The sequence below is a fragment of the Euphorbia lathyris genome, chromosome 3 (assembly GCF_963576675.1).
Source record: "Euphorbia lathyris chromosome 3, ddEupLath1.1, whole genome shotgun sequence".
NCBI classification, from domain to species: Eukaryota; Viridiplantae; Streptophyta; class Magnoliopsida; order Malpighiales; family Euphorbiaceae; genus Euphorbia; species Euphorbia lathyris.
The window spans coordinates 30,573,176-30,645,264 of record NC_088912.1 but is presented as its reverse complement, the minus strand read 5'-3'; the positions used below and the strand labels follow the sequence as shown (position 1 = coordinate 30,645,264).

The 72,089-nt window shown below is 35.1% G+C and overlaps 2 protein-coding genes across 5 annotated transcripts; one reads left to right on the top strand and one right to left on the bottom strand.

Annotated features, from left to right (window-relative positions):
* The first annotated feature begins 35,186 nt into the window (after window positions 1-35,186).
* Window positions 35,187-49,451, top strand: LOC136221971 (BAG-associated GRAM protein 1). 4 transcript variants are annotated; one of them, XM_066009445.1, is made up of 18 exons: window positions 35,187-35,690; window positions 36,856-36,906; window positions 37,033-37,130; window positions 38,174-38,249; window positions 38,581-38,709; window positions 38,824-38,870; window positions 39,627-39,750; window positions 39,939-40,055; window positions 41,232-41,261; window positions 41,886-41,985; window positions 44,599-44,705; window positions 45,584-45,712; window positions 45,800-45,904; window positions 46,325-46,471; window positions 46,661-46,714; window positions 48,594-48,657; window positions 48,790-48,851; window positions 48,976-49,451. In XM_066009445.1, exons 1-18 carry the CDS (start codon window positions 35,484-35,486, stop codon window positions 49,096-49,098), a joined length of 1,770 nt encoding a protein of 589 aa, XP_065865517.1. In that variant the 5' UTR covers window positions 35,187-35,483; the 3' UTR covers window positions 49,099-49,451. The 4 variants fall into 4 exon arrangements, with proteins under 4 accessions (XP_065865517.1, XP_065865520.1, XP_065865519.1 ...); XM_066009448.1 differs by having other exon boundaries at window positions 35,517-35,655; XM_066009447.1 differs by having other exon boundaries at window positions 35,517-35,655; window positions 36,837-36,906.
* Window positions 49,452-53,262: 3,811 nt separating this feature from the next.
* Window positions 53,263-55,620, bottom strand: LOC136224286 (phytochrome-interacting ankyrin-repeat protein 2). Its single transcript, XM_066012572.1, has 3 exons — window positions 54,977-55,620; window positions 53,792-53,963; window positions 53,263-53,683 (listed from the first exon to the last, which is right to left on the bottom strand). The coding sequence occupies exons 1-3, from the start codon at window positions 55,121-55,123 to the stop codon at window positions 53,469-53,471; spliced, it is 534 nt and encodes a 177-aa protein (XP_065868644.1). The 5' UTR covers window positions 55,124-55,620; the 3' UTR covers window positions 53,263-53,468.
* Window positions 55,621-72,089: the final 16,469 nt, after the last annotated feature.

The following is a 72,089-nucleotide window of genomic DNA, read 5'->3' as shown; positions in this document are numbered from 1 at the left end:
ACATAATGAACCTGTTTTCTAAGACATATTTAAAGCTGGGCAGAGTTGTTAGCAATGGCGCCAACATCATTGAGAAGTGTCAAGAGCTCACCTTTTGTGTACTTGTCGAATGTAGCTGCAACCAAATTAAATAAGAAAATGCAATCAGATATTGAATTCTATTGCAGTAAAAGTAGAGGAGAACAGAAAGACATGCAATCACAGCCACCAATGTTATTTCCAGCAATAAACACATTAGGAACGGTCCCTAGGCCAGTTCATTATTTCAAAGCTGAATGGATATCATCTCCGTCACCTTCATCGGAAAGAAAAAGGGAATTCAAATTGATAAATAAAAAAAAGAAATGATACTACTTGTTCAAATAGCTATAAATAATCTTACTTTCCACATCTAATTCAATGACCTTAAAACTTGCTCCTAATTGAGTCAGCAGCTGCTTCATTATCGCACAATAACCACAATAGGTTTTGTTGCAATAAAGCACAAAGATTCTCAACAACCAAAATTCAATCCCAAGACTTTAACTTTATCCAAAATTGAAAGGACAAATTAGAAAAAATAGGGAATCTTAGCCTCATGTGGCAAATGAGCCAAAACTCTCTAGGCCTAATTATGAAGCAAATCCAAAACCATCGAGTACCTTAGCTCCATGGGCAACCCACATCCAACCGCATCTTTCCAGGTCGAATCAGGAGGATATTAAAAGCATTTCACCCCGCCAAAATCTATAAATACAAATATGTGGCCTTCATGTAAAGGGATCTAAAACTCTCACACACACTCTCTAATTTATGGCACAATGAATAAGAATGCTTTGATTTGGCCAAAAAAAATAATAATGTGTGGTGCCTGTATAAATTGCAGTTGAAACAATATAAGTTACAAACTTGACATCTGAACATAAACAACATTAAAGAAGCATAAAATCAACACAACAATGAACTGAAACAAATGGTCATTGGCATTAAAAATGGCCTAAAAGATAATGTCATTCACTATCCAAAAGCAACAAGCTTCACTGTACCATCTTGCCTACAACTAAGTTGCTTGTCCAAAAAAAAAAACATATTCTGCTGATACAAATTGCATAACATTACACTAGTTCATGACAATGAGCAGAATACAAATTGCATCAAAAAACAAAAAAATTACATGTCCTTCAAATTACAATTTAAAACCACTTCACAATATTAGGTTGAGACTCCTTAGAGGAGCTTTGAACTTGTCTTGCAGTAGTTGATGCTGTTTAAGATGCATATCTTAGTGTTGGTGCATTTCTGTCTATATTTGGTGCAAACTGAGGGGCTTGTTGACCACTTGATGTCCTAATCATTTGAGAGGTATAAGATGCTTGGGAGTTATGCATCCTCCTGCTTTCATACATAGCCTTTCTCAACACCCTCTCTTCATACATAGTCCTTATCCATCTTTCCTTCTTATAGTTAATAAAATCATTTACAATCATTGTTCCCAATTGGCTCATCTCTTGCAATCTGTCTTTAAGCTCTACTTCAAATGTAGCCTTACTCACTCTCCAAAATGCATTCCTAGCTTCTACCCCTCTCTATTTCTTTGCCCAATTGGCAAGAATATGCCTTGCACACATTCTATGCTCAGCTTGTGGCAATAATTCCTTTATTGCTGCCTCTAAACCCTACATTAATACCATAACATACCAATCATAAACAACTAACATGTTAATAACATACTACAATCATACAATCATTTTAACATGTCACAGTAATACCATAACATACTACTAGGCATCCTAAATGTTAACAAACAACATAATAACATACCTTCTGCATTTCTGAAATGATAGTGTACTCTGCACCATCTTGAAGCTCCAAGTCTGATATCAACTGTTCCAGAAACCAACGCCATGTATGCTTGCTTCCAGCATCATCTATAACAGCCCATGCCACATAATACATCTGTGATTGCCATCCATTGCCACAACTACCAACAACTGCCCTTGCAAATTCCCTTCAAGAAACATCCATCCAATCCAATACATCTTTTGCATCCCCTTTTGAACCCTTCCTTAACAGCACTAAAACATACATAAAACCCTCTGAAAATTAGTCTCTCAGGTTCCAATCTCCTATCAATATTAATAACCATAGTGCTGCCTGGATTGGATCTCAATAGTTCATCTCTGTAGCCATACAACCTAACATATTCTTCTATGTAATCACCAATGAATTGGTTAAGTACTATCATCTTTGCTCTTCTACAACTGTGTTTACCAACATGAACCTTCAATTTGGTTCTAACCAAATCCTGCAACTCCCACAACTTGATATTTTGCTGATCCAGAATTCTCTCTTTAAAATAATTAGCTATAAACTGAGAATTACAGTTCTTGTGTTTGTTTGTCTTCATGCATTTGTGGACTGGATAATATGTCTTCACAACAAAATTCTTTGCCTTCTTCTCCAAACTCCCATACATATGCCATGGGCATTTCTCACAGCAAATCACCCTTGCTCTATGGAAATCATTCTTTTCATAATCCAATTCTACGCCCCTTTTCACTACATACTTTCCCACTGCTTCTCTAAATTCATACACATTCTTAAATACCATACCCAGTTCCCATAAAGGTTCTTCATATTCTGGATCATAATGCACTCTTTTCAAAGTCCTTCTCACACGTCTATATTCAAACTCACCCTCTTGATCATCACTTGAAGCAAAACTGTCCAGATTTGAGCTTCCTATATAGTCTTCATCACCTCCAAGTAAAACAACATACTTATTTCCCTCTTTGATATAACTCTCTAATCTCTTGTCTATACCAACCTCCCCTAACTCAATTACACTTGGATCTGCAGGTCTGTTCCATCTTGGCCTCTCTTTCATTTTTCCTTATTTCTAAAGCCTCTGCATCATTATCACTTCCATTGTCATCATCTATCTCCACATCATACAGTTCATCATCAGTAGTTTTAGACTCATTATCACTTTCTAACCCAGCCTCCTCTACATCACCCTCATTCCCACCATCAGATCTATCACTTCAAATGAATGATGGATATTTTTGTTTGGAGTAAAGTCGGCAACAGTATACAATGGAGTCCTTTTTATAACCATGTTAGCTACCACTTCCAGCTCGGCCCTAGATTCCACTTCATCATCTCTAACAAAGTCATCAGGCAAACAATCCACATAGACATCCAACCAAGAACTTTTGTTTTTATCCTTTAACATGTTTAATACACTAACTTCATCTCTTAATTCTATATAATTATCTGTATCTTTAGGACAATAATAAATAGGACCACAATTTGTATATCCTAAATCCCTAAACTCCACAATATATCCAATCTCCTAAACTTATCATCATCTATCTTTGACTTGAAATACACCAACCCATCAACATAATGCTAAGTTCCAGAATTGCATATCACTAATTTACCTCCATGGTGAATTTTAATGCTCAAATCATGCTCTCCCATTTGCCACAGTGAGAAGACAATAAGGAATCTAATCTAAAAATATATAATATACTATGCTCAACAAAGTAATGCAAACATTGACAATGACTTTCAGATACTCAACCAAAAGCATAAAGTTAAAAGCCCTAATATACTATACTCTAACTTTTGCCCTATCCTTTAACCAAAATTCACAAAAATGCTAAATGCTCAAAATAATCTAACTTTTTGCCCTGTCATTGTACCATTAAAGCATTAAAATAAGCTTACCTCTTGATTCTGTGTTGCAGTTTCTTCATTCACCTCATTCTCATCTGATGATCTCCTCCTTCAAATTGTTAGTTTCTCTTAATTTCGATTCATTAAATCAATAATTAATTAGGGTTTTAGAGTAGGGATTAAGAGAAGAATAGAGAATTGATATTTCTTGGAATTGATATTATAAACTAGAGGCATGATGGCTGTCATCCTCTCTGATGTTTATGATATTTCTTGATCTTAAGTAGATTAATGAATCATATAAGTAAACTACTTATCAGGGTGTGGCCACACACTTATCAATCTCACTTATCAAGTGGCCTGTGATATCATCTCACTGTTATGTAAGTGGTAATTCCATCACTTCATTATCAATACCAATGTGTTCACGTGTTCACCCAATCATACCCGTATTTGGCATCCACAGACTTGTTAGGCGTATATCAAAGTGAACCGGATCCCACATTCATATTATAATGAAATCTAGTCTGAAGGCAGTTAGAGACCTACTTAAGAAAACTAATGACACAACCACCATGTAGTTTTCCCAAGCGGATCGATCCAGACACATGTATACAACATGTACCTATATTCACAACTGACTTATCAAGTGCTATGGCTAGTATCAATTACTACCATATAGTCATTGAATATACAAGTCTGTGGTCCTAATCATTCCCATAATAGAATAGACTTGGGATATGGTTTTATGATTACCAATCAATGGATTCTCTATTCATATTATAGCACAGGATATAAATGAACTAGATTAATGCCTTTATTAATGTAACACAAATAGTGTATCTATGCAAGAACAATCAAAAGCATAATACAATATATATGAACCAATGCCTAAGAACTAGGGCACACCAACAGTAATAAGATGGGTTTTTCCTGGATTTTAAGGTCAATTATTCCTTATATAACGTAAAGCCTCCAATGGTTTGATACATCTTTTGATGTTTGGCAAAATCTTAAAATATTTGCTCAAAGAGATTCATTTTAAATTTCAGAGTTACAAGAAGAATTGTACTCTTTCACCCAGGGCTCTTTATGTGTGGCAAATTATTACACTAAGCTGATGACACCTTTAGAGGAGTTAGTGAATTATTTTCTACATGTTTGTAATTGTCAACCTTCTTGTAACTGTGCAAAATTGCTGGAGAACATTAAGTTGTATCACAAGAAAGATTATGTCATTAGATTCTTGAAAGGTTTGAATTATGATTATGCACAGGCACGATCTTAGATTTTCTTAATGAAACCAACGTTTGATATCACCACAACATTGTCCTTGGTGTTCGTAGATATCCATTTTTGTCCGGATCAACTTTTAAGTTTTTAATAAAACATTTGAGCATTCCATAAATTATTCAAAATATATAGTGTTATTTTCAAAATAACCTATCAGGGAAAAATTGTACTATTAAAGTTAATTTGTCATTATTTCAATGTAAATCGGTAAAAACATCAAATTATATTCGAGATGTGACTTAATAGAATTAATATATAATTTTAGCCTATTATAAGTTTTATTCGAGATATATTACTCGTATTTTGAATAAAATTGAATTTGAATTATGTTTTATTAATTAACGTCCAAGTGTCAATATATCAATATGTTAAATGGCCGTAAATTGGAAATCATATGCTATAGTGGGATATTCACTATTCCTTTTGTTTACTTATTAACAATTGATTAGATCATCATGTGCTATTTGGATAAATTCGGATTATTTGTGCTATATATAGACAACAATATAAAAATAAATTTGAGCTTTATTAATAAAATAAATCTGAGCTTTATATGAATGATACAATTACATATTTGGTACATATATTTAATTTACAATTATATTTTGCATAAATATAAGTATAACAATTATAGCAGACTCGGAGGCCCGCGTTTCAATGTCAGGGGTTTCTGTACCCCACTTTAGATTCCGAGGCAACTCAAGGTCCTTGAAAGGTAGGGTCTGTTGGTCCCGTGTGATTAGTTCCAAGGGGGGGTTAGGAACTAATATAACTTTTTAGATTTTAATTAAGTTGACTTGATATATTTTCTTGAGTTAGTTAACTCAGCTTTGGTCAGCACGGCCGATTATAGTGTAAGACATCTTTAGTCAGATGTTGACTAGAACTATTTTATGTATGAGTTGGGAATTGACACTATTGTGGTCAGCTTCCAACTCAGCACTCTTATTTACTCAGTGTCAGTTTCAACAATTTATATGCTGAGTAAATATGACAAGCAACACATACAGATATATATATATATATATATATATATTGAGAGAGAGTTAGAGATTACTCAGTACGACTTATCCTGGTTCGGCCTCTCCGCCTACGTCTAGTCCCCAGAATCCCTCCGGGCTTTTTAAATCCAATACTGAGCTCTTTAAAGGTAGAGCACAAACCGTTTACAAGGCAGTTGAATATGCAAGAGTACCTTCCTCTATTCGTCTACTCAACTCCTACTAAGTGCTATAACCAAACACCTAGATTTCTCTACCACTAAGCACTCAACACCGAGTACTCAGCACAACACTCTCAATTTTACAATTGATACAAATTGTTCTTTTCGAATGAAGAACACTTTAGATGATTACAGAAAATCAATCTAGCTTTTACACAATAATAGAAATTTGGTGTAAGATCTCGTTTGGCTTTTGTGTGCTTTTGTATGTATGCTCTTTTTGTTCTTGTTGTAATCGACTAATGATCCAAGAATGATCATGTCCTTTTATAGTTGTGATCTGAAGCATAAATGGTTTGAACTTTGGATTTGTCCGTTGATCCAAACGGCTCCTTTTTTAGACAAGTTCTGGTCAGCTTCAGACTTGCAGGCCAATTCTGTTGTCTGAATTCCGCAGGCGTCAGGTTTGTCTTGTTCTTGCAGGTTTCATCTTCTTGTGCCAGTTCGTCTTTTAGCTAACGAACATTTAACCCATGCACCTCGATAATTGGCTTTTGCGTAATTCCAAGGTTTCTATTATTGGTGCAAACAGTTGTCGGAGCTTGTCTTTTAGCAAACGGATCATTCATGCTGTCCTGAAGATCACTCAGCTTGTCTTTGATAGCCGTTGTTTGTGATTGTTTGCTAATACATATATTGAGTTCTCTTTCACTCAGCTTCCATGGTCAGTTTCATTCTGCAAGACATAGTTCTCAAGAAGACATTTCTACCTTTGATGCTAAGCTTCGTTTCACTCAGCTTCTTGATTTTTAAGCTTCTGTTTTGAAGATGACTTATCTTCTCTTACGTTGAGTTCCACTCTACTCAGCTTGTGCTGTGATCTTATGCTGACTTCGTCCTGTCTTACTTTTTATTTCTATTTGTATTTATATTTATACTCATCATTGAACAAACATATTAGTACAATTAAATCAAAGCACTTAAATTTAATTGTCCCTTAATCATGGATTAACTTAAATAATTTTGTCAAATCAAAATCATGTGGAAAGGTGTTTCAACAAACTCCCCCATTTTGATGTTGGCAAAATATTTAATTGATGGAACTCAGTATTGAGATTCCCCATGATTGAAATTTTTTTATGTTTCTGAAATTACTCCCCCGTAAGGTTTCATCTATTGAATTGACTTAACTCTAAACCTTCTAAGATTTAATTGAGCAAAGTTAAGGCATGCTTATACTGACTTAGTTCAGTTCTAGACCTTCCAGGATCTAATTCAGATGAGCCTAGGTCAGTTTTCAGAAGAGGTCAATATGTGGGATATGTTTTGACTCAGTTTTGATACATGGTTAGTTTGATATCAGAGTTATGGGAAACCTAGAGCAGATGTATCAAGTCTAATGTGTACTGAGTATATTCTCTTTTTCTTTTGTTTGTTTGTTTAATTAAGACAGATCAACATGAAGCACAATACGTAAGTAAGCATCATATAAGATCAATCAATTTGGAATAAAAGATGCATGATTTTATAGGTAGTTAGCAAAACAAAATACTCCAGATAAGGGAAACATAAAAAAATACAAGTCAAGAATAAAAACTAGCAAGCTAAACTAGCCAAACTATTTCTTCCTATTGACTTGAGCAGGATTAACTTTGGCTTTTCCCTTTTGTTGCTGCTGACTACTGGATGCGCCGCCTGTGTGCTGAGTTCTATCAGCTTGTTCTTTCTCCCCCGTTTTGCCACCATCGGGTGGAGGAGGAACGAAGGTATCGTTGAGAGTAGCACGAGTTAACCTCACAGAATAAGCTTTAAGCCTTTTCATGCTTTCCCTCGGACCATCAAAGACGGGAATACCATCCTCCAAGGTATCTTGTGGAATTCGGATAGAGGCACTGAGCACACTCAATATATATTCCTGGGATTTCCCAATCCATGTGATTGTGTCAGAAAGTTGGGCATAAGCTTGATGGTACATCTTGAGCAAAGTCGAGTCATAAAACTGATGTTGAGCATTCGTGTGTCGCACATGTTTGTAGGTGGCTCGAGAGTACTGCAACAGTTCATTTGTCTTGAGTTGATCAGTTTCCATTTCCTCTTTACTCAAGTTGAGTAGACGGGCAACTTCACTAATTTGTTCGACTGAACATTGAGAAGTTGAGGAGATTAGCTCGCGAGTGCCAGTCAGCTCAGAGTTCAACTTGGTAAAGTGTTGATTCAACTCATCAGAGGTAGCATAGCCCATGTTGACTGCAGAAAGAGCATTAATTTGGCCTTGAAGGGAATCCATGTGATTCACCATCATTAACTGCAGTTCGGCCAGCTTGACGATGGATTCTTGCTTGGGTTGCTGTGTTTGGACTGTTGTCATTACACTTACTAAATCTTTGAGACCCTTGATCTCATTGAGGAGCTGAGTGATATACGAGATTTGTGGGGACTCAACATTGGCATACCCAGCAGCATCGGAATGAGAAGTGTTCAAATCCTAGAGAATAGTTTGAGCGGAGTCAATAATGCGACGTCCGAACTCAGTAGCGTGAAGATAAGTATATGTTGCCTCAGGAATGTTCTCAGTTGCCGGAATTCTGGTGGAATTGGAAGGGCCAGCTTGATTAACAGCTGGGATTTTGTTTGAAGTAGCAGCGGAGATAGGCTGCTCAACATTCTGTGATATTAGATTGACAAGAGGTGGATCGGCAGTGATATGCTCAATATTGGTTTGAGTTGGTGCAGGAGGAGTCAACTCAGTTTGAGCAGGATTTTCCTTAGCATGCTTTTCACTTTGAGCAGCTTGGACATCGAGCTCTTGCTCGGCAGAGATTGGATTGTTCGGAGACTTGGCTTGTTCCTCAGGATGAGTAACAAAGGCTTGCTTTTTCTGAAGTTTTGGTGGAGAAGGCTCAGTGGGATTGGAGAAAAATTGGAACTGTATGTGTGATAGATCAGTAATGGGATCCCGCAGAGGAGAATCACCCAAAAGATCAATAATTGGCGACTTCTGAGCCTTTTTCTTAAGTCTTCTCAATTTCTTAGCCTTTGGAGGAGAGGGGTCGGCTCGAATAGAATCAAGAGAGTCAGAAGGTGAATTTACCCCAAGGTCAGCATGTTCCTTTGCTGTTGGCTCAGCTTGTTCTTCAACCTGCTCAGTGTTGACTGCCTGTTCATACTCAGCACCCATTGTTGGCTCAACATCCACTTTCTCATGTTGCTCAACATTTGCTGTCTCCTCAGCATCAAACTGACCTCCGAGATTGCCCAACTCTTCTTCCTCTTGGTCAGCAGGTATTTTCTCAAGATCAATTTCTTGACTTTTGGCGAAATGTGAATCATCAGAGATCACGAAACCCAGAGGGGCAGCATCAATAGGACTTAACTCCGAGGATTTCTTTTTCCTTTTTTGCAATGGTTGCTCTGGAGTTTCCTCACTCTCTTCTTCAGGCTCATCTTGCCTTTTTCGCTTCTCTGCTGACTTAGGTGTGTCCTGTGTTTGCTCAGCATCAACTTTCTTCCCCTTTGATACAATCCTGAGTTTTTTAGGAACAGTATCAACATCTTTGGAGCATGTTTGAATTGCTTTCCTCTTATTTTCTTTCTTGGTTTGCACCTTCTGTGCAACATTAGCTTCTTCCACATGTTCTTCAACGGCCTCTTTTCCTTTCTTAGACTTGAGGGGTTGGTTGTATACTAACCCAAACAGCAGAGCCGCTATGATCTCAGTTCCCAAAGTCTCAGTTTCATTAATTAGGTCTATTTTATGATCTTCAAGGATTCTGGTAATGAGGGACCCCATCCTGAGTTTCCCCGTACTTCGCTGAAGTGCATCGACTAGAAACACCGGCATGTTAAGTGGTTGATAGGTCAGCATGTGCCAGATGAAGCACCGCTCGAAGTTTGAAGCTGATGATGTTGAGTTGATTTTGGGGAAGATAAAATTAGTCAGCAGGTAGTGAGCCATCTTTTGATTCTGACCCATGCATGTACTAACTATTTCCCCTTTGTGATCCTCTGGCTTACAGAACGTCACGACGTGGTCAAGTTTTTCCTTTGTAGTTCTGAATTCTTTCCCTTTGGCTGGCAGTTTCAGAAGGGTTGCTAGATAAGATGGGGTGATCGTTATTTTCTGGTTTTTGACATGGGTTACCAGGTGGTCAACATCTTCTTTGTCAACACAGAGGTTGGAGTAGAATTCCCTTACTAACCTAGGGTAGGTTTTACCGGGAAGGGAGAAGAGTCCAGCCCATCCATTCTTCGAGATCCACTCACAGAATGGTTGCTCAGCCGTTACGAAGCTAGGAGAGAACCACCGACAGTGAAGGACCTCATGGTTCTTAATGCTTTTATAGACTTGGAGAAAAATCTTTTCATTGGGCTGCTTGTCCTTCTTTTTCTTCTTCTTTTTCGAAGAGGTTGCGAGGTCAGCTTGAGGGCTCTTGCTTGGAGTTTGGTCATGCTGGCCTTGTTCTTTGGTGGGATTCTCACTATATTCCTGCTGAGGAGGAGACTTAGGGTTTTCATCGGAGTGATTTCTTTCGTAATCACCACCGGAGAGATTTTGTGAATCCGACATGATTAGAGATTCTTTGAGAGGTTTTGAGAGAGAAGAAAATCTATTTGCCAAGGATTTTGAGTGTAAAGAGTGATAAGTGGGAATTCTTCCACTATTTATAGAAGTTCGAATTGATCCTAAACGTTTGAACTAGCCGTTTTACCTCGAGATAATCAATCGACAAAGATCCTGACATTTATGACATGTTCGGCGCGTTCGTTTTCTTCATTATTGTGATTACGTCACCCTAGGTGGCTATTTATGGCACGTGTGCTAGCATTAATTGGGCAAGTGAATTTTACTCAGTTTGTTAGAATACTGAACGTTTTGTGGTACTGAGTGCACAGTTTTACATAGAGGGTTCTCATACTACTTTAGTAACTCAGCCTAAGATAATCACTCAGCATGTATGTCTTACTCAGCATAGGGTGATTTTTTATAACACATTTTAAGCTCAGCATGTAGAAGTTACTAAATTAGCACAGGTCACTCAGCATGGCAATCACTCATCATTCAATTAAGCACATAGTATTATTGAAGAGGATTAGACATACCGATAGCTTCCCTTAGTATGTTGAATTGCTCACGAGCCAAAGGCTTGGTGAAGATATCCGCAAGCTGTTCATTTGTTGGAATGTAGGTCAGCTTGATCTCACCCTTGAGTACATGATCCCTAATGAAGTGATGCCTTATGCTGACATGCTTCATCCTGCTGTGTTGGATTGGATTTTTAGATAGGTCAATGGCACTTTTGTTGTCGCATTTGACTTCAATTGTTTCTGTTTTAACTCCGTAATCCTCAAGATGTTGCTTAATCCATAGGACTTGAGCAACACAGCTTCCAGCAGCTACGTACTCAGCTTCAGTTATAGACAAGGCAACTGATGACTGCTTCTTGCTGAACCAAGATACTACACAACTTCCAAGGAAGTGACATCCTCCCGAAGTACTCTTACGTTCAAGCTTATCTCGTCCATAGTCAGCATCAGTGTATCCAATGAGTGTGAAGTCATTTGAGGTTGGATACCATAGACCTGCATTAACTGAGCTCTGCAAATATCTAAAAATTCTTTTTACAGCTATGAGGTGAGATTCCCTGGGGTCAGCTTGATATCTTGCACAATAACATACTGAGTACTGAATATCAGGTCTACTAGCGGTAAGGTAAAGTAGAGAGCCAATCATACCTCGATACAACTTGCTATCTACAGATTTACCTTTCTCATCTTTGCATAGGACAGTGTCAGTACCCATTGGGGTTGATATGGGTTTACAATCTTCCATATCGAATTTCTTTAGTATTTCTTTGGCGTATTTGGACTGACTAATGAAGATGCTGTTCTTACCTTGCTTGATTTGAAGTTCAAGGAAGAAGTTGAGTTCGCCCATCATAGACATCTCGAACTCAGTTTGCATCTGTTTACTGAACTCTTTGCACAAGGATTCGTCAGTAGCACCAAAGATTATATCATCTACGTAAATTTGTGCCAGTAGGGTATGTTTACCCTTTTTCTTAATGAACAAGGTTGTGTCAGCTTTGCCTCTGACATAGTTCCTGGTCAGCAGGAAGTTGGTCAACCTTTCATACCAAGCTCTTGGAGCTTGTTTCAGGCCATATAAGGCCTTTTTGAGTTTATAAACGTGGTTTGGAAATTTTGGATCTTCAAACCCTGGAGGCTGACTAACATATACCTCTTCATTTATAAAGCCATTAAGAAAAGCACTTTTAACATCCATTTGATATAACTTAAAGTTCATATAGCTAGCATATGCACAAAGTATACGTATAGCTTCTAACCTAGCAACGGGTGCAAAGGTTTCACCGTAGTCAATGCCCTCTTGCTGACTATAGCCTTGGGCTACAAGTCGGGCTTTATTTCTAACTATGTTGCCTTGCTCATCTAGTTTATTCCTAAAGTCCCACTTAGTTCCTATGGTCTTTTGGTTCCTAGGTTTTGCCACTAAATCCCATACCTCATTTCTTGTGAATTGATCAAGCTCTTCTTGCTTGGCATTGATCCAATATTCATCGTGCTCAGCATCGGCGAAGTTCTTTGGCTCATTTACTGAGACGAATGCAACATTCCCGAGATACTTTCTAAGCTGATCTCTTGTCATTAGCTTGTTGTTAGCGGAATCAAGAATGGACTTCTCCGAATGTCCTCTTAGAATTTTTATTTCTTTAGGTAATGTTGAGTTGTCTGGAATAGGTGTTTCTACAATATCTGCAGGAGTAGATTGGTCAGCAAAGGTAATTTCGGGTTCATGTTTACCTTTGGTCAGTCCTTGTACTGATGACTCAGTGTCTCCTGTTTGGTCAGCGGAAGCTGAGCTCGGTTCATCTTCAGCGGACTGAGTTGTCTTTCCTGCAGGGTCAGTTTCATTGAACTCTATATGGACAGACTCTTCAACAACTTGAGTTCGTTTATTATATACTCTATATGCTTTACTGTTAGTTGAGTACCCTAAAAATATCGCTTCGTCAACTTTAGCATCAAATTTTGCAAGGTTATCTTTTGTATTGAGTATAAAACATTTACACCCAAAGGCACGAAAGTAGCCAATGTTGGGCTTTCGTCCTTTCCAAAGTTCGTATGGGGTTTTCTTAAGAATAGGTCTAACTAAAACCCTATTGAGTATGTAGCATGCTGTGTGGACAGCTTCACCCCATAAATACTTTGGAAGCCTATTTTCGCTCAGCATTGTCCTAGCAATTTCGACAATCGTTCTGTTCTTCCTTTCAACAACTCCATTTTGTTGAGGAGTTTTAGGAGCAGAGAAATTATGGTCAATACCACTAGTTTCACAGAATTCGTCAAACTATTGGTTTTTGAATTCTCCACCATTGTCGCTTCTAATATGAGCTACTTTTAGGTCTTTGTCATTTTCAAGCTTTTTAATTAGTGTTGTGAACATCTCAAAAGTTTCATCCTTGCTACTCAGCAAGATGATCCAAGTATACCGAGAGAAATCATCCACAATGACTAAGGAGAATTTCTTACCGCCCAAGCTGAGTGGCTGGACAGGTCCGAAAAGGTCCAAATGTAGTAATTCCAATGGTCTCTTGGTTGAGACAATGTTTTTACTTTGAAAAGACTTTTTCGTTTGTTTGCCTTGCTGACAAGCATTACATAATTGATCTTTTTCAAATTTCAATTTGGGCAATCCCTCAACTAGTTGCTTTCTAGCCAATTTGGCAAGGAGGTCCATGCTTACATGACCAAGTCTCCTATGCCATATCTAGGAGTTATCCTCTTTAGATACTAAGCATATATTTTTCGAAAACTGTTTTTCTAAACTCAACATATATACATTGTCAACACGAGGGGCAGTTAAAATTAAATTGTTTGTTTTTCCCTCGAGTATCCGACACTGAGTAGCATCAAATATAACTTGTCTACCGCTATCACAAAGCTGAGCTACGCTCAATAGGTTATATTTGAGACCCTTAACTAAGGAGACTGACTCAATGGTGGGGTTACCTCCGATAGTACCTGATCCTACTATCTTACCCTTCTTATTGTCTCCAAAGCTTACGTTGCCACCTTGTTTAAGCTCAAGTGTGATGAACTGAGTTTCATCACCAGTCATATGCCTCGAGCATGCGCTGTCAATATACCAAAGCTTTGAGTTCTCCACGCATCTCAGGCTTACCTGTATTTTAAATCATTCAAATTTAGGTACCCAATTCTTTTTGGGTCCTCGTTTGTTAGCATAAGCAGGTGTTATGTCATGTTTTAACTTGTGACGACATATATTTATGGTGTGGCCATATTTACCATAGAAGTCACAATGAGTTACCCTTTTTGGGTGACTCGGTTTTTGGTCAGCACCATTGTGCTGAGCATGCCAACATACCTTAGTGGTATGCCCTTTCTTTCCGCAAAAGTCACATTGGACAATCCGCTTGTTATACCAACACACATCTCTTGTGTGTCCCCTTTTCCCACAACAGTCACATTGAGTGAACTATTTATGCTGACTAGTACCTGAGTACTCAGCATGGGATTTATTTTTGTTTGAGCCTTTAGTTTGGCTCTGTAGGTATGTGACATCCTTTTTCAGTTTCTTTGAATCTGATTGGACCTCCAAGACGAACTTGTGCATAATTTCCATGTTACTATGCAAAGCTGAGTTGTCTTGGAGAAGATATCGAAGGTCACTAAGTTTGACCTCTTCAATCTCGTCACACTGCCTGCTGAGTGCTTTTATTTTCTTATTACACTTTTTAGTCAGTGTATATAAGTCACTCAGGGCGTTAATCATTTCATTTCTAAGCAAGTATAAAGATGTTACCTCATTTAAGTATTCCTCCTGTTCAGATACTTCAGAGAGGTCAGCTTGCTCAGATTGAGTGTGGTCAGTAGCGGCATCGGCCATGAAGCATATGTTTGCTGACTAGGTGGCATCAGCTTCAGATGATGTTGAGTCGTCGTTGTCACTCCATGTGGCCATCATTGCCTTTTTGCTTCCCTTCTTGTCTTTCTTTAGATTAAGGCAGTTTGACTTAATGTGCCCAGTTTGATGGCACTCAAAGCACGTGACAGGCTTAGAGCTGTCCTTTTTGTATTTGTCACTGGACTCAGCTTTGTACCTATCACCTCTTCTTAATGGCCTCCTGCTGTTCTTTTCATTCTTTCTGAACAGCTTCTTCATCTTCCCCGTGAACATGGCCATTTCCTCATCATCTGATGAGTCAGCTTCAGTTGAGTCAGCTTTCATGACAAGTGATTTTTGTTTCTTGTCTTCTGACTTTTCTTTTGCTTCAAAATTTTTCATAGAGATCTCATGAGTCAGCAGAGATCCGATCAGCTCGTCGTATTTATATGTGGTCAAGTCTTGAGCTTCCTCTACGGCAGTTTTCTTAGCTTGCCAGCTCTTAGGTAAGCTTCTCAGAATTTTCTTCACCTGCTATTCTTCAGTGAAGTTCTTGCCGAGCCTCTTTAGCTCATTTATGATGTTGGTGAATCTGGCGTTCATTCCTGAGATGTCCTCATCGTCGTTCATCTCGAACAGCTCATATAATCTCATATGTTGATTCACCTTTGACTCCTTGACTTTGCTTATACCTTCGTAGGTTACTTCAAGCTTTTTCCAAATCTCCTGTGCTGACTCGCAACCTGAAATCTTATTGTATTCTGCAGCATCTAATGCAGAGTGAAGCATATTGATAGTCGAAGCATTGTTTTGTAATTTTTTAAGGTCATCTTCTGACCACTCAGTTTCACTCTTAACAATTTTCTCATTGTCAACAGTTTTATATGGCACATATGGGCCTTGAACTATTGCAAGCCATGCACTCATGTTTGTGGCTTGAATGAAGTTCTTCATCCTATTCTTCCAGAACGCATAATTAGATCCAAAGAATAGGGGAGGCCGACTAATTAATAATCCCTCAGGGAGTATCTGTGTTGTTTGGTTCCCTAGAAGGAAACGAGTGCTGTTCTCAACCATTTATCGGGATCAGCTCAAGATTGTTAAATCTTTGAAAAGTGAGCTATTATAGCTCTGATACCACTTGTTGGTCCCGTGTGATTAGTTCCAAGGAGGGGTTAGGAACTAATATAACTTTTTAGATTTTAATTAAGCTGGCTTAATATATTTTCTTGAGTTAGTTAACTCAGCTTTGGTCAGCACGGCCGATTATAGTGTAAGACAGCTTTAGTCAGATGTTGACTATAACTATTTTACGTATGAGTTGGGAATTGACACTATTGTGGTCAGCTTCCAACTCAGCACTCTTATTTACTCAGTGTCAGTTTAAACAATTTATATGCTGAGTAAATATGACAAACAACACATACAGATATATATATATATATATATATATATATATATATATATATTGAGAGAGAGTTAGAGATTACTCAGTACGACTTATCCTGGTTCGGCCTCTCCGCCTACGTCCAGTCCCCAGAATCCCTCCGGGCTTTTTAAATCCAATACTGAGCTCTTTAAAGGTAGAGCACAAACCGTTTACAAGGCAGTTGAATATGCAAGAGTACCTTCCTCTATTCGTCTACTCAACTCCTACTAAGTGCTATAACCAAACACCTAGATTTCTCTACCACTAAGCACTCAACACCGAGTACTCAACACAACACTCTCAATTTTACAATTGATACAAATTGTTCTTTTCGAATGAAGAACACTTTAGATGATTACAGAAAATCAATTTAGCTTTTACACAAGAATAGAAATTTGGTGTAAGATCTCGTTTGGCTTTTGTGTGCTTTTGTATGTATGCTCTTTTTGTTCTTGTTGTAATCGGCTAATGATCCAAGAATGATCATGTCCTTTTATAGTTGTGATCTGAAGCAGAAATGGTTTGAACTTTGGATTTGTCCGTTGATCCAAACGGCTCCTTTTTTAGACAAGTTCTGGTCAGCTTCAGACTTGCAGGCCAATCCTGTCGTCTGAATTCCGCAGGCGTCAGGTTTGTCTTGTTCTTGCAGGTTTCGTCTTCTTGTGCCAGTTCGTCTTTTAGCTAACGAACATTTGACCCATGCACCTCGATAATTGGCTTTTGCGTAATTCCAAGGTTTCTATTATTGGTGCAGACAGTTGTCGGAGCTTGTCTTTTAGCAAACAGATCATTCATGCTGTCTTGAAGATCACTCAGCTTGTCTTTGATAGCCGTTGTTTGTGATTGTTTGCTAATACATATACTGAGTTCTCTTTCACTCAGCTTCCATGGTCAGCTTCGTTCCGCAAGACATAGTTCTCAAGAAGACATTTCTACCTTTGATGCTAAGCTTCGTTTCACTCAGCTTCTTGATATTTAAGCTTCTGTTTTGAAGATGACTTATCTTCTCTTACGTTGAGTTCCACTCTACTCAGCTTGTGCTGTGATCTTATGCTGACTTCGTCCTGTCTTACTTTTTATTTGTATTTGTATTTATATTTATACTCATCATTGAACAAACATATTAGTACAATTAAATCAAAGCACTTAAATTTAATTGTCCCTTAATCATGGATTAACTTAAATAATTTTGTCAAATCAAAATCATGTGGAAAGGTGTTTCAACAGGGTCAAAGCCCACATTCGATCAGAGGAAACTTTTTCGTTTTTTTAGGATCGCTCCCTGAGACGACCTAAAAGTATCTGAAGTGATAAATCTTCATCAGAGGCAGCCAAATTTCATCCGAGGCAATAAAAATTCATCCGAAGCAACCGAAATTCATCCGAGGCGATAAAATTTATCTAGGGCTATTAAGTTTAACCACAGTAAATTAAAGTTCAACCGAAGCGGCAAAGGTCAACCGAGACAACAGATTTGACTAAAATAGTCATTTGGATCAAGTCTAATTCAGAATTCAGAACAAATCCCAACTCATTCAAAAAAACGCAAACTCAACCAAAAATGTCAAGAGCAGCGAACAAGTACAAAATACAGGGATCAATTATGATATTTTCATAAAAAAAACTTGGAGAACAAGCTCCTTCTCAAATCACAGTCGAAAAAAATCAAGCTAAGCAAATAATATCAAGCACAATGAATCAAAGCAAATAATATCAAGCACAGTGAATCAAGGAATTTGGCCCTAAATAAGCCACATATCAAACAAAGGAGAACCATGTAATATTTGTAATATTTTTTTACCTTTACAAACTATGCAGTGGGGATGAATTTTGTCTATAAATAGATTGTAGGGACCACGGTAGAAAAAGAGGAGAAAAAGAGAGAAAATATACTGCAGAAGTTCTCGTTTTTACTCAGAAACTGTAAGAAAAAGACTCATAGATAATAAAGGTTAACCATCAATTACTCTCTTTAAATTCATGTCTATTCTTCGTACTTGTATATATTAATGCTTATCTAGTTTTCTTCTATCATTTGTGAGTTCTAGTTCGGGTTTTAGGCCCCTCTAAAAATGTCAATACTCATTCTCATCTAAAATACCCTCCAATATCTGTAAAGACACTGGTTTCATTCCAAGTAAGAAGATCAACAGATTTTCTTTAGAAACAGACAACAAGTTTGAGGGTCTTAAATGACCCTCTCCAAGAAAATCAACAACAGCGAAATAAAATAAAATAGAGTAAGTAGAATAGAAATGACCCTATAATCTCTTGCATTTTAGGAGTTCCAGGAAATCATAAGAACCAAAAAGAGCATTTTAGGATTTCCATGAACTCATAAGAACCAAAGAGAGATAGATCAAAGTCGAAAAAAAGTGTAGAAAGAGAGGAGATGACAAACCTTATACTTACCTTGCATGCCGAAATAGGGATCGGTCAAACCTCCTCAAGCGTTCAGAGAGCATCATCGGAGGTGGAATAGTCATCGTCGTCGTCGGAAATAGTCCGACAGAACCTTTTAAAGGGCCATATAAAAATAAGAAGCTATAGAAAACTATTAGGAAGGCCAAAAAGAGAATAAGCAATAGCGAAATCAAAGTGAGGAGCTCGAAATCCATGGGGATTCAAGAAGGAGATGAACTGATAGAGAGAGAAAGAGACCTGAACTGGGGAAGAGTGAAGCCTATAGTCGGTCAAATGAATGAGTATATATGGGTTAGAATAGGTTTTGTTTGTACTTGATTAGAGAAAATTTATTGTACGCCAGGCATACCACGTGAGACAATGATATGATATGCCTTGGCCGCTAGTTTCAAGACACATGTCAAAAAAAATATAACAGAATAATATTTATTAATTTTAATCATCAAGAGTCTTTTATCTAAAAACTAACAACAACTTTATTAAACCCTAATTACGTTTCTAAAAGTAGTTAATGATTATTTTCTGAAAACCTTTGGCAGTCTTTTCAATCGAGGTTGCAGTCCCTTCCCTATTGTGCTCTCCCAGAATCAATTAATGGGTAACAACTCTTTTCTCCCCCACAATTAATTCGAACCAAGTATTATTTTCAATTAATTATATAGTTCTTAATTAAATTATTCTACTTTTTTTTCAATTTGTTTTACAATCAGAATTTCCCACCTACCTATGTTTCAAATTCATATTCTCAAAACACATTATAATTCGATTTTCATGGGATATAATTTTATTCAAATTTCATAATAGATTAACTTTAGTTAGATTTCTTTTAGAATTTTATATTTACAACTTATATTTGCAGTTTGCCTTTAGTTCAATTTTTTATTTAATTTACCTTTCTAAAAATAATGTTAGATTATTAGTTACAATTTTGAATAGTAATACTGTGGAAGTCCACAATTTATTTTGATTTGGTTTGTCTCTGTGATACAATTTACTTACACATTATGAGAATATGTATTTTTTTTAGTGTTTTTTATAGAAGATATGGAAGAATCAGATGAAATTATTGCGAATTTGAGTGAGACAAATTGACAATCTTATAGGAAGTGTAGTGCATGGAGAAGAAAAGGCATACAGTTTATATAATAGTTATGCGATACAAACCGAATTTAGTGTTAGAAAATCTAGAAAAAGAACGGGTGTTGATGGAAAGATTCGTCAAAGAGAATATTGTTGTGCCAAAGAAGGTCATATGTATGATAAGGATTTTTCCAGTGAAGCAACGTCAAACATTAGAAACAAGAACAGGATGTGAAGCAATGATTCGCTTTACCGTTTAATATGGTAATTGGACAGTGACAAGTTTTGTTTCAACCCACAATCATGAGTTTGCATCGCATTCAGAAGTTCATATGTTGAGATCAAATCGAAAAGTTACCTCTTCAAAAATTAATGTCATCGATTCAATAGTAGATGCAGGTAAAAAATCAATTTTGTTATTATATATTATTTCTATTATTCTATTTTTATTATATATGATTAGAAACTAATTTTTATCATATTCTAAATGTAGGTTTAAGAACAATAGACACTTTCTCTTATATGTCCAAAGAAGCTGGAGGAGATGAACATTTGGGATTTACAAAAAGAGACTGTTACAATTACGTTCATCATAAAAAGATGTCATTAATTGAAGCTAGAGATTCACAAAGTCTTGTTGATCATTTCAAGGAATGTCATGCCGAAGATGGTATGTTTTTCTATACAACACAAGTTGATTAAGAGAATAGGATGACTAACTTTTTCTAGAGAGATGGTAGATCTAGGATTGATTATGACTGTTTTGGTGATGTTATTGTGTTTGACACCACATACCGCACAAACAAATATAATTTAATTTGTGCTCCATTTGTGGGTGTTAATCATCATAGGAAAAATGCCATGTTTGGTTGTGCTTTTTTATTAGATGAGACAATGTCATCTTTTACATGGTTGTTCAAGTCATTTCTTAAGTCAATGGGGGATAAGGCACCTCAAACCATATTCACTGATCAAGATCAAGCAATGGTAAATGCCATATCTGCAGTTTTTCCAGACACGACATCGTTTGTATATATGGCATATATCACAAAATGCTCCATCCCACTTGGGTAGTCTCAATTCCAATAAAGAATTTCAGTTTTTATTTTATAAGATGTTACATAGATGTGAGTCAGAAGAGGAATTTGATGAGGCATGGAACAAAATTTGTGACTCGTTTGAAGAAGTTAGAAATCATAAATGGTTGAAAAAATTATACAATATTCGTCAGAGATGGTGTAAAGGTTTAAACAAAGATGTTTTTTCTGCCGAAATTTTATCATCTTAAAGGAGTGAAGTTACCAATAGGGTTTTGAAAACAATTTCAAGACAACTTCACTTACTAAATTTGTTTACGAATTTGAGATAACTGTTGCTCGCTGGCGTTCTTCCGAGTTTGAAGAAGATTTTTGTTGTAAATAAGTTACACCTTCACCTGTTCTTAAAACTAGTGGTTTATTGAATCATGCTGCAACTGTTTACACGTGTGAAATATTCAAACATTTTGAGAAACACTTTTGGCGAGTTATGGCTACAAGTTTAGTTCAAGTCGCATGTAGTAATAATATTCACATATATGAGGTTCAAGGTGAAACCGTTAATTCTAAAAAATGGATAGTGCATTTTGATATATCTTCTATAAGTATTAGTTGTAGCTGTAAAAAATTAGAATCAAAGGGTTTCATATGTTGTTATATTTTACGTGTATTGAGCATGAATAATGTGAAAGAAATTCCAGAATGTTGTATATTACATCGTTGGACAAAAGGTGAAAAAAAAGGTTATATGTTGATAGACAAAAAGAGATAGATAGTGAGATTACACAAGAGACTAATTCGATGTTTCGCAATGATGTTATGAGATGTTTATATGGCATAGCTACAAGAAGTCAAGAAAATCTTAGATGCAGGAAAATTTGTAAAGATGCTTTGAAAAAACTTATCGTTGACATTGAAAGTGAATTGTCAACGTTGAATGTGGAGGACATTTGTGATATTGAAGCAAGTGAAACCAATTCTGCCAAGGGAAATAAAAAAATAACTGATGTTGAACCTATTTTAAGTCCTCCACGTGCTAAATCAAACGGAACTTCAAATGCTAGACTCAAGGGACATTTCGAAACTCATCGAGTTAAAGTAAAGAAGGGTATGTAATTAAGTTATTTTTGTTGTTTAGTATGATTATTTGTTATTATATCAATAATTCTTCAACTCAATTGGAACCTCAGACACATTTTCAGGTATTATATTATAATATCCTAAACATTAAAATTAATTAATTAGATAATTATATTAGTGGAATTAGAATTTGATAATTTTAACGAATTTAGGGGATTAACATACCTCAAATGGTTGGACCTGGTGTTTATTTCTCCCAACCAACTCAATTGATGTCAACAACTATGCAAAATCAAATGCCACCATCAATGATGTCATTGCCGTTAACAACTCCTAGCCAGGTAAGTTATTTTAATTATTTTTTGGTATTATATGTTTGAATCTTTTATTTGAGTGTGACTAAAATATAATTGTTTAGATGCCAAATGACGAGATTATCAATTCGAATGTGTCATTTACACACACGATGCAAAATATCAATTCATTGAACTTTTCACAGGTAAAATTGTTTGTTAAATAATATTTTTCTTACTATTGTTATAATTATTGTTATTATAACAACTAACTATTTTATTTATTTTAGTTTCAGGATCCGAACTTATTTCCATCGAGGAATTTTGATTGAAATTAAGAGCGTTGTGGTCTAGCATTAGTGGTTTAAAGCAGAGATAGAAAATATAGGTTTATAGAACCATGCTTCAATACATTACTTATAAGCTAATTAGAATTTGTTCTTAGTTTGAGTTGGTACCTTATAACATAATTTGATTTTTATTTATATTATTACTCTGCTTCAATTTGATTTTTTTTTCACAAATAAATTGTTATTACTTAGATTGAGAACATGAAAAGACTTTAATTGACAGAGTCTTTAGATAGATATCGCCACTAAGATTGCTTTACTTTGCTTATATTAAATAAAATCAGGAATTGAGGAAATGTCAATGAAGTTTGCATGATGAAATTAGCAGTGAAATGAGTTTACATCATTCCTTTAGTGGTAGACCCATTTACTAGTCTGAAATTTGGAATTTAAGCCTATATTGAGCAAACAATAAAATATAAAGGGTTAAAGTTTCATTTTCCAAATCCACAAGTAGGCTATCCTTTTAATTAACTTAATTCAACCATAGTTGAAAATTAAGGATGGGTGAAAATTTTCAAAATTCAAGTGATAATATAAAGATGTAAATTTTTACATCACAATCAAATCTCTACTTTTTGTTTCATACAAAATTCTGTACAATATCTCATCTATACATCATTCACACAAAGAATCTCGTTTGTATACAAATTTGCATGTTTCTGCATTAATCACATTAGAATCTACAACTCAGACAAATTATTCTCAGAATAGGATCTCATCTATTTATCATATATACACGCCAGAATTTTCTAAATTATCTGATTGACGTCTAAAGTTTGGAGATCCGATTAACGTCTAAACTTTGGAGATGTCTTATTATCTCGTGCGGAAGCCTAAAGCAGGTATTGTAAGACACATTTATGAAAACCGTGCCTCCGCAAAAAGATGAAATAGAATTTCACAAGTAAGTTAAGGTAAAGCACTTGAGAAGGAAAAGATCACAATATTGATATTAAAGAAGTGCAAAGGAAATGAAAAGAATAGCGAGTTTGTATACAAAATAGCATGTTCCAATTCCCACACACCAAAGTTCTCCAAAAATAGGAAAATGAAACTGTACAAACAAATAGCCCCATCACATCACTGTAACAACTCAAATTTCCTAATAAAAAGAGCAGTTAAAAGCAAAAAAGCACAGAAGTTTTGTTTAGCTGGTTAGGAAATGAGAGAGAAAACAGACCTTAATTTGAGAATTCCAAGTTTGAAATAATTGAAGATTATATATTTAATCTTCATATAATGGATTATGTTTCCTGCCAAACAATAAAAGTTCCTGATATGCTAATTTTGTTTAAAATTTGTGAATAAAACTTGATCAATTATAAAAAGGCTACATTTACAAGTGATGAAATACTCGGGATAAATTCAAAACATTATTTCTTAACATTAAATTATCTAAAACCCCTACTTAGTTCTCACTCCCTAGGGCCCTTTATCATATTGGTTGTGCATATGAATATTTTAAATAATCTCATTGATAAGCCATAAATATTTCAATCAATTTCAGGGGCAAAGTTATCCCAAGTACAATTGGTACGTAGTTGATGCAATGGATATTTTACTTCAAAATTGTCCAGAGGCGTGTCTGAAAAGTTGAAATGTTGCAATGGCTGCTTTCTACTACCACTATTAGCAAATTTAATAGTTTGCATACATATCATTGTAATCTAGCTTTCGGATAGGACAACTAAAAAATTAAGTTCAAAGATTGAACTTACAAAAAAGGCATGAATTCATATGCATTTTTCAACTTTGTCCTTTAGCTATTCATCAAAATATCACTTAACCACCTACTACCAAAAAAATCAAATATCACATACAAATTGCTCAATCAATGAGCCACAAAACAATCACAAAAAAAAGAGAAACCAGGGCATTCAATTTCCATTTAATAAGCTCAATTAATGAAAAGAATTTTAGCAAAAAAAAAAACTAAGCATATAGCCTACCAAATTAATTTAGCATAAGGATCAGATTTCAAACATGATATTCATCTTCCAAATCCTAATTGCATAAATAGCAAAGGACTTAATTTGTTAAAGACTTATAATAAAACTCCATAAATAGAAGAATGACATCCTTCCAAATTAATTTAGCATGAGAAATCAGTTGACATTTTGGGACTCCTTGGATGGAATCAAACTTGAATCAGAGTAGCAGTACAGATGCAGAGTTTGCGTTTTTCTCTTTTCTCAACTGGTTGCACAAAAGGCACATCGGAATTCTAAGGTGGAAGATCGAAGAGCGGCATATGTGTGGATGCGGCTGCATCTTTGAGCTCTATTAAAGAGATAAAAAAAGGTGGAAAAGACATAACAGGAAGCTAGGTCACAAGTGAAAGAAGAGGGAATTAAAGGAGCAGATACCGTTAACGCATAAAACATGAAGTTGGGTTACCGGCGAAGGAAAAGGAAATTAAAGGAGCTATGACGGTTAGAGAAAGCTAATCACCGATGGTGGATTCTCAGAGAGACAAGAGAGATGGTTTGAGAAAAATTCTCATCAAGATAATGGGTCACGTGATTTTACAAATAATCTAGAATTATAAAATTAAAAGCTATTTTTTTGTTTACCTATTTTGAACAAGTGTCTTAAAACTAGTGGCCAAAGCATATCACATCATTATCTCACGTGGTATGTCTGGCGTATAATAAATTTTCTCATTAATTTAATCAAGTGGTCATATTAGTCTATTCTTATAAAAGGCTTTGATAAGTTTTTATTTTTATTCCAAGAATGCCCATGTGAATATTAATTAAAAAAGTTAGTTTATTTTTACATTAAAATGACGTTTTATATATATATATATATATATATATATATATATATATATTCCTAATTGTTAATCCAAAATGATCAAATAACCTTTTTTACATTTTTAAATTGTCAACTTAGCTTATATTGTTAATTAATTAATTATGACATATAAGCGATCCGTTAATTATTCGGGTGCACCGACCCCTAGCTATTTACGCTCGTAAATCTCTCTTTCGTTTACTTGTTGCTATTACGCTAAATGATGTGTATATCGATAATTTGGGGATAGTAATTCAATTGTTCCGATTATATAGAGTGCGCACGATCATACCTCATTTTGGTGTATACGTAATATATGTCGATTAAATAATGAAAATGCAACATCGTCGTAATGATCGTATATTATACAGTCTATTACGAATAAATAAATACATTTAATTGAAACGGTGCAAATTAATACGAAACACTATTTAGGCTCATAATAAAAATAAAATATTTTTTAAAATTCATATTTTATTTTACGTATGTGTAATATATGTGAAATAAAATTGACTTTTAATTCGACGTAATACAAGTGCATGTACGTTACACACTTATTTCCAAATAAAAAAATAATCAATTCGAGATGTTATCTTGAACCTATAAAATCAATCAAATTAGCTCAAAATGATATGAAAATGTCACTCGAACTAAATAACACACTTAAAATACTCCTGATTAAAATTCATGTTTTATTTATCGTATATGTGATATACGTAAAATAAAACGAGATTTTAGCTTAATAAATATAATTACGATTATGTTATACATGTAATTTCAAATTAAGGCAAATCTAAATCCTAATAACTCAATAACACACGAGTATTTGGTTTATATCAAAAATTCAAAGCACAACAAATAGCGAACACATAATTCCACAATAGTACCGATACGTCAGGCGGGGTAGGGTGAGATCGCATCTCTTCCCTACACGTAATCGGAAAACGAACCTAAATCTCTTCCACGACCGTCCTTGCCAAAATTAAACCATACAGAGTCAATCCTAACAAACAGGGCGACCAATCACACCCACACACACATTTCCAAGTGATGATTGGTGGTGACTCGAAAATCTAAAACATGAAAGGCAGAGCGAATCGGTCACGTGCCTCGGTTAAAAAACCAAGGTGCGATAGTGTTATAGCAAGAAAGGTAGAATACATAAAATATTTTAAGGAGTCAAATGATAGACTTTTCAGTGAATTTGGCTAGAGGTCAATTTTATGACAATATAAAGGAAGGTCTTAAATGTAGCCATTGTGATAAGTATGGTCATATTGTTGATCAATGATATCACAAACATGGATTCCCTACAAGTTTTAAATTCACAAAAAAGGCTTCCTCTACTCAGTGGCGAATCCAGGAATTGAGGGGGGGGGGGGGCAAAACTCTATGTAAAATTTTTTTAGACAAAATAACATTAATTGAAAAAAATATACTTTAGTACATAATTGCTATTCGATACAAAATGTCTTAAAATTTTAAAAAAAACTTCCAATACTTAGTAGATCGACGATTACGAGGTGGCAATTGACATCTACGATCTGTCATAGCTTGAAAACGATCCAAAATATCTTCATTATCAATGTTGATGAAGATATCCTTCGAGCTAAATACTAACAAACAGTCATTCAACCAATCATCTGACATTCGATTTCTCAAATCGGTCTTTACAATATTCATTGCTGAAAATACTCTTTCAACAGAAGCTGTTGCAACTGGTAAAAGCAATGCCAATTCAATTAGGCGATACACCAATGGAAAAGTTTAAGCTTTTCCAGTTGAAATGTATGTCCAAGTGGTCAACAAGGACCTCTAGATATGTACTCTCTTTGAACACGATCCCTAAGGTTAACATCAAATTCTTCAATCTGTTTTCTTAGTCCAGGATCACTAATTATATCATCTGGGTTAAACTCAACACTAGTATTTGAATTGAGAAGTGTTTGTGCATTAGGACTACTACTGCTAGGTAATTCATCAACCGAACTTCGTGCTCTTTTAAACACAAATTTATCCATTAACCTACATAAATGAATTAAACCAATTCAATTCAATAATGGCAAATCAATTCAATTAATAATGCCAAATCAATTCAATTCAATTCAATAAATACCAAATCAATTCAATCAATAATGCCAAATCAATTCAACCAATTCAATCCATTAACCTAAAATTAAGAATAACCTAAAATTAATAACAATCTATCAATCAATATCCATTAACCTAAAATTAAGAATAAACAAACTATCAATCAATATCCATTAACCTAAAATGAATTTAATCTAAAATTTAAATTAAAGGAGAAAAAGAAGTTAAACTAACCTGGCAGGGGCAGCCGCAGATTGGAGATGATGGTGGACGCCGGCCGGCCGGAGACAGAGGAGCGCGTCGGACGGAAGAGGAGAGGAGGAGGAGTGGTGCGTGCGTTTGTGTGGGAGAGAAGGGAAGAAGCGAGAAAGCAGGGGCGAGGAGGCGAGCTTCTAAAGCGATATAACATATCGCGGATGCAGCGATGCTGCTGGTTTTTATTAATTAAAACCTTAAACCAAAACGACGTCGTTTTGAGAAAAAAAAAATTTTCCCGGCTGAAGGGGGGGGGGGGGGCAAATGCCCCCTTTGACCCCCTCTAAATTCGCCCTTGCCTCTACTGGTAGTGTGACTGCTAATGTTGTTGGATCTGAAGAATATGTTTCTAACCAACAAATTGTTGTAGCTAATAATGTTTCATAAGATACTACTGATAATCTTCTCTTCGGAGTCACTCTAACCAAAGCTTAATGCTCGTTTGATGACTATGTTTGATATGACAGACTTTTACTTAATCACACTCTACATGCCATCCTCATCTTATTGGTAGTGTTACCTCTGTAGGGACATAACTTTGTTTATTATTCAATTCCTTGTCTAATATTCATATTGTTCATGAGTGAATTGATTATGTTAAGGATAGTTGGATATTGGATAGTGGGACCGATCATATTGTTACTGATTTGCAATTTTTTCAGTGTTGTTATGATGTGTCTAATGTCACTATTAAATTACTTAATGATCCATAGATTGTTGTTGTTAATCCTAAGTTGTTATTGCATAATGTTTTCTATATTACTACTTTTACCTTTAATGTTATGTCTGTTAGTAGACTAATTGAGCACTCGAATGCTAAATGCATTTTTAGTGTTGATGTTTGCTATATACAAGACACCAATCAAATGCAAATGATTGGTTCAACTAGATCTTACAATAGTCTCTGCATCATTCCCTATAACAAGTCCATTTCTTGGCATATTCTACCTAGAGTTGGAGCAATTTCCTCTACAGTTAATAAGACTTTTAGTGATATGCAACTTTAGCACTATAGACTATGTCATTTCCTTTTAAATAACCTGCATCTTTTACAAGATGCATGTGTTGATGTAAAGGATTCCAAGAATTTTCAGTTTGATTGTAATATTTGTCCACAAGTAAAGATGAAAAGGTTGAATTCTTCCTATTAGTAATACTAAGACTACACATGTTTTTTATCTAGTTCATGTGGATATTCGGGGACCATTCTCTACAGAGTCTAATTTGGGTTTTAATTTTTTTTTGACAATTATAGATGATTATAGTCGTTTTACTTGGATTTATCTTTTGAAGAATAAGTCACAAGCTCCTAAATGTGTAGAAAGAGGTCTATAAAGCTCCTAAATGTATAACTATGTGTTTATACATTTTCCCTAGGAATTAAGTGGGTTTGTAGTGACGATGCACCTGAGTTAGAACTTGTTAATTTGTGTCATGATAAAGGCATATTGCATCAGTTTTCTTGCCCATACACCCTTTAACAAAAAATATTATTGAGCAGAAACACCAATATTTGCTTACCATTGCATGGTCTTTATGTTTTCAAGCTTCTCTACCTTTAAACTTTTGGACAGATTGCATTTTACATGCAGCTACGCAAAACACTTTTTTTTTTTGTTTTGTATAATAATCCTGTGGTGTATGATGATTTAAGAATCTTTGGTAGTCTAGTTTATATTTTCAATCATAAACCAAGAAAACAAAGTTTGACACAAGGGCATTTTCTTGTATATTTGTTGGATATAAACCTCAAGTCAAAGGTTATAAATAATATAATTTGCTTACTCATTCTTATACTATTTCTTGTGATGTCAAATTTATATAATATATTTTTCCCTATGTTGCACCAAATGTTTCTAAGTTAACAGAAGATTATCAGTTCTTGAGTACAAATTTTTTAGATAATCTTTATCACCATGTTGTGCCTATATCAACTGTGGAATAACACAGTGGGAAAGACAACAATGTTGTTATTTCATAGGCAGTTGAACGTAATTCTCTTTGTCTTATCCAACCCAGTGTCACTAGTTCTGTTTCTCAACCAGAATTGCATCCAATACACATTAAGACTTTATCTCCATCTAATGAGGTGAGCAATGCATGCAATTCTTTTCAGTCTTTTTCATTTTTCCTTGTTGATAATACTCAGTCAGTTGAACTTTCTATTGACAATAATGATCATGTTTTATTTGTCATTCCCATTGATATTGGTGTGCGAAAGTCTAGTAGGGTTAAACATGTTCCATCTTATTTAGTTGATTACCATTGTAATCAACTTAGTATAATTGCTCCTTCCCAATCTCACGTTCTTTATCCTTTGTCAAAGGTTATTGGATATGACATATTGTTGTCAACATATAAAGCTTATGTCTTGAATTTATCAATCATTCCGAAACCTAATATATATAAAGTACTCATAAAACATGATTGCTGGGTACAAGCTATGGACAAAGAACTTCAGACTTCACACTTGCACTATCATTGATTTACCACCAGGCAAAATGCCAATAGGATTTCAGTGGGTCTTCAAAGTGAAATTGAAAAGGGATGGGACCTTGGAATGGTATAAAGCACGTCTCGTTGCCAAAGGCTATACACAGGTTAAGGGAATAGACTATTTAGAGTATGCCCTGCTCCCAAGACGTCATATCTAATAGAACTATTAAGTATAAGGCAATAATCTATTAAGATAACTTACTCGTGCAAATTGATTAACTAAGTGTCTAAGATTAGTTATAGGCTCACGTTTGGCGGGTTGATGACCTGGTCAAGTGAAACCGTGAGGCAACAATATACTAATATGAATATCCCTGGTCTGTTACTCTCGTAAAAATGGTAATTAATTAAAGACTAGTATGTCCTTTGATTATAATGGTGTTTCATTGATTACAAACATTAGATGTCATAACATGGGCATTATAGTTTATGAAATAGTAAGCTCTGGATTGATCCATGAGACACCACATGGTTAGGATTGTCATATGTGGCTTTCATATAACACTCTAAGTTGAATCCTTAGACCAAGTTCACTATGGGGCATAGATGGGTAACACTGTACTTTGATTGATCGCTTAATGGGCCTGTAGTTAGGTGTTAGGTATGGGTTCAGTTGGGTGCATTATACACTATGCTTAGAAACCATGAGCGAAGGGAGAGATTTCTCAATCTCTTATAAAGATTAGATATCACCAGCCACTTGATTAGTGGGACTAAGAGTGTGACCACACTTAAATAAGGCAATCTGTAATTTCTCATTCGAACTTATCAGTTCATCAAATATCAAGAAAATGTCCCAGCTACAAATGAGGGTGACTTAACCGTGCCTCTTGCTGGACTTGATATCATATAAAAAGGATTACTAAGAGGTTATATTAGGTTCTCGAGGGTTACGTGCAAGATTACTGTCTGAAATGGATTATCATAAAGGTTAGCTAAAACCTTGTATGATCGGTAAGATGAATTGGATTCAGTCTAACCACCATCTCTAGATAGGCCTACCAAGATTGCTCGGAAAAGAGTATGGATAGGAGCAGAAGGTTTCTAGTAATGTCTTAACATAAATATCTAACACGATCGCTTGAATCTAAGAGCATTACATCAATAGTGTGTGGCTTATGTGAACGTAAAAATTTAATTAGATTGAATTCGAGTTCAGTCCGACCCGAAATGAACTAAATAAAGAACATGTGAGATTAAATTGGGAATGTGAATTTAGATATATATATATATATATATATATATATATATATAAAGTTACAAACTATAATGTATATACATTTGTATTTAATATTAAATTTTAAATAAATGCATATTCATTTAAATATAACAATGACTAATATATATTAATGTCTTCCTTTCTGAACTCTACTCTCTAACCGTTTCTGATGACCTAAAATGATAACAATTGTCAGAAAAGGGGTCGAAGTTCCGGCAAACCCTCTCTGATGCCTAAGTTAGGCAGGTACTTAAGGAAGTACAAAGTTAACTTGAAAGTAGTTGAGTAAGCGAGAATGTTTAGGATAACACATTTTAGCTTTGATTCCCAAACTATTTATGGGCAATCTAGTTACATAAAGTTTATGTACCTTGAGACGTGGCAATGTCTGATTGGGCTTCAGACCCCATCTTTTCGTTGCATGCTAAATGAGAATTAGGGAACGTACCTTTGGGATCCAGAATGACCATTGGTCACATGTCCACTTAAGCAGTTCCTAAAGAGGCTTTCTTCATGATTAAGTATCCAAATAAGCAAATATTCGTGGGCTTTAAAGAGCTTAAGCCCAAATGTCGAATTCGGGCCTAAATCGAATTTACCACTATATTCGGGCCTAAAATATCATATATATATACATATAAAAAAATAATGTAAAGTGAAAATAATATATATATATATATATATATATAATTTAAACTAATTGATTAAATTAATGGAATTTAATTAATTAAGGAACTTATGGAGAGTTTCAAATTGAGTTGGGGACTAACTTAATCCCCCCTAATCTCACCTTATTGGCCAAATACCTTAGGGATAAAAAAAGTTTTAGTTTCTTTTCTTTTACTTAATTAATTCATTAATGGTTAAACTAGGTTAATATATAAGGCATGATGAAAATAAATTAGGTTAAGGATTCATTAAGCTTTACATTTATTTTCTCAAGCCTCTATAACAAGAACACAAAAAGTTTGATTTTGAAGTTGCGACCCTTCTCTAATTCAGCCAGGTGTTGTTTTCTGTCTACATATGATATTGTTCTAGTCTTAGCAAGCTCAAACCAGTCCTGATTCTGCAAGTGAGAAAGTAGACGGTGCTCGATCTTCACCTCCTGATTTCGTGCTGGTAAAGATAGAAAGCTTTCAATGAGATCGACTCTCATTCCATGAAGAACGGTAAATATTTTCTTGAACCTCTTAATATCTTCCTGATGATCTTGGCGTAATAGGTTTTGTGTTTTATATATGTTTTACACCTATAAAACATCTTTAATCAAGATTACAGATTTTAAAAAAACCTAATATTAGATACATTTTCTTCGATTATTAAGTTAACAATAGTTAGATTAGTTTTGACAATTGCATCCGTTCATAATTGGCATCTTTATAAATATGATGTGAATAACGCTTTCTTCAAAGTGAATTTCATGGAGAGGTATATATGCACCCCCCACCGGGTTTAGTTTTACCTCATCCAAATGCTGTGTAAGTTGCAATGTTCTTTATATGGTCTAAAGTAAGCTAGTAGGCAGTGGTTTGCACGATTATCTAGTTTTCTATTTGCTCATGGTTATATTTAATGTGAATCTGATCATTCTCTTTTTATTAAGTATACACGGGATGCTGTTACTATTATGCTTGTTTATGTAGATGATATTATACTAACTGATATTGACAATGTTGGCATTTTGAATATTAAAGCTTCTTTAGATGTTGAGTTCAAGATAAAAGATATTGATACTCTTAAGTACCTTTTAGGACTTGAAATTGCTAGGTCAACAATAAGGATTAGTGTTTCTCAAAGAAAGTATGCATTGGAGTTGTTATTTGATGAATGTCTTTTGGCAGTAAATCCCTCAAACGCATCAATGGAACTTCTTTGTTATTATCTAAAGCTCAGGGAACACCATTGACTGATGTAACAGTTTATAGAAGATTAATTGGCAAATTAGTCTTTAACAACTACTCGTCCTGACACCATGTATGCAGTTAATACCCTTAGCCAATTTCTATCGAGTCCTACAGATGTTCATTTAAATACAGCTCAACAAATTCTTCATTACATCAAAGAGGATCCTAGCAAAGGACTTTTTTATTCTTCCACAACCACTCCTTACCTAAAGGTTTTATCAGATACAGACTAGACTGCTTGTGTTGATACTAGGGAAAGTGTTACAGGATATTGTATTTTCCTTGGACAATCTCTTATCAGTTGGAAGAGTAAAAAATAACCTACTATTTCAAGGTCTTCCACAGAAGCGGAATATAGACCAATGTCATCAACTACAATAAAGATTCAATGAATTATTTCCATTGATGCTTTGCACATTACTCATAAGCTGCCAGTTCCACAGTTCTGTGATAACCAATCCACAGTTTATCTCAGTAACAATTCAACTTTTCACGAGTGCACAAAGCACGTTGAATTGGATTGCCATTATAAGAAGCTACTACGAGGTCTCATCAAGTCAATCCCAGTTACATCAACCGATCAATTAGCTGATATCTTTACTAATGCTTTACTACCAAAATTGTTTATGCATATTGTAAACAAGCACGAAGTGTTATATATATATATCCTCCCTCCAACTTGAGGGGGTAACAAGTATAAAACGCATCGTTTTATATTTGACTTTAGTAAACAACTAGTTTTATCAATAGCCAATAGAATAGTGATAAATGTATCAGATTAATTAGGGTGTAAATAAGATTATTTTTAGTTTGTTATTAACTTAACATTTTTTACAACCCATCATTTACTCTCTTTGTATTTTCATCTGTAATCTCCTCTCTAATTTTGGTTAGATATTATTAAATCATATCTCTTATTTCCTGTTCTAATATATATTAATATCACCTCGCCTTAAAAGCGGCCGAAATAGTACAAAATTTCAGATTTACAAATTGTTTATCATGTATTGGAATATATTTTAAACTCTTACATACTCCTACAATTTATTTATTTATTAAAGGAGCTGTTATATCTTATTTCGTCTAGAGCTCATAAATTGTCATGACCGATCTTGATAACTTGTTAAAGTTGGTTTGAGTGGTTAATGGTCTTAAGTTGTCTAAGTTAGAGATTTTGAGTTTATACACAAAACTTTAATCGAGAGAAGAGCTAAATCCTATAGGTTATCTAACGAGTGTCCACCTAAATAATATAGGATAAATTATGAAAAAATAATAATTTATCATTTAAGTGGGAGGGGAAAATTTTGTTTACCCACATCTATCCAATAAAATGGGTTGTCATAATGAAATTAGACTAGGGACATAAATTTTACATGTCCAAATAACTAATAACAATGTAATCAAATATTCAATATTCAATATACCCTAAAAAATAATACAATATAGTTAGTATTATTTTACTGATGAAAAATGAAAAATACAAAATTATCCAGAAATTGACTTTTCATTTTTTTGTTAAGAAAAATGAATATTAACTAAACAATTTTTTAATTAATTTTAAACGTCGCCCCACTCTGCGTGACGTGAGTTTTTTTTTTCTTTTAAATTATCATAGCAGTTTACAATTACAATATGCATGGCGTTATTAATTTCTAATTCTACCCTCCACAGTTCCAAAGGCATGATGGAAAAAGCAGTTATTGACAGACAATATGGGGGGTAGTTCGGTCATAAAAGTTAACCGTTTATGTTTTCCAGCATCCGTACTTTTCCACTTCTTCCACGTTCAACTCAACCCCTTCCTCAACGGTCCAAACCTTGACTCTTTCGCCATACTCTGGAAATGGTCGCCCTTGTTTACTCGTCAACGCCGTCGTCTCTTGCAATTTACAAAAACCCTAAAACCTCGTAGTTCTTTATCAATTGGTATCAGAAAGGAAGAGAGTGTGTAAGAGAGAGAGAGGGAGTTGAAACGACGCAGTATGGTTATGATCGAGCAGGCACTAGATTTTCTACTCCCGTCTTGGTGGGAGATCAAGGTGACTTTGGCTGCTTCTATATTCGTGATCTCTTCGTTTTGGTTCTTTGCATGGAGTGGAAGCGGCAGAGATAATGATGCTGGTGGTGATCGATCGCTGAATCTGGAGATTTCCGGTAATTCTGGGGATGGAATTGATGATAAAGATAAGGTCAATTCGGTCTATTCTTTCGAATTTTATGTTTTTCTGCCTTTCTTTTATTGTGACTACTGAATGTGATATCTTCTGGACTGTAGTTTTATATTAAGTTATATGATTTTTGGACTTGTCCTTTTAGTCCAAATTGTAGCGTTGTGAAGTTATTTTTCTCAAATTTTTACCATATAATGCGTGTGAAGAGTTCATTTTTACCATTTCTGGGTTTCTGAATTTGTCTTAGCTTTCAAGTTTATGCGTATTTCATGATTAACAACTTGAAATAGATACGGGATTTAATTGATATTCTTACTCAAATTGTGCACTTTTTCTATGTTGAATTTTAGCAGTTAATTGACTAATTTTCGCCTCATCTGGATGCCAGATTGTAAAATGATAAAACAAAGGATGTTGTTTCTTTTTTATTTGGTACTTTTTTTCGTTGAATGCATTCTGGTTCAAAGTACTTATTTTTCAGTTTTAGTAGATTCTAGTTCTTTTGGTATTGAAGTGTTAACTACTGCTAATTAAAAGGGAAGATTAAATCGCTCAAGCATAAAGTATGGCTTATTTGTTAAAGTATTAATTTACAGTAGCAAGGATAGAATTTTTCTTTTTCTTTTTCTTTTTTCTGACCTTTTCAATTATATCTGGATAGACAAGCTCACAAGTTATTTATTTTTTAAATTTGCTTTGTGCTGTCGTATTTTGATTTTGGTGTAATTTATGATACTCTTTTTTTTTATGTATTAGCTATCTTTCATTGTTTAGATTTACACAAAATGAATAGATTTTGAAATTACTTGTGACACAGAAGTTTTTCTCCTCAGCTTATTTAAGGTAACTTCTCTAGGAATTTGAGAAATTAAAACATGCTGTGCATAGTGAAAATTCTTATGGCAAGAATTGTACTTTTGACAAGTAGTATAATCAAGTTGACATATGCAGTATTTGAGGTCTTGTTTGTGTAGCCAAGATCTTAATTTTGACAATGTCTTAATTTCGTACATTATGTTCTAGGATTCCCATAATCACGTTCTTGTCAAAGCTATGAAGCATTTTGCTCTTTGTGCATGGGGGTTGTACTTTGGTAGCTTTACAATAGACAATGTTGGTTGCTACTGGTTTCAGGCAGTAATTTTCCACTTCTTTGACATGCAGTTCTGCACTTATTTTGTAGATGGGCCAGTTCAAAGGAGACCATCAGGCCAACTCTGCTTACATAATCAAGGTATGCTAGAATTAACGGCTGCTTATATTTACCATACAAGGAGTTGGCACGCTAAGAGCTTGATGTTAAAGATTGTATTTTATTGTTATACAATAAATATTGTTGGCCATTGTTTTTGTTTCTCAGTTGGAATTGTTGGCTGCTAAGAATCTCATTGGTGCAAATTTAAATGGAACTTCTGATCCTTATGCTATCATTACTTGCGGTTCAGAAAAAAGATTCAGGTTATTTGATTTAATTTCCCCCTTTTTTTTTGAAAAATTTACTTGTGGTTCAGTAAAATTATTTGTTAGGCAAGATTCATTTTTACAAGTTACATTTTTCAGGACTGTCTATTTGAAAGTTATTTAACTTCTTCTTGTCGATTCCTTCATAACATTCTCTTATTCTCCATTGGGGACTTTTATTTTAAATTTTTTTATATATGAATCGTATTTAATACCCCTACCGTTTTTAGGGTAAATTAATCTTTTAAATAATGTAATTAAATACTTTGCTGGTCTTGATAAAAGACCTTAAACTACGTATATAGAAAAGAATGGAGGGAGCAATTATTACAAATTGTAACAAATAGCCTTAGATCAGTGAGTTGCTAAAGTTTTTGAAGTACCTATATAATTAAACTATTTTCTTTGCTTTGTTGATTGTAAATGATGTTATCATTTTTTTTTTAATAAAAATTTATGAATTGTGCATGTTCTCTTTTCTTGTTCCCTGACAGTGACATCTATGTGTGTGTTGTTTTTATATGCTTCCAAGAGGCCCTTCCTACTGAATTTGGTTGACTGAATCCACCTTTTTCTTTCAAATCTAGGGCTACTTTGATTATGAAGTCCCCTAATTTACTCTCCTATAAATGCATAAAGCGCTTAAGTTTTGACTAAGAACTAAAAGCAGATTGCTCACCTCTTCTACTCCATTTTGTTAAGTGCTCTTTAGACATTGAGGACGCACCAATTTGTTAGGTTATTATTTTTGAAAGTTGAAAGGCTCAAATAGGGAAAGCAAAGAATTCTGGTGAATGATATTATGAAATTCAAGCTAAATATACGATTTTGCAAGCATATGGTAAGCAGGGAGACGAGCTAGACAAAGAATTGCTCTTGGATGATGAAATTTATGCCAAGTTGAACAATCAACATATATTTTTAACTAGAAACCTTTCTAAGCTCTAAATTGTTTGCAAATCTTTCCATGCTTAATACAGATTCAGGAAATCTGATAACTTTTGCTTCTCTTAATTTATTTTACTTAATTACTGCCACAGCTCAATGGTCCCTGGTTCAAGAAATCCCATGTGGGGAGAGGAATTCAACTTTTCTGTTGATGAGCTTCCTGTCCAGGTAGGTACCATCAATTATAATAGTTATATTATGAGAATTAATGTTCTGATAATGAGAATTCAGATTTAGTTTGATCCTTCTTGTTTTTTAAATTTTCTTTTCTATTCTTCTCTATCATATCATGTCTCTAGAATTAACACAAAAGTCATCCTAGTCCGTATTCTTTTTACGTTGATATGTGACACTGAGCCTGCCAAATATTTTATTATTTACAAGATAAATAGTATTAAATGAAAAGTTGATTGCAGATGTTATTCTCTTTCCAATGCGAATGAAATAGTTTTGATCCTTTATGAACTAACACTTTTTTTTTTGTATGCCAAATAATCAGATTAATGTAACAATATATGATTGGGATATAATCTGGAAAAGTACTGTTCTGGGCTCTGTAACTGTCCCAGTTGAAAATGAAGGCCAAACTGGTGCAGTATGGTATACATTGGATAGCCCATCTGGGCAGGTAATTTTCCTTCCTGAACTCCTTTTCATTTGAATTTGTGCCATTCTACCATGTTGACATTATAAATTTCCATTATATTTCTCATGGAGCCCAATTGTGTTATACTTCTGTCAGGTATGCCTTCATATTAAAACAATAAAGCTCCCTGTAAATTCTTCCAGGTAGTCTTTTAATTTGTTACTTTCTATTTTTTTATGCTCATTATCATTCAATTCCGTCCCTTTGAATCTCCTAAATTAGAAGAATGCCTCTGTTTACATCCTCATCGATTGCTCTGTTTATAACACCTACTGGCTCATGGCTGCCTAAATTGCACCTATTTTAATAGATATTGTAAATTATGAGTGCGTATTTTATTCAATACTGGGAATTAGGAAGAGTATCTGAAGTGGCATGCTTAATGAAGTTCTTTTTAATTAAGTTTTTGGCCATCTGGTTTTGTTCTTCTTTCTTCTCCTTTCATCTAACAGAAAATAGAGGATTGATTATGTTGCATATAACTAGGAGATAACTAGTTCAGTCTTATGCAATTGAGAGGTATATTTGTCTATAAAACAGGAAAAATTGTCAGGATCTGGTAGAATTTGGTTTTGTATCGGGAAAATATGGGACTGAAGATGCATATGTGATTTCGAGTAAGAAGGGAATTAGAGTGCTGAGAGAGTGATATAAAAATAATTCTCCAGACACTTAAAATGAAGAAACTAAAAAATGCCAAGTGGCACTTTAGTAAAGCTTGATGCTTTGAATTTCAAGTTTCACTTTCTTTTCCTGCACAAATATCTTCCCTTTTGAGGATGATTACAATTGATCCTAGTCTAGTACCTTCAAGTCATCTTTTACATTGAAATGTTGAATGAATATTGATGAAATTGTTCTATTTGTATTGAGTTAATTTGCAATATTTTTTCTGATAGGGATATAAACGGATATGCTGGTGCTAATGCTCGAAGACGGATTTCTATGGATAAACAGGGGCCTACTGTGGTCCATCAGAAACCTGGCCCTCTGCAAACAATATTTAACCTCCCTGCAGATGAGGCAAGATGTGCACAATTCATTTCTTGTAGGAATTTTTTTATCTGCTATATTATAATAAGTTCTAATTATGAGAATATATCACTTTTAGTTGTTTTTCTATGTAGTATCAAAAAATATCAACCACTTCTTTTTTGGTTCCTGTTTAGCTCATCCTGTTGTTGGCCTAACAAATAGATTGCTTCTTTCAGATTGTCGAACGCAGTTATTCATGTGCGCTTGAGAGGTCATTCTTGTATCATGGTCGCATATATGTCTCTGCATGGCACATATGTTTCCATTCTAATGTGTTTTCTAAACAAATTAAGGTAAGCTTGTCTAGTTGCCATTTGTAATTTTCAGCAAATTTATTTTCTATACTTATTTCTAATAACATGCTAAAAACAATTCCAAACTCTAAAGATGGAAGTGTTTACCAGCATATTCATAAAAATTGGTGGTATTCTTTCTATTAATAATTTATTTACTTCTAAGCAATAGGCTACAAGTCCACAAAGTTATGAAAGGTGATTTATTTTCTGTATGCAATGTCAGGGGTCAGGCTGTTGTTAGATTTTCAATGGATCGCCTTTTTATTGATTCCATCTCTCTCCCAAGAGATATGAAATTGTTTTTGCATATTTAATGTGGTCCAGCACTTCCAAGCCTAACCGTGGCTGTAAATTAACATGTTCTGGATGCTCATGTGTCTTCAAGCATACAGTGTTGCGTTGCACTTGTAACTCTTGAATGTTAGTTGAGTACACTGTTATGCTCAATTCGGTGCTTTTCTAAAATATGCAGAACCTTGTGTGAGACTCAGTGTTTAGCTTTTAAGAACACATTTGAATATTATATGATGTGCATATACAGGTATGCACTTTGACATGCATGGCCTCAGGTATGCACTTTGACATGCATGGCCTGAGCTATGCTCTCATAGGCTATTTCTGCAAATTTGGAGCAGGATAAATTACTTGAATGGTCCTTATGAAGTATATGAATCCTTCAGGTAGAAATGCAGATTGCTTAGCTTGGGTTTTAGATACTAAAAGCTATTATTGGAATCGTATCTATCAGCTGAATCTTTTAGGTAAATGGTTATTGGCATGGTTTTACAGCCTCTTAGATCTTGAGATCTAGAGTTTGAATTGTGACAATCCATTTGTATTGATTTTCAGCATATGGTAGTGCAGGCTTGTGCCCATGCACACTTCAAGTCCAAGGGTCATTTGTGTGGGCTGTGTTAGAGATAATAAAATTGATTCTTGGAACCTTACAGCTTATGTTTTTGAGTTTTACATTCATTATTTTGGCATGCTAAACATAATGCTAGTTTTAGACTGCCTGCCTCAAAAATGGTATTCATTTTGTTCGCTCTCAAACCAAGAAGTTCAATTCATAATCATAAACAAAGAGTCAAATTATTCATCTTTGGTAAAAGCTTTTGTTTCAGAGTTAAAGTAAATCACTCTTTCTAAAACTATTCAATGGATGTCTTGCAGGTGATGATACCTTTTGGAGATATAGATGAGGTATGTTATCTTGTTATGTTTATTTTTTCATGAAATTCCCATGGCTAGTTATCAATTGTAGACACTTCTCCAAAGGAGCATTTGTTGCATCCTAGTCATGTATGGATGCATCAAAATGTTTCATATCTTTTTTTGTTTAAAGAAAGACGGGTTTTGGAAGCCAAAAACTTTATATAATAAGAGTATTTTCTCCATGGCTAGTTATCAAGTGGAGAGACTTCTCCAGAGCATCTGTTTTATCCAATAATGGGTTGGATTGAATAGGAAACATTGTCATGTATGAATGCATCAAAATGTTCCATAATTTTATTTATTTTATTTTTTATTTTATGCTTATTTTAATTTTATTTTTATATTTTTGTTTTTATAGAAAGACTAATTTCAGACACTAAAAACTTGATAAAATAAGATAGTTTTCTGTAAGGCTAATGATGATTATATATTTCCATAGAAATGGTAAATTTGATTATTGAGATTAAATTTTTATAGAATTGATTGCTTGATTATACTTTTTATTATATGGGTGCTCTATAAAGTATTGTATCTCATAGACCTGTCCAGATTATTGAACCACACAAAATGATGACATTCTGCAACTTCTTTGTTTCTTTTGGGTTGATGCAGATACGTAGGAGTCAACATGCATTCATTAATCCAGCTATAACAATTATTCTTCGGATGGGTGCTGGTGGTCATGGTGTGCCGCCATTAGGAAGTCCTGACGGTTAGTACAACGCCGAGATATTTTAAGGCTTCTACGCTGCTACGCAATTAACCTTGTTTTTCTGGAATTGGGTGTCTATTTAACTTATCAACATTTTGATATGCTTCTAATGGTTTTGAGAGGCTGCAACTCGAATAATATACCTTTCATTAGATGTCATCTCTTGTTGATCAAACTCCTAAAATGTGTACCTTTTGAGTGGATAAATAGATAGGTAACCAAACTGAACATGAGTCCTTCAAGCTCTTTCAAGGTGGTAAGGTTCCAGAAGATAGTGATTTTAGGATCCTAATAATTTTTTTTTTCTCATAACCTTATTCTTTTCAAGGTAAACTTTTGGTCCTTGTAGAAATCCAAATTTGGGAATGTGAATTATATTTCCTGTTTGGTAGCAGTATGGAAAGGCAATCAATTTTCTTTTGGAAATTAAAATATTATTTTATAAAGATACTTTTTAGTTGGGGTCCATGGGGTTATACACTTTTACTCTACATGAATAGAAAAGAAAAAAATACATAAAAAGAACTAGTGCGTCATGGAGCTCATCAATATCATTGAAGTTCGGAAAATTATTTTTCTAAATTGATGTCCAAGTCTAGTCAAACTTTATGTTTTGAATGATTTATCCATGGCTTCTACTATTGCTTGGTATCTGTTTTTCTCTATAATTGTCACTTTGAGCTTTGATCATGTTTTTGTTATGGTCATGAGTACCACACTTTGAGCTTTTGTTACGTTTTCATTAGGGTCATGAGTACCACACTTTAGTTTAGGGGACTGCTGAAATTGTCTTCTGTAAGGTTGTGCTAGTCAAATGATGTCCTTGCACAAACTTTCAAGATCCATGACATTGTTTCTTTATTCTTTAGGAATTTATCGTATAGCTGTTCCTACTTAGACAAATGTTATCATAACAAAAGAGATCTCATGTAAATAAATATTATTATTATTTTTTCAATGGGATCGCCTGCTTTGAATTGGAGACTCGTAGAAAACATAAAAATAAAAGTTTTTGCTACCCCTTGGGGGGAATATTGATGATTCCCCAATTGCAATATTAGATGATGGGATGTGGATTTATGGCAATTGTGAAAATACATATGAATCAGAATGCTAATCCATGAACTTCTATCTCCTTAAGTTGTATATTCAGATTTAGCTCTAGATTAAAATATTTGACACTATATGTATGTACTCCTTCGAAGTTGGTAGCCAATCACATAAGTGAATGAACAACTCTAGTCGGATCACGACAAAAGTTGGCTTACAGAACATTGTGCTATGTTGATTTATATATATTAACGTCCATCGTTTAATTTGGTGAAAACAAAATATATATTCCTAATGGAGAAGGAGAAGGAATTGATGTATGCAAGTAATTGTGAACTTAATCTTTTTGGTCATCTACCTTGGATCTACATTGAGGGGGATTTGAACAGTGACTATAAAGGCATCTTGTCAATTTCCGGATAACTGGGTTTCATCTCTCAAGAATGTTAGATTCTGTTCGCATACTATGTTTAAACAAAGTTGTTACCTTCCATTTCGAAAACAGTTATTAATTTGTAGATAGAGACATTTAGTAATGCATGGTCTTGGTTATGTTTGAGCTTGCTATCTAGCCTATTTTCAAAGAAGCTACATTGCTAAGTAATTATGGATTTTTTTTTTGGTATAGACCATATGTTATGTGCTTTTGATACTCTGGTTTAATTTGCATCAAATGAGTACTTTTGTTTCCCTCACCTAAATATTTTTTAGTCATTAGGTATAAATTATGAGATGAAACATGTAAAGAGTACCTCTGTTTTCCAATAGCTCATGTTAGGAAGGTGCAAAGCATTCAATAAAGGATAATGGCTATTATTATAAAATGGCTCATAGTAATAATTTCACACAATCAAACCCCCAAGAGCTAGAAGTGGCAGAACCTCATTATATGGGTTAGGTTTATATACTTTTATCTAAAAATTGTGGTGTACAATTTATACAAAAATGAAGGATTGGACTATCCCAACTTAAACTGCAAAGATCAGGAATATGCAGGTGGTTAGACCTTCCTAACATCTGTTATTTATTTTTTTTAATTTTATTTTTGTCTTTAGTTGATTGCAATTTGAATGTTGCATAATATGCTAGGTGCTTCTGCAGATCTTAGAGAAAAAGCTTGGTTTTATCTTCTGCTCATCTCAAAACATCTTTACACAGTAGAAAATTGTTGCTCGAAGCTTCTGAAAAAGTGCAACATTGGGCTAAATTGTTTTTTAAATACTTGAATATTTTTACCACCTATCCGATTCTGTTTCTTGTATTACATTAGTTCTTGGAATCATCCTGCATTACTGTGTCTGCGGTGCCACAAGTTGAGGACAATCCTTGCTTGAGATGCCGTTTCTCAGTATTTGTTTGCTTATTGTTCAATAGATATAGTCGGATTTTTCCCCCTCTTTACTGCTTTCCTCCTAATAGTGTATAATCTTTTAGAAAATTAAATGAGCATTTATACTTTTGGACTAAACATGTACCTGCAATTCATCACATATTATGCTTTTAATATGAGCTCAGTTTTGAAGTTGTGTCTATATTGCTTTTATCCTGGGTCCCCACTTTCAGGTAGAGTCAGGTACAAGTTTGCATCTTTTTGGAATAGGAATCATGCACATAGAGGACTACAGCGTGCAGCAAAACATTACCATGATATGTTAGAAGCTGAAAAGAAGGTATATTGTGTGTCTTATGAAATGATCTTTCAATTTTTTTTTTTTATATTATTATTCATAGTTTCATAAAGATTTTTTCTTTATCCAATTATCTACCATATATGGATATGGATTCATGTGACAGTGAAAAGGGTTTAATAGATTCATCAGTCACATCGGAAATTAGCAAGGTATAAGCCTTTGCTTTGTTGCCTGTGGGTTACCTGTTTAAGTTACAGGCGCATGTTGCCTAGAGAAAAGTTTGTCCCTGCAGTTGCTTGCACTTAATTCAATCCCTTATTATTCGTATTAAGGATCAACCTCGTATGAGCGCTTTGCCCTTGCTAATAAATTTTTTCCTCTCTATCACTATTTAAAACCATTGTTCATGGCATGGTCGCTTGATGAAACCATCATTCTGTCATGCTTCTTTTTGTATTTGACATTTACTTCTTTTATTGTGGTTGATGGACGTGGCTACTTTGAAGTTGCGTAATTGTACCCTAGTAATTTGGTTCTTTACTAATTGCTGATAATAAAATGTGAACTGCGCACTGAATTAGGTTTATGAATTCTTCCTTTATTCAATTATGTTGTGGATTAAATTCGCATGGATCCTATTGCCTAGAAAAAACAAGAAATTACACACTAATGTCGAGGACATTTTCCCATAATTCTTTATTGTTGGATGGTGCAAAATGTAGAAACTTGGGAGTTAATACTTAGTCGATCTTGAAAATAATGACCCTTTGGTTCTTCACCTATAGTCCATCCTGAACAATCCCTTGGTTGCCACTGCCATGCTCTGATTAACAGTCCACCTTCTTTTTAGCCCTGAACTCTTTGAACTTATTTCTGCAAACTAAAAGTTTCTTTTCATATCTCTTACCATTATGTAGGAGAGAGCTGAATCTGCATTGCGTGCTCATAGTAGCTCTATCAAAGGTGCTAAGATTCCAGAAGATATTGTACCTACAGTAAAACATCAAACTTTTATCAAAGAAGAGGTTCTTGTTGGTATATACAATGTATGAGACATCCTTTCCCTGAACTTGGTTATTATTAATATTACTTTATCGTTATTGTTGTATTAATTATTATCTCTCCAATTGCAGGATACATTTCCTTGCACACCTGAACAATTTTTTAATATATTATTAAATGATGACTCTAAATTTACGAATGAGCACCGTGCAGCTAGAAAGGATACAAATCTTACGGTAAGTTGAAAATTCCTGTTGATCTTAACTGGCATGCTCGGTTATTCTTTTTGATGAATAGAGTTTACTTTATGAAGATAAAGATATGGTTAATTTCCCTGTTGCACTAGTAATTTCTAAAAATGCTTGTTGCACATCATTGGGGATGATAATGGGGATGCATGTATCATAATATTAATTGATTGAACCATTCCTACAATTTGGAAAATTGATGGATGAACTGACTAATTCTTGAAGAAAATACATTTTCCGCGGGGAGTGCTCCTACAAATGTTTGCCAAGACTGATTTTTAATTGCTATATTTCATATTTGAATAGGTTTACAATTATGCGTGCTTTTCTAATGCCATGAATGATGGTTTGATCTTGTTGTATAAGTTGTCATTCTTGAACATATAGTTATTTATTCTATTTTTCCAGATGGGACAATGGCACGCTGCTGATGAATATGATGGTCAAGTGAGAGAGATAACATTTAGATCTGCATGCAATAGTCCCATGTGCCCACCAGACACAGCCATGACAGAATATCAACATGCTGTTTTATCTTCAGATAAACAGATACTTGTGCGATATCTTATATCTCATTCTCTGGCTTGAACTTCTTTTTCACTTGAACCACAATTGGTTTCACTAATCCTGTTTCTTTGTTTATCCTCTCTATAAATATCCCTTATTTTGATAGTAATCTCTGTTTTACTATTGGTAGTTGCTTTCAATTTTTATTTATTTATTTAATTTCTGCCCTCTTTACAGGTGTTTGAAACAGTACAACAAGCTCATGATGTTCCCTTTGGATCTTATTTTGAGGTATGCTCCATTTAGTCGGATGTCATACTTTGAATATAATTGAACTAACAACAGTAGTGTTCACCTAGTCAGTTAGATATAGGTTTATTAGAATCCCACCTTGGGATGCTTTTAATCTCCACCCTAGGATTCTAATAATCCTAGATCTAACAGTGATTAACTAAATTCATTCACTAAGTGAACACACATCTGGAACTAACAATACTTACAGTAGAGGGATACCTCAATTGTAAGCACTCCTGATCTATAACTTTAAGGTCATGAGTTTAACTCCCATAAGTTGAGTGGCATATAGAGAGAATTAAAAAGAACATCGGAAAGCATGATAGGTAAGAAAAATATGTAAATAGAACTAAAAGTATGAACAATTGGCCTTTACAATGGACTGAGCATGAGTAAAAATTAGAGGAAATTACATGGAAAATCACATGCGAAGGTTAAAAGATGGTGGTTACCTTTTAATGTATGACATTTCTAAAATAAAAATGAAACATATTTGATATAATACAAATAAAAATTATCAATTTGATTAAAGCCAAAATATTATTATCATTGGTGATGTTTATGTAATTCACCCTAAAATTTATAGCCTTAACTTTTGCATCTCAATACTCATTTGTTATTGGGTCGAAGAATTAGAACTTTACATTTGGAGGGGCCAAAGTTATGTTGAGAATAATATAGATGGAACATTGATAAACGCCGATGTTGCACGGACACTTCTCTTTAGTAGAGTTTCTACATTTCGTGTTCGTTTCCGTTTCTTTTTTTTGTTTGAAGGCTATTTTATGAAGATTATGTTTTAGAAATAACGTTTCCGGTGTCCGTGTCTGTGAAACATAGATAGGCGACAACATATAATCAAAGATGGAGGCTCAATTATTTTGTTCCGGTAACAAAGAGTTTTAGGAGTAGGAGGGGTATCTCCAGTCCGTGGTCAAGGAAATGTCTGAAGGCTCAAATTAAATATCACATAACAAATAACTAAACTAGAGGGAAAATATTGGGATCAAAACAAAGTATGAAACATTTTGAAGGGGTTCCATGAGGATTTGCTGGGTAAAAAATCTTAGTAATTATATGTGAATAAATTTTTTCTTCGATCTATATGCAGGTGCATCCACTATTTTTTTATTAAGGTTTAGGATTTCATTTCTATTTCCCAATTTTTTAAAAATATTTTATCCTATCTTTTCTACATTTTCTAAGCCATCATTTTTTTTCTTTTTCTTAAGACTTTCTTTTGGTGAATCTCCTAACCGTTTTAGTATGGGATTGCTAAAAGAGTTTATGCATTTATTCTGCATAAGTAGAGTAATGTGAAAGAAAGTGGGAAATGCCCTATCCTGTTGCTATCTCTAATCATTCCTTGCAGGGATTGCAAACAAGTAGATCCTGACAGATCTTTGGAATTAAAATTTCCTGTCTCCTCTCATTAAATGAAGACTAATGTAAAGGCTTAATGTGACACAAATAAACTTCAAGGGACCAATAAAATAAAACGAACCTGACAAGGGGATTAAAAGTAGGTTTTGGCTTTGGTTATATATGGGTGTTTTTTGTCACACGAGTCGAGATGAGAGTTGACAGGAAAAGACCGGTTTTTGTTCACTTATAAGTGCATAAGTAAAATATTGTTTTAGCGGTATTTTTGGTTAGAAAATAATGTGAGATGGGACAAATTTATTCTCTTGACAAACGGAAGACCAGAAGGATTTTCCATGTGATAAGACTGTTAACTAAAAATCTTATGTTTCACAATACAAAACTAAATTTTAGATCAATGATCCACAAACTTTGCAATAGTTTATATTTTTCTCCTTGTTATATTACTATTTTTCATCCAACTAATTAAAATCTGGTCGCGCTGCATCACTAGATCCATTGTCGTTGGAAAGTGGAGACAAATGCCGAAGACTTATCTAATATAGACATAAAAGTTGGTAAGTTACTTGGCATGACATGCTTGTATTTTGCTTAATAGTTTCGCTCGCATTTCGAATTTTATCTCGCCTTTCGATGAATGTTTCGTTTGTCCATTCCCGTGTTAATTCCTTTTAGTTCATCCTCTGCAGGTACGCATTTTAAGAAATGGTGTGTGATGCAATCCAAAATTAGGGCTGGAGCAATCAACGAGGTTTGTACTGTTTATCTTCGATTTAACTTTTTTTCTGTCTGTTTTAGGAATTCATGTGATATTTTGGTACAGTTCACTAAGTCCAAAATTGAACTAAAATGTGTGAATAATTTGACTTGTGTAGTACAAGAAAGAGGTGGAATTGATGCTAGAAAGGGCACGATTGTGTCTTAAGTCGAATATGTCGAGCAGCAACATCGATAAGCCGCCTTCTTCCTTACCCATTCTAACACAAGATACGAGTTGAGAAACTCAAAATTTTCCCTTTGATTAAAATGTTGTAGTCCTCTTTTCTTTTCTTTTATTATTTCATTTTGTTATATATTTATATGTAAAGCCAGCATAGCATGTGTTTGTTTTTTGATGGCAATATATATAGGTGTAAATTTTGTAACCTCACCCTGGTCTCCATTTAGAGAAGCAGCGGTGGTGGTGGTGGTGTGTGTTACTGTCTGTCTTATTTATGGAAATCTCAGGTTTTTGAAACACACAATTGTACCAATTTCTTCTTTTACTTGACTTGATTCTGTCAATCAACATTCAACTTTAATGCTCAATGATGAATTTTATTTCCTTTAATATTAATTGCAGTTTCCAAGATTTTTTCGGGTTAATTGTTAATTCATTTTTTAACATCAAAATCATCTAATTTTGATTTCTCTGTACTCGTTTTTACTTAATATTAGTCACCAGAATAGACACGAGGATGACAGATCAGATTGGATCAAAATATTTAAAAAACGGCATGTCACCTAACCTAATCTGTTTATGTAAAAAAATCCTGATCCGGACATGTTTCTTTTATAACCCGGGTAACCAGATTGAGTTTGACATGCTATTATCTTTAAATTTTTAATTTATATGAAATTTTGTCTCGGGTCTTATTCACATGTCCATTGTGGTGATTGTTATTTGCCAAAATAGTCAAAAGGACTATATGTGGTCGGCGGGAAAGATGCTCATTGCCATCACCAAACTAGCTACCGAGCTAACCATGGGGTTGTGGTAGAGTGGTAAAGGCTCTTCATCCCTTAACTAAAGATCCAGAGTTCGATCATCGTTTTTGGGAATGGAAAGAATTTCCGTGGCCAGCAGTCCTACCCATATAGGTGCAAACCATTTGCTAAAGTGAATAGCCACTGCTGTCGGCGGTGTATACACTTACTTTCCCCTTTCTGGCACTGATTTGTCAAATTTAAGTTTCATCTGAACAATCAACAACTCGTGATTATTTGCAGTGAGCAGCTGTGGCTTATACTTTTTGAACTTTAAAATACTCTAATTAAAATAGATATGCATATTGCATTCTTAAGATTTGATATAAATTTGGGTAAAATGTCAACAAAATTATATAATAACATAATGCATATTGGTAGCTCTTTTTCATGTACTGCTTTCATGTATTGGAAATATCCGCGAAGAACAATATCACCGTAAAAGAAAAACAAAAATTAAAAACTCAATTGTATTTAATTACATACATATCAAGTATATTAGAGTTCAAGCAACGTGTTATTAGGGAGTGTTTGTTTAGGTAAAAAGATAGCATGGAATGAGAATGAAAAAAAAAATATTCCAATTGGTTATATTTGGTTAATCACAATTAGTTATGGAATGGAAATAAAACTCCCATTTACTCATTCCCCCTCTAACCATGTTAATGGAGTTTGATTCCCAATGAATCAAATTGAAATTTAGTTACCTGACCTTTTTTTATTAAAAAAACAAAAAATTTCACGTTTTTTAAATTAATTAGCAGTTACTTATACTAATTAGCAGTTACTGTATTCATCAAAAAAGCAGTTACTGTGTGAAATAAAAATGACAGTTACCCACTATAATTCTTATTTATTATTATTATAATGCAAATAATTTATTTTTTTTTCAATTTTTAGTAATATAAAATGTAATTGTATTCCTATTCCGGATTAAACCAAACAAAATATATAAATATTCATTCCGATTCTGATTCCGTAACATTCCGACTTCGAAGTTTTAACCAAACAACCCTTTATAGGACTCTTTTCAATAACCACTGCAATTCAAAGCACAAAATAACTTTAAAAGAGGTGGTTTAATAATGGATTAAAATAAGAAAAACACGGAAAACGTGAAAAATAGGAGAAATGCAGAAAACGCGAAAAATACAAATAATATACGAAACCGCGAAAGATGCAGAAAACATGAAAAACGCATGATACAAGAAAAACGTAAAAAGAAATACGGAAAATGAGAAAAACGGAAAAAACATAAAATGTGGGAAAATGCAGCAAACAAGAAAATTGAAGAATACGAGAAAATAGTAAAATCGCAGAAAACGAGAAAATCACAGAAAATGTGAAAAACATAGAACACAGGAAACGAGAAAACACATAAAAATGAGAAAGCTGCGAAATGAGAAAAATAGTAAAACGAGAAAAATAGAGAATATGGAAAAAAAATACAGCAGACGTAGTATTATGCACTTTCCCGTTTTTCTTATATTTTGCATTTTTCATATATTCTCCATTTTGGGTGTTTTTCTTGCATTATGTGTTTTCGGCCTTTTTTGCTTTTCACATTTTTTGTGTTTCTCCATTTTCCTGTATTCTGTGTTTTTCCTACATTCTGCATTTTTTGCATTTTCCCGTATTTTTTGTTTTTCTTGTTTTTCCTCTATTATATGGTTTTCCTGTATTCATCGTTTTTCTTATATTATGTATTTTTCCTGTATTCTGCGTTTTCCCGTATTTTTCATTTTTCGCATTTTCATGTATTCTATATTTTTCGCGTATTCTGCATTTTTCGTGTTTTTTTTCCGTTTCCCATTTTCTGTGTTTTTACCGTATTCTGCATTTTCTTGTATAATCTATTTTTCCTGTATTCTGCGTTTTTCCCATCTCCGTTTTTTGTGTTTTCTATGTCTTTCACGTTCCCGGTTTTCACATTTTTCCTGTTTTCTGCGTCTTTCAAAATTTTCTACGTTTTCCCGTATTCTGCCTTTTTCCCGTTCTTTTCTTCGTTTTACGCATTTTTCGACGTTTTCCTGTATTTTGCGTTTTTCTTATTTTTCCCATTTTCTATTCTATGTTTTTCCGTATTCTTCGTTTTTACCCTTTTTCGCCCTTTTCCCATTTTTCCAGCTTTTTCTATTTTTCACGTTTTTCTTTATTCTCTCTTCTTTTGATCGATAGATAAAAGAAATATTTTTGGAATGCAATAAAATATAATTTAAGAAATAGGTATTCTTAGATTCACTTGAGGAATATGTATTCCTCCACTTGTAGAATAGCTAGTCCATAGAACAACTATTATATGGTCAAAAAACCAACCAAATGTAAGAATAGAAATAGATTAGGAAAACTATTCCTAACCTATTCCACGAACCAAACGAGCCAAAAGAGCTATAAACAAAAAGGATAAGGTGCAAAAACGCTCATAACGTTGTCCGTCAGGAGCAATATTACTCCTAACATTAAAAATTGTACAGTTAAGGGTGTAACATTTATAACATAGTCCAATTTTAGACTTAATTAACAAAAGAATTTCTCAGTTAAATATTTTGTTATCTCCTGACTAGGTGTATGCTATGTAATTAGTTTTGTTGGAAAAAAGATAAAGAAATTTCAAGAATCTCATTCAGCTGGAAACGAAAAGACAGCAAGCAAGAAAGTAATTCAATGAAAAATAGGTAAAGATACCCAATATCATCTGGATCTCTACCCATATCTCAAGCAGCTTCAAAGTTCAATCTACAAAATAAGGAATGTCTAACTTTAAAACAGAAACTGGAATCAGAGGACAACAAGAACTTTCAAAGCTATTCTTTCAGTTTTGTACCCTTGCTATCGTAGTCGACTTTCTCTGGTGAGTGTGCTTCCAAAATCGATTTCTAACTTTGGAAATCCGGCATCAAAGCGAAATCGACAATTTTGGGGTTCACTGCATAAATGAAATCAGAGATTAAAGATGAGATTTGCGGATTCTTGCCTTAATTGTTTTCTTGTTTCTACGATCAGGAATCCAATTTAGCGCATATTTTTGTTTCCAGCAGAATATCTTTTATTTTTCCAGCAAAGTAATTACATAACATACAACTAGGTAGGATATAACTGAGAAAATTTTCTATCAATTGTACCATTTTTAACGTTAGGATAATATTACTCTTGGATGACAACATTAAGAGTATTTTTGCACCTTATCTCTAAATAAAATCTATCCATATTACATTACAATCAATAATTTTTAAGTCAATACTGTCGAACTAGTATCAACTCATTGGATACTAATTCGATTTAGTATTTGACTCATTGGATACTAATTTGATAACGAACACGACACAGACACAGACACAGGCACAGGCTCACAGACACAATGCACCATTCATCTCCAGGCTTCGCTTTGTAGGTAGGAGACATGAAAAAACAATGCATCAAGTCCAAAATTAACATAATATTAAGCTTTATTCAGTACTTCCCATACCAAATTACTGCACATATGAAGTGCACATTCTTAGAAAAATAACACACAGAGTTTTTTCCTTATTTGAGTCCAAGCACTCTCAGCTAAAGCAAACAAAACAGAATAAAATGAGTATTTTACAAATGCCGCATGATGCGGATAATAAGAGCAGCACAGTTAGCTTTCAGAGCTGCAGGATGTCTCCCCTGCTGAAAAGGTGTCTCGTTGGTGGCGCTGCATCTCCTCGTATGCCCATTCAAGTCCAGGACAGTAATGGAGCGGCGGATTAAATCTGATATCATCCATGCTATCTGGCAAGAATGCCCCGTTCTCAATTAGGAACTTCACTGCTTCTTTCTTCCTTTCTTTAGCTGCACTATGCAATGGGGTCCCTGAAAAAACCAAATCATGTTATAAAACCACATTCATCAACAATATTTCGATTTAAGAAGCATTCTGGATGCCGAAAATGATTTCTTCCATGAGTTGAAAATACTTACATCCACAAGAACCCCATGTTCTAGCATCAATATTGGCACCGCGCTCAAGTAATTCATCCATTACATCAATGTGTCCTCCCTCAGCAGCAAGGTGGAGAGGAGTTACTCCTTTTGATTTGGGACCCCACGCAAGCACATTCACATCCATCCCATTATCAAGTAATCGCTTCACCTGTAAAAAACCTCAAATGAATTTGTTCCTCGGGGTAAAAACATTTCCTAATGCAAACTACAAAATATCTGGATATACGAACAGAGGTTCAGACAAAGTAAGATGTACACAATGTAGCTGGAGGAAGGAGAGAATCACAAAGTAACAATAACCGGATACAGTAAACAAAATCTCAACACTAAAACAACTGGGGCAGCAAAAAATCCATTCCTTCATTAGGCATATCAAAACACAAGGATAATTGCAAGAACAGTTTCTTCTTCATCAATTAACTATAAAATCTAGCATTGGAACAAATTCCCAAGAAAGAAACTGAAGATTATATAGCTTAACATTCAAGCTTATGCAGAAACATGAAGTTCACTGCTAAGAAAAATACCAGAGACGTGAACATTAATAACTGTGCAACATTTTGACAGTTGAAATCCTACAGCTGAAGGTGAGATAACTAATCAAGTAAAATTCCAAATACTTGTTCACTTAGTTCATAAAATTTAAAAATCAAGACAATATTCAAATAGTTCATGCTAAAAACGCAATCCCCTATTTCTAAGCGGAAGTGAAATTAACCAAAAAAAAAAAAGGAATTAGGAATTTGTTCTCTCCATAACAAACAAGCAAAATTTGCACATGTTACTCGACAAAAGTTGGAGTAAGTCTTACACAATTATAAAATGACCACAATTATTGGGTTACTTGGAATTTTAACAATAATTATATCCCTACCCAACAGAAAATCAAATTCGATGAGATTACCCTATTCAACAGAAAATCAAATTCAATTGAACTCGACAGCTTCATTGTGCTCAAGAATTCCTTCAAAATTGGGCCAAAATATGTTGCCACATGGATTTGATAATTCATTCTCAACAAATTTCAATACAATTCAGAGTTCAATCAACATATACAAGTATTTAATATTCAAACAAATATTGAACGAAAAAACAAAACCATTTACTCTAATTCAAATATCACGATTCAGAGGAGAAAAAAAATTGATGAGAGACGCATACCTCCTTGAGATCACCTTTTCTAGCACCAATATGAAGCAAAGTCCAGCCTCGGTCATCGCTATCGACCCTTGTCCTAAAGCTTCGTCTTCTTGAGAGACTTCGTTTCAATAATAATAATGAATCAGAATTAGACCGTTCCTGGATCATAATTCCTTCTTCCTTTAAAGTTTTTATCAATTAAAAGATGAAAAAAAAAATCACAAAAACAGTCTGGGGAGATATCCAACGATCAAAGCCTTAAAAGATCGAGAAGGATAAGAGAAAAAAAAAATTCCAGAAACAAAAACCACTAATTTACATGTTTTGCTTCAGCAAATTAACGAGAAGAAAGGGAGTGATTGGCAATGCAATAGGGAGCAAAAGGATTCAAACCAGGTCCGAAAGCACGAATGTTTTCGCAAATAACAAAGGAAAAGACGACGAAAGATGATGAGATTATGAACATAATTTCTTGTTTTTGAGGTCTAATTCTTCACGATGTGAGACGGAATCAAAGTGATTAAAGGAATCCTGATGTAATATGAAGAGAATTTGGAGGAAACATAAATCCTTTCTTGAATTGAAACCCTAATCGAACGAGAAGAAGGAAAGCTCAAGGTAAAGGAGAGTATTTGGGATATTTTGGGGAAATGAATATGATAAAGAGTTTCGGGCCAATGGGCTTACCTTTTTTTTGTTTTACTTTTCTTAATTACATATTTATTTGTTAAAGAAAATTCTATATTTATTTATGATAAAAAAAAAAAATTAGCAACTCTTATCATATTTTTCAAATTTTCCGTTATTTGCCAACTATTTTTTTTATTATGTATATTATTATTTTGGGATAAAGTGCAAAATTACCCCTAATGTTTATGTTGATAAGTAATTTTACTTCTAACGTTTAAAATGGTGCAATTGCACTCCAATGTTAATAGTCAAAAGCAATTTTATTACTAATGTTGTCAAGTTTGATCAATTTAAGAAATAATTCATCAAACTGTATTCTCGGTCATGAATTTTATCATCTACACTTCATATATGAGTTATTTTATCATGCATTGGTAACAGATTATAACCTATGATTAGATGTGATTTTTTTAAAAAAACCTTTATAAAATATATTGTCTATTATAGGAGCTGTACACAAAAAATTTAAAATATTTTCGTCGAATTTATAAATATTAATCTTCAATTCTATTATTAAATCACATAAAAAAATGATTTTTTTTAAACGAACTGATATGCAATTGGTGCCGAATAAGGAATAAAATATTTATGTTTTATAATAATGTCTGAAATTGACATAACTTGCCAACCTTAGGGGTAAAAATTGCACCATTTTAAACGTTGGAGATAAAATTGCTTATGAGTGTAAACATGTGTATTTTTGCATCTTATCCTTATTATTATTTTTAAATCAAATTCATGATATTAGTTATGGCCTTTTGGGACAGTTGGATTATTACTTATGTTTCTGACTTTAATTATATTTTTCTATATTATTGCTATTTTTATTATATTTTTTTATACCATACAAAATAAAATATGACACGTGGAGTAATGAACACCTTTGGATCTAATGGCCACGTATAATGTCAGGAGTCTTCAAATCCAACAACCGTTTTCTATAAGAAGAATCCTCTTGCTAGTTAAAAAAGATACTTACACTCCACCAACCCCATACCCCACCCCCAACCCACCCACCCCCTAATCTACGAGAGTCGTTGAAAGGAAATGATGATATTGGAGCGGGAATTGAACCGACTGATCTGATCTCCTTCTGAAATAGCCACCGTTGACCGATTGATCTTTTTTGTCTCCATCGATGATACTGGAGCGGTAATCGACATGGTTATGGGTTTATTGGTGAAGAAAGATTTCAGTTCAGTGAGGAATTTATGGATGGTTGCCTCAAAGAGAAAGAAATGGTTAGGAATGGTATCCTCAAGAGAAAGATATGAACATATAAAAGGTTAAGGATTTCAGCTCAAAAAAGTTAAGGAATAGGGATTGAGTACCAAGAACACAATATAATCCATAATCCATATGCAAATACTACTTTTGTGTCAATTTAGAGGGAAAAAGCATATCCAAACTGAAGACACAATCACTAAAGAATAAAGTACAAAACCAATCAATTTTAAATGACATTTCAGCCAATATACACTCATTCTTGAACAGACCAATATGCATAATTGAACATATAATATTCAATTCCATATATGTACTAGTTTAATTGTATATTGAATTTGTTGGTTTTTTTTAAGAAAAAAAAGTATGAAAGAAATAATAAGAAAAATGATAAATAATTTATTAGTCCCCTAGTTTTTATATAACACACTGTTTAGTCTTTCTATTTTGAAAAACACATTATAAGGTTCCTATCATTTGTCATTGTTAACCTTTTGGTAATTATATCTATTTTTTTTATAGCTTTTTAACTGTTATATTTGGCATAAATAGACAGACAGAAAGTAACAGAGTAACAAGGTCATTTTGTATCGTAATATGACTGTTTTGAAAGCTAAGGTATGTTCGGCAAACCTTTATCAAGAGTCCTAGTTGATAACAGTTCAGCGGTTAACGTAATGCCGATGAAGATGGCTCTAGCTCTCGGGAAATCTGAAGATGACATAATGTCGTCAGAAATTTCTGTCTCAGCTTTCACCGGTGAAATTGCCACAACCTATGGGGTTTTACCTGTGCAACTTACTGTCGGTACTCAAACCACAACTTCGGCATTCTTTGTGGTCAATTCAACGGCGAGTTACCAAGCTTTGCTCGGACGAGATTGGATCCACTCCAACTCGTGCATTCCGTCATCCTTGCACCAACTTATTACGTTGGAAAGGAAACGACGTTGAGGTGATTCAGGCAAACGAAAAGCCATTTGAGACACATTTCGATATGGTGGAGTCTCGATTATATAAAGATAGCATTGGTCCAATCAAGACCAACACCAAAAATGAGAACAAGTCATGCGCCAATCAAGTGAAGAGCAGGTTCAAGTCAAGTGCCAGTGTGCATTATAGGCCGATTGGTAATGAGCCTCTCATCGAAGAGGTTTAATGATTTTGTCACAACCGAAGGACAAAGTGGTGGGATCAACCGCTATAGAAAAAATAAAGATCCGACAAGGTACGAGGTGCCTTTTATTTTTTGTTTTGTTCTGTTTTTTGCATCACTTTACATTTTAGTTTTTTAAGCCGTTAATCATCATCATTGATATTTTTAGCGTGCTTAGGTTTAATTAAAGCATTCATTTAAAAAAAGGAAGCGTAAAAAATGAAATGACAAAAGACATAAACGTAAAGAAAAAATAAAAGTAAAGAAAAACAATAAAAGTCTGTTTACATGTCCCAAAAATTAAAAAGAATAAAAGAGATGTGAGAGATAAAAATGCAATCGCTACGAAAAAGCTTGATGTAGCGTTTTCCACCTGATCCGTTGTCCTCTCACTCAGTTTTGTCCCTATCAAATCCGAGACAACAACATGTGCAGCGCCGATGGCATCCAAGCTCGGAGACGTCGGGGTGAGCAGGTTCCGTCATATACGATATATCCATATCATCAAATGGATTCTCAACTCCGAGCTCAACAGGCTCAAAACGGATATTGGCCAAGCATGATTCCTCTGAAAAAGAAGTGACAATTCAATTTATTTCCACCAATTAGTAGCTCAAAGAAGTTTATTAACAACGGAAGTGAAGTCGCGCATTCATAGTCGGAGTTAAACCAATTTCAGCAAGCAACGGATCTATACGGATACAAATCAGATTCAACTTCAACATTTTTCAGGAATAAGCTCAAATAAATGGCAACTCAAGATTAATTTTCATACAAGTTCAATAAAATGGCAGCAGCTATTTTGTTTAAATGAGCAGAAAAAATAGATTACAAATTGATCCTAGTTACGAAGAAAAATAAAGGCAGCCATGAGCATTTTCAGCATCAACAAGCATGGCGTGATTGACAAAAATTTCAGTAGAAGCGAAGCATATCAGTCAAAGCCGAAGCAACAAAAATCGAGAGTTCAATATCAGAAAATGCTGCAGCAGATGAGCATGTCTTGTAATTCAAAGAAAAATTCAACAAATCATCAAGCAATTCCATCACAAAGGTCACAACATACACCATCAATTTTCATACAAATTTACCTCAGTGATCTTCATTTTCTTTCCGAATCATGAACCGGGAGAAATCATGTGCGGAAATAACGAGGAAGCTGCAAAAAATGCAAACAAATCCAAGTTTCAACAAAATCAGAATTGAAGGGTAAAACTCATACTCGTTAATCATTGGTTTAGAAGTTAATTTATTGCGTTTTTCATTCACAAAAGTCATCGATAACATTGAGAGATTAAATGAGCAGCAAAATTGAGAGTAAAAAATAGAGAAGCAGTAGTCATGTTCTCTGCCATCAATGGTGAAAATTGGCGAAATCAATTTTTACTAAATATTTCACTTCATATCAGTTTCTAAAGCTCATATACATAGCCTAAACACCACAAACACCTTCAAATTCGGATTCCACAAACCCGAAATAGAAATAAAAAATGTGATAAAAATAACAAATAATATAAAAAATTATTATCACAAAAACAGAAAAAATAGTAAAAAATCAGGGGCAAATTTGGACCTTTTTCAGCAACCCGCCCAGCAAAGTTTGACGACAAAAACGGACCCTGAAACAATGGGAATCATATTAACTAGTTTATAGGAATCAACCATTCCCCCATTTATACCAAAGAATCAATTTGATTCCCACTCTTTCCATCTCTCCCATGTTTTTTCCTGTTTTTTCCTTCTTTAAAATTACATTTTTTTTCTTGGTATTGAATCATGATTTTTTTACAAACTATCAATGCATAACAAATTTAAACCATAGAAAAAAATTAACATAAGTTAAAAAAAATAACCATTTACTTTTTCCTTTTTAGTTTTCTTCTTCTTCTTTCTTTATTTCCATGGCACCTAGAGCCGTTACGAAAAAGGTTCGTGAACCTAAAACCTTACCACTTCCTCTGAATCCCCTTGTAGAAGAGATGGATGAAGAAAGTCCCGATATCCCTAAGAAACCCAAAAAATTAAACCCTAGGGTTCCAGACCAACCATCCATCCATACTGAAAATGATCTAGCACATTTGAAAGAACGATATGAATGGTTAAATACCATGACTTTATCTCTCCCATCTCCTAACGAAAGAGCCAATCTCCCCCCCCCCCTCTTTAAAATTAGGATTTTTTTCCCAATTTTTGGAATGGGAAATGACCTTTCCTCTTGTTGATGGCGTAGTCTCTGTGCTAAATGAATTTAATCTTAGTCCTTGCCAAATTACTCTGAATGCCTGATTGGAGTTGTTAAGTTTCAATGAGGTTTGTATTGATTTGGGTTTGGATCTTACTGGCCCCCTCTTTCGTTTTTACTGGAAGCCTATAAAAAAGGTGAAGATGATATGATATACTGGAAATATCATACCAAATGTGGAGGTTTTATTAAAGATAAGGTCTTGAGCCATAAGGATTTCAAATCGAAATGGTTCTAGATTGAACCCAATGGTCTAGACCTCAATAGAAACCTTTACGCCGTTCGTGGATATCCATTCTCCACCAAATGGAATGCTAATCCCACCCCTTCTATATCATGGAAACCTGAATGGCCTTTGTCCGCTGCTGAAGAAAATTCTTGCCCCCTTCACCAATATGATTGGAAATACACAGAGATGCTTAAAGTTCTTCAGACCCGAGGCCGAACTTGCTTTTACTCTCGACGATTTGGGATTATCTACCCCAAAACTCCAATGTTTATTGACGCCGAAGGTGATCTTCTCAATTCAGTTCTTAATTCTCTTTTTATTTTTATCTTGCAGGTTATTCTGACCATGTCTACTCGTGTGACATATTAGATCGATTGAGGAAGGCGCAAAAATTGAATGCTGAGTTTTTTTTATTATATCAGTACTTTAATTTTGTTTTATTGCTACTCTTGGTATATCATATGTATTTAGATATATCAGTACTAAATACTGTTTTGTTATTATATCAACACTGATACTGGATGTTAAGTTTTTTTTATTATATCAGTACTTTAATTTTGTTTTATTGCTGCTCTAAAGTTATATTTTATAATTTCGTTTTATTGCTGCTCTAAACTGATATTTTATACCTGGTAACATGTAGTAAATTTTAAATTTGGGGATTGGATAATTTTTTAATTTGGAGAGTTTTTTAAATTTTATTTGGGGATTGGGGGTTCCCCAAAACCTGTGGAGAACCGTGTGGACGGGTGTGGGTGAAAAAAATCCCCGAAGATTTTTTAAGGGATGCCCCAAAACCTCCCACGACAATATTAGGGGCAGAATGGGGCATGCAAAACCGCCCCCGCCCCGCCCCGTTGCCACCCCTACTCCAGTTGCAGGCTAGTTGTGCTGTCGTGGAAGGCTCCATCAATAACTGTGCAGCATTCACAACGAAAAGAAATGGCTATGTCAAAATAACTCACTCAAACAATCGGGAACAGTGGCATAGAAAAGGTTTCTATGTGTATACTTACTACATACATATTTGATACCCCTGGTATTTATCATCAACCTAACATTTATCATTCAGATTTTCAGTAATCCCAAAACTATTTTTGCGGAAAAATAATACAAACCAGTCATGAAAATTGTTTGTATATATTCAGTAAAGCGGATACAATTTGAAGGTGAGTTTTATATATAAAGCACCTGACACACCCAACACTGGAGACAAAAATTTTGTATCTTAGAAAATAAACCAAAGAACAAGGCACAAATATCTACCTACATACTTCACAAAATCTTGCACCTTCATGAATTAAGCATTGTTATTCACAATAGCAGAGAAACGTATCTTTTGAATTGCATCTGATATTCAAATCTAGACATAGGGGTTTCATTTGATACCCCTCCCTGTTCACTATGACAATATTATGGATGGACTGCTACTTAGTATTTAGAAAAACATGGATGCACCATTTCAATCTACAGAAATAAATCGATAATTCATAAATGCTGCACAGTAAGCAATTCGTTCCTAGCGTATCCATTTTACATGAAATTCAACTCGAATAGAGGTTATTTGAGTGAAAATAGAATATCAAAACTCCTAGAATCTTGCTTGGTATCTTACCTTAGACATCAAAGTGAACTCTCCAAAGCAGAAGCCTCTTCCATACCCTCTACTGCTGCTGCATATACACCATCTCTCTGCCTCAGAACTTCCTATAATGAAAATATGTGAAAGAAATGAAAAAATGGAAACAAAGTGTGGGACGTAACAAATCTTTTGGCACAATAGAAAAACCAAATTAATAAAGATCGAACAAAACATGGAAGTTAATCTGAGTTTGCTCCGGATGACCCGAGCAGTTAAAGTACCAGTAATGGTGCAGTCAGCTGCAACTTTCTCTACTAGAAAATTTATAGTGAAGTTACAATTTCTCATGCATACAAAAGAAAAATTCTTGAATGGGAGAGGGGTCACCTAAAAGGTGTATGATCAACCTCAAAGTCTCAAACCAAGCAATCAGATCCATTTACCAATTTTTTTATGGGAGATTTTATTTGGCCTGCTTCTAGGAAGTGGTTAATGTGGAAATAATGTTGCAGGGGATCTTTTTTATTAATTTGAGATACAGTCTATTAGAGTATATTACCCTAGAAAATGGCTAAACGGATAAAAGTAGTCTATTACTAATCAAACAGATATTGGTCCTCAACACAATCAATTTTTCAACTTTATTTTATTATCACGAAATCAACCATGTCATCAATTTTTCAAGGCTATGATGTTTTCTAAACATAAACATGTGACATAGTTATTTAACCAAAAACTATAGATGTCTGAGATTTCTAAGCGAGTGATGCTAGTTCGTGGCACCAAATATACATGGATGAATGTAGAGTTAAAAACAGAAGTTATAGACAAAAGTTACCTTTTTCATAGTCTTCATAGTTGCAACACTTAATGCAAACCCCCACCCCCACCCCCCAACCCACCCCTGATCTAAGAGAGTCATTGAAAGGAAAGGATGATACTGGAGCGGGAATTGAACCGATTGATCTGGTCTCCTTCTGAAGTAGCCACCATTGACCGACTGATCTGATCTCCTTCTGAAGTAGCCAACCATTGACCGACTTATCTGATCTCCTTCTGAAGTAGCCACCATTGACCGACTGATCTTCTTTATCTCCACCGATGATACTGGAGCGGGAACTGACAAGGTTATAGTTTATTGGTGAAGAAAGGTTTCAGATCTATGAGGAATTTAGGGATTGTTGCCTTAAAGAGAAAGAAAGGGTTAGGGATGGTTCCTTAAAGAGAAAGAGAGGAACACAGAAAAGGTTAGGGATTTCGGCTCAAAGAGAAAGAAAAGGTTAGGGATGGTTGCCTCAAAGACAAAGAGAGGAACACAGAAAAAGTTATGGGGTAGGGATGAGTACCATGTGAATGAGACCAAATCCTCCATGACCAAGTAGGTTCAATTCCGAGAAGCGCTATGAGATCAAAGAAGAGATCGAAAGCTCTAGTTACAGGTTTGTTAGGGTGCCACTGTGGAAGGCTCTAGTTGCAGGTTTCTCTAGGGCGCCGTTGTGGAAGGCTCAAGTTGCAGGTTTGTCGAAAGCCGTTGTGGAAGGCTCCAGTTACAGGTTTGTAGAAAGTCACCGTGTAAGGCTCCAATGTAGGGGTGGCAATGGGGTGGGAAAAAACCAAAAACCGTGGGGAACCGAACTGACAGGGTCGGGGGAAAATTGAAAATTTTGGGTGTGGGGTGGGGCCCGGGGAAATTTTAGCCCCTAACATTAAAATTGGGTGGGGGTGGGTACTACTATCCCCAACCGCGGGTAACCGCAAACCGCCCCGAAAAAACGACCGTAAAATCTTCGAAAAATCTCCAAACAATAAAATAAAATAATATATATATATATATATATATATAAGATAATTAGTATTTAAAAGTGATTAAAAAAATAATCAGTATTATGATAAGTTAACTAATACTATTCTCTACATCTACAACAATTTAATTTAGTTTTATTGTTGCTCGTGGTATATCACATGTGTTTAGATAAATCAGTACTGAATGCTGTGTTTTTTATTATATCAGTACTTTAATTTTGTTTTATTACTACTCTTGGTATATCACATGTATTTAGATATATCAGTACTGAATGCTGAGTTTTTTTTTTATTATATCAGCACAGATACTGAATGCTAATTTTTTTTATTATATAAGTACTTTAATTTTATTTTATTGCTGCTCTAAACTGGTATTTTATACCAGTAACACGTGATGAATTTTAAATTTGGGGAGTTTTTTAAATTTTATTTGGGGATTCTCCAAAACCCATGGAGAACCATGCGAGCGGGTGTGGGTGCCAAAAATCCCCAAAGAATTTTTTGGGGATTTCCCAAAACCGCCCTCGAAAATATTAGCGGCAGAATGGGGGATGCAAAACTGCCCCCGTCCCGCCCCGTTGCCACCCCTACTCCAGTTGCAGGTTAGTTGTGTTGTCGTGGAAGGCTTCATCAATAATTGTGCAACATTCACAACGAAAAGAAATGGCTATGTCAAAATAACTCGCTCAAACAATCGGGTACAGTGGCATAGAAAAGGTTTCTATGTGTATACTTACTACATACATATTTGATACCCCTGGTATTTATCATCAACCTAGCATTTATCATTCAGATTTTCAGTAATCCCAAAACTATTTTTGTGGAAAAAGTATAGAAACCAATCATGAAAATTATCTGTATATATTCAGTAAAGCGGAGTTTCAAGGTCAGTTTTATATATAAAGCACATGACACACCCAACACCGGAGACAAAAAATTTGTATCTTAGAAAATAAACCACAGAACAACGCACAAATATCTACTTACATACTTCACAAAATCTTGAACCATCATGAATTAAGCATTGTTATTCACAATATCAAAGAAACGTATCTTTTGAATTGCATCTGATGTTCAAATCTAAACATAGGGGTTTCGTTTTATACCCCTCCTTGTTCACTATAGCAATATTATGGATGGACTGCTACTTAGTATTTAGAAAAACATGGATGAACCATTTCAATCTACAGAAATAAATCGATAATTGATAAATGCTGCACAGTAAACAATTCGTTCCTAGAGTATCCATTTTACATGAAACTCAACTCGAATAGAGGTTATTTGAGTGAAAATAGAATACCAAAACTCCTAGGATCTTGCTCGGTATCTTACCTTAGATATCGAAGTGAGCTCTCCGAAGCAGAACCCTCTTGCATAGCCTCTACTGATGCTGCCTGTGCAGCATCTCTGTGCCTCAGAACTTCCTATAATGAAAATATGTGAAAGAAATGAGAAAATGGAAACAAAGTGTGGGACTTAACAAATCTTTTGGCACAATAGAAAAACCAAATGAATAAAGATCGAACAAAATATGGAAGTTAATCTGAGTTTGCTCCGGATGACCCGAGCAGTTAAAGTACCAATAATGGTGCAATCAGTGCAACTTTCTCTGCTAGATAATTTATCGGGAAAGTAACAACTTTTCATGTATACAAAAAAAATTCTTAATTGGGAGAGGGGTTACCTAAAAGGTGTATGATCAACCTCAAAGTCTCGAACCAAAAAGTTGGATCCATTTACCAAAATTTTTTATGGGAGATTTTATTTGGTATGCTTCTGGGAAGTGGTTAATGTAGAAATAATGTTGCAGGGGATCTTTTTTATTAATTTGAGATACAGTCTATTAGAGTATATTACCCTAGAAAATGGCTAAACGGATAAAAGCAGTCTATTACTAATCAAACAGATATTGGTCCTCAACACAATCAATTTTTCAACTTTATTCTATTATCACAAAATCAACCATGTCAGCAATTTTCCAAGGTTGCTATGTTTTCTAAACACAAACATGTGACATAATTATTTAACCAAAAACTACAGCTGTCCGAGATTTCTAAGCGAGGACTGCTAGTTCGTGGCACCAAATATACATGGATGAATGCAGAGTAAGAAACAAAAGTTATAGACAAAAGTTACCTTTTTCATAGTCTTTATAGTTGCAACATGTAACGCAAACCCCCCCACCTTCACCCCCAACCCCTAATCTAAGAGAGTCGTTGAAAGGAAAGGATGATACTAGAGAGGGAATTGAACCGTCTGATCTGGTCTCATTCTGAAGTAGCCACAGTTGACTGACTGATCTGATCTCCTTCTGAAGTAGCCAACCATTGACCGATTTATCTGATCTCCTTCTGAAGTAGCCACCATTGACCGACTAATCTTCTTTATCTCCACCGATGATACTGGAGTGGGAACTGACAAGGTTAGAGTTGATTGGTGAAGAAAGGTTTCGGATCTATGAGGAATTTAGGGATTGTTGCCTTAAAGAGAAAGAAAGGGTTAGGGATGGTTCCTTAAAGAGAAAAAGAGGAACACAGAAAAGGTTAGGGATTTCGGCTCAAAGAGAAAGAAAAGGTTAGGGATGGTTGCCTTAAAGACAAAGAGAGGAACACAGAAAAAGTTATGGGGTAGGGATTGTTTGTCCCGTGTGATTAGTTCCAAAGGGGGGGGGGTTAGGAACTAATATAACTTTTTCTTTTTAATTATGCTAACTTAATCTAATTTTTTGAGTTTCACAACTCAATTTTGGTCAGCACGGCCGAGTGAGGCGTAAGACGGCTTTAGTCAGATACTGACTAGAACTGTTTTACTTGCGAGTTGGGAAATGACGCTTTTGTGGTCAGCTTCCAACTCAGCACTCTGATTTACTCAGTGTCAGCTTAAACAATTTATATACTGAGTAAATATAGCAAGCAACACATACAGATATATATTGAGAGAGAGTTAGAAATTACTCAGCACGACTTATCCTGGTTTGGCCTCTCTGCCTACGTCCAGTCCCCAGAATCCATCCGGGCTTTTTCAATCCAATACTGAGCTCTTTAAAGGTAGAGCACAAACCGTTTACAAGGCAGTTGAATATGCAAGAGTACCGTCCTCTATTCGTCTACTCAACTCCTACTAAGTGCTATAACCGAACACCTAGATTTCTCTACCGCTGAGTACTTAAAACCGATTACTCAGCACCACTCTCTCAATTTTACAATTGATACAGAATTGTTCTTTTTCAAACAAAGAACACTTTAGATGATTACAAAAATCACTCTAGCTTTTACACAGAAATGGAAATTTGGTGTAAGATCTTTTTCTTGTTTTGGTGTGCTTTTGTATGTATACTTTTTTTTTCTTTTTGTTTTTTTTTTACAATCGGCAAAGGATCCAAGAACTGCACTTGTCCTTTTATAGTTGAGGTCTGAAGACACAATCATTTGAATCTGGAATTATCCGTTGGATTCAAACGGCTTTTTTTCTTGCGACATGTTCTGGTCAGCTTCAGATTTGCAGGCCAATCCTGTCGTCTGAATTCCGCAGGCGCCAGGCTTGTCTTCTTCTCGCAGGTTTATCTTGTAGTGCTAGTTCGTCTTTAAGCTAACGGACAGTTGACCCATGCATCTTGAAATTGACTCTGTGAGTAATTCCGAGGTCTCTATTATTGGTGCAGACAGTTGTCGGATATTGTCTTTTAGCAAACGGATCATTCGTGCTGTCTTAAAATCATTCAGCATGACTTTGATAGCCGTTGTCTTTGATTGTTTCCAGTTCTGATACTGAGTTGCCTTTCACTCAGCTTCCATGGTCAGCTTCGTTTTGCAAGATATAGTTCCGAAGAGGACTTCTCTTCTTTTATGCTGAGTTGCTTATCACTCAGCTTCTGTGATCAGCTTCATTTGTAAGCTTCGGTTCTGAAGAAGACTTTCCTTCTTTCGTACTGAGTTATTCTTTACTCAGCCCGCGCTATGTTGTTATGCTAACTATGTTCTGTCTTAATTTGATTCCTGTTCTTACAAATATTTTTATACTCAACGTTGAACAAACACATTAGTACAATTAAATCAAAGCACTTAAATTTAATTGTCTTAATCATGGATTATCTTAAATAATTTTGTCAAATCAAAATCATGTTGGAAAGGTGTTTCAACAAACTCCCCCATTTTGATGTTGGCAAAATTTTTAATTATGGAACTCAGTTTTGAAATTCCCCATGATTGAATTGCCTTACATTTTTCTGAAATTACTCCCCCGTAAGGGTTGCATCCATTATCTTAACTTAACTCTAAACTTTCTAAGATTTAATCGAGTAAAAGGTAAGACATGCCTATACTGACTTAGTTCAATTCTAGACCTTCCAAGATCTAATTCAGGTGAGCCTAGGCCAGCTTTCAGAAGAGGTCAATACTTGGAACATGTATTTACTTAGTTTGATACACGGACAATTTAGGTATCAGAGAGATTATATCTATGAATTTATGTAGCAGAGTAAATATGTGTTGAGAGTTTCATGCATGTTCCTTTTTAAGTTCGATTGTTTGTTCATTTAAGACAGTTCAGCATATAGCACATTTAAGTAAGCATCATATGTAGATAAGTCAGTTTAAATAAAAGAAAAATGCTTAAAATAGATAGATGGTTAGTCAACATACAAAAATAGAAAACTCCAAAACCAAATACTACAAGTCAAGTTCTAATGACTAGTCTATTTCTTTCTGTTGATTTGGGCTTGGTGGGCAGGATTAACTTTGCCTTTTCCCTTGGCGTTTCTTTGTTGCTGCTGACTACCAGATGCTTCTCCTGCTTCCCCTGATTTGTGCTGAGTTCCATCAGCTTGTTCTTTCTCCCCCGTTTTGCTAGCATCGGGCGGAGGAGGAATGAAGGTGTCATTCAGAACAACACGAGTCAATCTCACTGAGTACGCCTTAAGCTGTTTCATGCTCTCCCTGAGACCGTCGAAGACAGGAATGCTATCATCTATAATGGATCCGGGGACTCGAATGGATGCACTAAGCATACTGAGAATATATTCTTGTGATTTCCCAATCCAGGTCCGTGTGTCAGTCAGCCTAGCATAAGCTTGATGATACATTTTGAGTAAGGCCGAATCGTAGAACTGACGTTGAGCATTCGTGTGGCGCACATGTTTGAAGGTGGCTTGGGAGTATTGCAGGATTTCATTTGTTTTCACCAAGTCAGTATCCATCTCTTCCTTACTCAAGTTGAGTAGACGGATAACTTTACTAATTTGCTCGATCGAACACTAGGAAGAGGAGGAAATTAGCGCACGGGTATCGGTCAGCTCAGAGTGTAGCTTGGTGAAGTGGTGGTCAACCTCAACAGAGGTAGCATATCCCATGTTTACTACAGACAGAGCATTTATTTGGCCTTGGAGGGAATTTATGTGATTCACCATCATTAACTGCAGTTCAGCCAGCTTCACTATGGAGTCTTGCTTGGGTTGTTGAGATTGAACAGTTGTCATGACACTCACAAGATCTTTGAGACCCTTGATCTCATTTAAGAGCTGAGTGACAGAGGAAAGTTGTGTTGACTCAACATTAACGAACCCAGCAGCATCGACATGAGAGGGAGTCAAATCCTGGAGAATGGATTGAGCTGAGTCAATGATTCGACGCCTAGACTCAGTAGCATTTAGGTACGCATAAGTTGCCTCAGGAGTTCGCTCAGCGGCCGGTATTTGAGTAGGTTGCTTTCCAATACCAGATGGGCCAGCATGATCAACAGCTGGACTTTTGTTCAGATCAGCAGCAGGGACTGACTGTTCAACATTCTGCGTTTCAAGATTAGGAAAAGGTGGATCGGCAGAGATATTGACCTGCACAGTATCATTCTGAAGTTGAGTTGGTGCAGGAGGAGTTACTTCAGAACTTACATGGATAGGATTTTCCTTTGCTCGCTCACCTTCTTTAGCAGCTTGAACTTTGAGCTCTTGCTCGGCAGAAATTGGATTTTTAGGGGTCTTGGCTTGTTCCTCAGTATGAGTAACAAAGGCTTGCTTTTGTGTGAATTGATCCAGAGTTGGTTCTATGAAGGAGAAGAATTCGTACTGAAGTCCAGTTAGGTCAGTAATTGGTTCTCTAAGTGGAGAATCAGCCAATAGGTCTAGGGAGTTGGACTTGTAAGCTTTGCATTTAAAACGCTTTTCAGAATTGACCGTTCTGGTTGGAGGTGAGGGGTCAGTAGTAATTGAGTCAAGAGACTCAGATGAAGAATTGAGCTCTAGGGCAGCATTAAGGCTTCTCACAGTTTGAACTCTTACTGTTTGGACATCTTGTAGTTCAGTTGGCTCAACATCAACTGACTTGGTCTCCCCAGCAGCAACATCCTTAGCTTGCTCATCATCAACACTCACTGTTTTCTCAGCACCAAGCTGACTTCCGAAATTTCCCAAGTCATCTTCCTGGTCAACAGGGGTTTTCTCAAGGTCAATCTCTTGACTTCTCATGAAGTGGGAATCATCGGAGATGACGACATCAAGAGGGGCAGCATCAATGGGACTTAGACCCGATGTTCTTCTCTTCTTCCTTAGAGGTGTCTCAGGAGTTTCCTCTTTCTCTTCTTCCTCAGGCATAGCGGGCCTTTTTCCTGCTAACTTGGCTTGCTCAGCAGCAGCCTTCTGCATGCTAGATACAATCCGAATTTTCTTTGGGGCAGTATTGATGTCTTTAGCGGCTTGGTCAACTTTCCGCTTTTTATCTTGCCTGGTGCGGTCAGTACGAGGTTGCTCCACAACCTTCTTTCCCTTCTTGGTCGACATAGCTTGTGCTTCTTCAACCGCCGCTCCTTTTCCTTTCCTTGGTACAATTGGTTGGTCATAAGCCAAGCCGAATAGAATACCTACAGAAATCTCCGTACCCCAAACTTGAATTTCTTCTACTAAGCTCACTCGGTGATCTTGAAGGATCTTTGTAATAAGGGACCCCAACCTAAGTGTCCCTATGCTCCGCTTAAATCCACCGATAAGGAATACAGGCATGTTGAGTGGCTAGTAGGTCAGTATGTGCCATATGAAGCACTACTCGAAGTTAGATGCAGAGGATTAAGCAGTGATCTTGGGATAGATGAAGTTGGTCAGAATGTAGTGAGCCATCTTTTGATTTTGACCCATACACGTACTGGCTATTTCTCCCTTGTGCTCCTTCGGTTTACAAAATTCAACGGGGTAGTCGATTTTACCGGAATCGTTTGTGGTTCTGAGTTCGGCTCCTTCGTTCTTTAGATTTAGCAGTGTAGCGAGATAAGGAGGGTTAACAAAGATCCTCTTCCCCTTGACCTCAGTGACCATGTAGTCACTGTCATCGTCAGCAGCTCACAAGTTGGCATAGAATTCCCTTACTAACTCAGGATAGGTGGCTTCACGGATAGAGAACAACCCAGTCCAGCCATTCTTAGAGATCCATTCGCAGAAGGGCTTTTCAGCTTCGACAAACCCTTTAGAGAACCAGCGGGAGCGATCAATTTTCCATCCCCTAACACTGCCGAAAACTGGGGAATAGGTTCTTTCTGGTTCTTTCTTTTCCTTCTTCTTCTTCCTTTTCGAAGAGGTTGCGAGGTCAGCTTGGGGGCTCTTGCTCGGAGTTTGGTCATTCTGACCTTGAGACTTAGTGGGAGTTTCGACGTATTCCTGCTGAGCAGGAGATGGAGGGTTTTCATCGGAGTGATTGCCGTCATAATCAGCTCCGGAGATGTTTTGGGAATCCGACATGATTTTTAGGGATTCTTTTGAGAGTATTTGAAGATTAGGGATTTAGATAGAAATCAATTTGCCAGAGATTTCAAAGTGTAAAGAGATGTGAGTGGGAATTCGTCCACTATTTATAGAGGGTCGAGTTGATCTGGAACGTTGGAGTAGCCGTTTTACCTCGAGATGATCAAACGACAATAATCTGGCATTTGTGACACGTTCGGCGCAGTTGTTTTCTAATTATTGCGCTTACGTCATCCTAGGTGGCTATTTAATGCGTGTGTGCTATTTAATGTCCAAGTAAATGTTACTCGGCATTTATAATTCCAAACGTTTGAGATACTAAGTGCTCAGTTTTACGTAGAAGAAATTTTCATATGCAGTAACTCCGCCTATAGTAATCACTTAGCATGTATGTCTAGTCAGCATAAAGTGATTTTATGATATTCATATTAGCTCAGTTTGAGTAAGTTACTTAGCATGCAATAGCTACTCGGCATATAGTATAATCAG

Coding starts and splice junctions, on each gene's coding strand:
- LOC136221971 (XM_066009445.1), top strand. CDS start 35,484: ATGGTTATGATCGAGCAGGCACTAGATTTTCTACTCCCGTCTTGGTGG. Junction 37,131..38,173: donor GGTTCAGAAAAAAGATTCAG/GTTATTTGATTT, acceptor TTACTGCCACAG/CTCAATGGTCCCTGGTTCAA. Junction 44,706..45,583: donor TGTTAGAAGCTGAAAAGAAG/GTATATTGTGTG, acceptor ACCATTATGTAG/GAGAGAGCTGAATCTGCATT.
- LOC136224286 (XM_066012572.1), bottom strand. CDS start 55,123: ATGATCCAGGAACGGTCTAATTCTGATTCATTATTATTATTGAAACGA. Junction 53,964..54,976: donor GAAAAGGTGATCTCAAGGAG/GTATGCGTCTCT, acceptor GGTTTTTTACAG/GTGAAGCGATTACTTGATAA. Junction 53,684..53,791: donor AACATGGGGTTCTTGTGGAT/GTAAGTATTTTC, acceptor TGGTTTTTTCAG/GGACCCCATTGCATAGTGCA.